The sequence below is a fragment of the Pristiophorus japonicus genome, unplaced genomic scaffold, assembly GCF_044704955.1.
Source record: "Pristiophorus japonicus isolate sPriJap1 unplaced genomic scaffold, sPriJap1.hap1 HAP1_SCAFFOLD_42, whole genome shotgun sequence".
Taxonomy (NCBI): domain Eukaryota; kingdom Metazoa; phylum Chordata; class Chondrichthyes; family Pristiophoridae; genus Pristiophorus; species Pristiophorus japonicus.
In genome coordinates this window covers 3,516,035-3,588,123 of record NW_027254090.1, presented here as the reverse complement: position 1 = coordinate 3,588,123, position 72,089 = coordinate 3,516,035, and the positions used below count along the sequence as shown (strand labels likewise).

Here is a 72,089-nt window from a genome sequence, read left to right as displayed (position 1 = left end):
GTATGGGAGTGTGGATTTGATTCTGTATCTGTCCATCTCTGGTATGTGGATGTGGGTTTTACTCTGTATGTTAGTTTCTGATACGAGAGCATGGGTTTTATCCAGTACCTGTCAATTTCTGGTAATTGTCTGTGGGTTTCATTCTGTAACAAAAAGGGCCACATTACAACAATAAGAGTGTTTAAAAAAAACAAGCCTGAAAGCTCTGTGTCTCAAAGCGAGAAGCATTCGTAATAAGGTGGACGAATTAACTGCACAGATAGCTGTTAACGGATATGATGTAATTTGGATTACTGAGACATGACTCCAGGGTAACCAAGGCTGGGAACATAACATCCAGGGGTATTCAATATTCAGGAAGGATAGCCAGAAAGGAAAAGGAGGTGGGGTAGTGTTAATGGTTAAAAAGGAGGTTAATGCAATAGTAAGGTAGGACATTAGCTGGGATAATGTGGAATCTATATGGGTAGAGCTGCGAAACACCAAAGTGCAGAAAACGTTAGTTGGGGTTATGTACAGACCACTAAAGAGTAGTAGGGAGGTTGCGGGTGGCATCAAACAGGAAATTAGGGATGCGTGCAATAAGGGTACAGCAGTTATCATGGGTAACCTTAACCTCCATATTGATTGGGCTAACCAAACTTAGCAATACTGTGGAGGAGGTTTTTCTGGAGTGCCTCAGGGATGATTTTCTAGAACAATATGTTGAGGAACCAACTGGAGAGCAGGCCATCCTAGACTGGGTCTTGTGTAACGAGAGAGGATTAATTAGCAATCTGGTCATGCGTGGCCCCTTGGGGAAGAGTGACCATAATATGGTAGAATTCTTCACTAAGCTGGAGAGTGACACAGTTAACTCAGAGACAAGGTCCTGAACTTAAAGGAAACTTCAATGGTATGAGACGTGATTTGGCTGGGATAAACTGGTGAATGATACTTAAAGGGTTGACGGTGGATAGGCAATTGCAGACATTTAAAGGTCACATGGATGAATTACAACTATTGTACATCCCTGTCTGGCATAAAAATAAAACCGAAAAGGTGGCTCAACCGTGGCTAACAAGAGAACTTAGGGACAGTGTTAAATCCAAGGAAGAGGCATATAAATTGGCCAGAAAAAGCAGCAAACTTGAGGACTGGGAGAAATTTAGAATTCAGCAGAGGAGGACAAAGGGTCTGATTAGGAGGGGGAAAATCGAATATGAGAATAAGCTTGCAGGGAACATAAAAACTGACTGCAAAAGCTTCTATAGATATGTGAAGAGAAAAAGATTGATGAAGACAAACATGGTCCCTTGCAGTCAGAATCAGGTGAATTCATAATAGGTAACAAGGAAATGACAGACCAATTGAACAAATACTTTGGTTCTGTCTTCACGAAGGAAGACACGAATAACCTCCCGAAATTACAAGGGGACCGAGGGTCTAACAGGAAGGAGGAACTCAGGGAAGTCCTTATTAGTCAGGAAATGTTTGTTGGGAAACTGATGGAACTGAAGGCCGATAAATCCCCAGGGCCTGATAGTCTGCATCCCAGAGTAGTTAAAGAAATGGCCCTAGAAATAGAAGATGCATTGGTGGTCATTTTCCTGAATTTCATGGACTATGGATCAGTACCTTTGGATTGGAGGGTAGCTAATGTAACCCCTCTTTTTAAAAAAAAGGAGGGGGAGAGAAAACAGGGAATTATAGACCGGTTTGCCTGACATCGGTGTGGGGAAAATGCTGGAATCAATTATTAAAGATGTAATAGCAGAGCATTTGGGAAGCAGTGACAGGATCGGTCCAAGTCAGCATGGATTTATGAAAGGGAATTCATGCTTGACAAATCTTCGAGAGTGTTTTGAGGATGTAACTAGTAGAGTGGATAAGGGAGAACCAGTGGATGTGGTGTATTTGGAATTTCAAAAGACTTTTGACAAGGTCCCACACAAGAGATTAGTGTGCAAAATTAAAGCACATGGTATTGGGGGTAATGTACTGACGTGGATAGAGAACCGCTTGGCAGACAGGAAGCAAAGAGTAGGAATAAACGGGTCCTTTTCAGAATGGCAGGCAGTGACTAGTGGGGTGCTGCAAGGTTCAGTGCATTGATCCCAACTATTTACAATATATATTAATGATTTAGACGATGGAATTGAAGGTAATATCTCCAAGTTTGCAGATGACACTAAGCTGGGTGGCAGTGTGAGCTGTGAGTAGGATGCTAAGAGGCTGCAGAGTGACTTGGACAGGTTAGGTGAATGGGCAATGGCATGGCAGATGCAGTATAATGTGGATTATTGTGAGGTTAACCACTTTGGTGGCAAAAACAGGAAGGCAGATTATCTGAATGGTGAGAGATTAGTAAAATGGGAGGTGCAAATAGACCTGGGTGTCATGGTACATCAAGTCACTGAAGGTAGGCATGCAGGTCCAGCAGGCAGTAAAGAAAGCAACTGGCTTGCTGGCCTTCATAGCGAGGGGGTTTGAGTATAGGAGCAGGGAGGTGTTACTGCAGTTGTACAGGGCTTTGGTGAGGCCACACCTTGAGTATTGTGTGCAGTCTTGGTCTGTTAATCTGAGCAAGGACTTGCTTGCTATTGAGGGAGTGCAGCGAAGGTTCACCAGACTAATTCTCGGGATGGCAGGACTGACATATGAAGAAAGACTGGATCAGCTAGGCTTACACTCACTGGAATTTAGAAGAATGAGAGGGGATCTCATAGAAACATATAAAATAATGACGGGACTGGACAGGTTAGAGGCAGGAAGAATGTTCCTGATGTTGGGGAAGTCCAGAATCAGGGTCACAGTCTAAGGATAAGGGATAAGCCATATCGGACTGAAATGAGGAGAAACTTTTTCACCCAGAGAGTGGTAAACCTGTGCAATTCTCTACCACAGAAAGTTGTGGAGTCCAGTTCGTTGGATATATTCAAGAGGGAGTTAGATGTGGCCCTTACGGCTAAGGGGATCAGGGGGTATAGAGAGAAAGCGGGAGTGAGGTACTGAAGTTGCATGATCAGATTGAATGGTGGTGCAGGCTCGAAGGGCCGAATGGCCTACTCCTGCACCTATTTTCGATGTTTCTTTCCATTCTTGGTGTGTGAATGTGTTCTGCGCTGTATCTGTCCATTTCTGTTATGTGAATGTTTGCTCTACTCCATACCCGTCATTCTCCAGTATGTTAGTATTGTTTTACTGTGTACCACAAATTCCTGAGAGAGTATTGGGTTTTACTTTCCAACTGTCAATTTGTGTTATGGAGGTGAGTTTTCTGCTGAATCTGTCGGTCTCTGGTAAATGAGTCTGAGTTTTACTCTGTATCTATCTGTCTCTGGTATGTGAGTGTGGGCCTTTATCTGTATCTCTCCATTTCTGTTATGGGAGCCTGGGTTTTATTCTGTACCTGTCAAGTTCTGATCTGTGATTGTGGGCCTTACTTTATACCAGCCAGTTTCTGTTTAATTGTGAGTGGACTTTCCTTTGTACCTGTTAGTTTCTGGAATGAAAGAGAGATCTTTACCCTGCACCTGTCAATTACTGGTTCGTGAGTCTGGGCATGTCACTGTATGTCAATTTATGTTAAGGGAATATGGATTTTAAGATGTCAGCCTCTGATATGTGAGTATGGGTTTTATACTGTATCTCTCAGTCTCTGATATATGAGTATGGGTTTTATACTGTATCTCTCAGTCTCTGATATGTGAGTATGGGTTTTATACTGTATCTCTCAGTCTCTGATATGTGATTATGGGCTTTATACTGTATCTCTCAGTCTCTGATATGTGAGTGTGGGTTTTATACTGTATCACTCAGTCTCTGATATGTGAGTATGGGTTTTATACTGTATCACTCAGTCTCTGATATGTGAGTGTGGGTTTTATACTGTATCACTCAGTCTCTGATATGCAAGTGTGTGTATTTTTCTGTAATTGTCAGGTTTTGGTGTGTGTTGAGGTTTAATCTGTGCCTCTCAGTTTCTGCTGCGGTAGTCTGAGTTTAATCTGTATTTTCCAGTCTCTGGTATGTGAACGTGAGAATCAATTTTAATTTTTACCTGTATTTCTCTGATATGTGAGTGAAGATTTTGCGTTCTCCATGTCATTGTTCAGATGTGTGTGTGTGGGTTTTACTCTGCCCCTATCAGTTCCTGCGATGCAAGTAACAATTTTACTTACTGCCTTTCAGTTTTCCGATATGTGCCCATGAGATTTACACTTTACCTGTCACTCTCTGGTATGTAAGTGGGGATTTTATTCTGTTACTATCACTTTCATATATGTGGGTGTGTGTTGTATACTGTATCTGTCAGTCTGTGGTACGGGAATGTGGGTTTTATTCTGCACCTGTCATCTTCTGGTATGTTCGGGGGGTTAAATACTGAATCCGTCAGATTCTGAAACATGAATATGGCTTTTGCTCTGTACCCATCAGCTTCTGATATGCGAGTGTGGTTTATACTTTCTGTTTGACATTTTTTCTGATAGATGATTGTCTTTTATTCTCTACCTGCCAGTTTCTGGCAAGTGAGTGTGGGTGTTTAATGTACCTGTCAGTGTGATCTGTTTCAATGGTGAAACAACATCTGATTCTACTGCTCCATGTGGCTGTAAGATTCACAATGTAACTCTGCCACTTCGGATCACTGTGGGACTGACAGCTTCTGCTGTCTGTGACAATAGGATTGAGGCCAGTTCTGTGTCTCTGCGCTCTGTGAGTGATAATCTACTTCCTGTGTGTGAGAAGGAGCTGCCTGCACTGTTCCTTGTATTCTGGGTGGAGGAAAGATCTAATTTGTTCTGGCTGGTTGAAGAATTTTGCTGTGAGAATAATAATACGAGAACATTATTAGTTCTAAGATATGGATGCGGAGGACAATATGATGTATCTGAGGGAGTGACAATGTAGCTCTCGATCATCAGCAACACGGTTTTGGGGAACTCAGCTCACCGAAATATAACGCGTCTTTAAAATATCTTCTCCCACTCTCCTCTCCTGGTACCTGCAATAGATGCACTTTGTGAAATTCCCCATATCCTCACTGTCAGACTGTGTTTCCACTGCTCACTGTCCAAGAACAACAGACACGGTGAGATTGGAACTGAATCAGGAACATTCACTACTGATTTGGGGAAAGAAAGCAGCAATGATTTGAAAGAGCGAGGTGGTTTACTTTCTCTGTTACCTTACACTGTCCACACACAGCCCGAGAATGGCCTCCCCCTTCCCCCACTCACACCATGTCCCGGAACTAGTTCCTGCTCCACTCTGCCTCTTACACACAGTCCCCGAGGGAACTAAACCAGGAACGTTCACTACTGGTTTGGAGAGAGAAAGCAGCAGATTGTAAATAGCGGATTCTGACCATTCTGTCTCCCTTACCCTGGACACACACTGTCCACACACAGTCCGAGAATGGCCTCTCCCTTCCCCCACTCACACCACGCACTGACACTGGTTCTTGGTCCACTCTGCCACTGACACACAGCCCCCGACTCCCACTGAACTCCCCCCGGACTCAATGCTGATCTCTGAGCCTTACCCCGGGGTCGTGGTGTCTCCAATCCCGGCTGTTTTAAACCATCTTCTTCCACTCACTGAGTGAATGGTGATCCCAGGCAGGGCTGGGGCAGGGGAGGGTGCATGTGCTATTCTGCTCACTGGGAATGACACAGGGGGTGGGGCTGAACCGCGCATGCGCAGCTCTCTGTATTAATTCAATCTATAAAATCCAATTTCCTTTTATCAGTATCTGAGCAAAGGAACTCAGCGGTTACTTTACCAAGATGGCCGCGCATGCGCTTTGCTGATCACTGAACCAAGATGGTGGAGGACTGACCCTGCCTTCCTGTACAAAGATGGCCGCCGTTACCCTGGGCCTGTGACCGGGAGAAAGCCTCGAGGCTGCAGCCGCCGATATTCCGGTTGTTATTCCGGGCTTCCGGCGGGCACCGGTTGTCTATGAAGCCTCCCCGGCTGCTCGCTGGTCCTTTACTCACCTCCGCCCCGCATGAATGGACTGTTTGGCGGAACAGATGTTCACCGTGTACTTTCCGCCATTACACGCACCGCGCATGCTCCAAACACAGCTCGGTCCCGCACCTGCGCACTGGGCCCCTGTATCTGGGCTCGGCACGTCCTCCGTCGCGGGGAATGCTGGGTAAATAGGAATGGAACGTCATGACTGGGACAGGATTTACTGGGCCCCCATTGGGCACTGAACATGTTCATTCTGGCACTCAGTCATTGTTCCTGCTGCTCTGTGTAACCCTGTCCCTCAGCTGGACAGTAATGTTCTGTCTCAGGATTGTTTCAAACACCCTGTGTCCAATATTGGATTTCTCCAGAAAAATAGACTCATTAATGTTCCCGTCCCTTCCATTTTGGGCCTTTTCTTACTCCAGATTGTTTCACTTCTCACGTAATTCATCTTTTCCCACATCAAATCCCAAACTTGTTTCATTTGAGTATCCGGCTTGTGGATGTCTCAGACTCAAGCGGCGTGTCTCACTTTACACTCATTTAACGTTCCTTTCAACCAACCCTTGAAAGAACTATCTTTCGTAACACTGTAAATCTGTTATTTTCTGTATTTAACGATTGTTGAATGTGGTTAATAGATCTCCACACATACTGCATGTGATCAACTTTGAAATGTTCTGACCTTTGTAATTGCCTTTGCTAATTTTGATGGGTTAGTTGATTACAATTACTTGTTACTAACATACCTTGCAGTATTTCTTGCATCAAAATAATTGTTTAAATACTTCCTTTATCAGGTGTTTAGCTTCCCCAATGATCTCTGTTTCTTCTTGTGGGGGAATCGAGAACGAGGTGGCAAAGTCTGAGCATAAGGGGGCGCCCATTTAAAATGGAAATGAAGAGGAATTTCTTCTCTCAGAGGGTCGTGAATCTTTGAAATTATCTACCCCAAAGAACAGTGGAGTCTGGTTCACTGAAAATATTTAAGTTGCAGATAGAGTGATTTTTGAAAGATAGTGGAACAAGGTTTATGGGGAGAGGGCAGGGAAATGGAATTGAGGCCAAGATCAGATCAGCCAAGATCTTATTGAATGGCGGGGTGTGCTGAAGGGGCCAGATGGCTTCTGCTGCCCCTATTTCTTATGTTGTTAGCGTTGGTTAAGGGCTGGGTTTAGATGTAGGTTTAGTGGTTGTGGTTTGTAGTTATTTGTTAGGATTGGGATTAGTGATTCAGATAGTCAATAGGATATTCGGCTTAGGATCTAATGATTAACTTAGAAAGCACTATTGGCAATGTAAGTGTTACTGGACATGCTCTTTTCCATTTCATGTTTTGAAACTCACAGACCCGAGTCACAAAACAGCCTCACAATGTGTTCATTCAAGGAACCTTCTTTGCTGCGCAAGCCTAGTTTCCTCGCTTCTTTCTATCAACAACACATGGTAATCTCTACATTTCTCATGGAAAAATAAATTAGTGACATTAGATTTGTGTATTTTGGAACAATAACAGATGGATACAATTGTTGCACTGGTTACATCGAATCATCAACCTGCCTAAAAAGGACTTCTGACAATAATCTGTCACCAGGCCCCACCAGTCACCGTCTGATTCCTCCATCGTCTCTTCATTCATTAACACCTCTCCCACTAGAGCTGCTTTCACCGGCATGACCATTCTCCATACTGAGGCTCTCTCATTACTAAGCAGAGCATAATCACCGGCACGGACTGGTTAGTCTGAATGGCTCATTTCTGTGTCGTTCTGTAATTTTGCAGTCTCATTGTTAGTGGTCCCTCGATTTGATGATTCATTGTAACTGGTCCCTGGATTTGGTGCCTCAGTGTAAGGGGTCCACGGATTTGATGTCTCAGTGTAAGTGGTCCCTGGATTTGATGCCCCAGTACAAGTGGTCCCCTGATTTGGAGTCACAATGCAAGTGGTTCCTCGTTTTAGTGTTTTAATGTAAGTCGTCCCTGGATGTTGTCATGTATTCAACTATCATTGCAATCCATTTATAAGCTGACCTAAGTTGTACACCTTGAGAACATTGACCACAAAGGGGTGAACTTGTGGCAGACACTCCTAACGTGGACTTTCAGGTATAAAGGGGGAAACTCCACCCACCTTCATCGCTTGAGGTCTTGGTAATAAAGGTAACTGGTCACAGAGTGACCTTCTCTCAAGTATGGGCCTCGTATCCATTTATACTGTATAGTAAGGACATATCATTGGCGACGAGAAACTGGGATTTAAACCACGTGAGCATAGCCACGGGTAGCACAGAAGAGAGGTACTGTGTTGGCGATGATTGGAACGACTTTGAGAGACTACAGCAAAGTTTTGTCACTCAGGAATGGTTGGGACAAGATTCGGCCGACGAACGCAGAGCTCATCTCCTGACGGTTTGTCGATCCAGAACGTACTCCATGATGAAGGCCCTTCTAGCACCAGAGAAGCTGGGGACAAGACGTTCGAAGAGCTCAGTAAGTTGATCGGGGAACACCTTAAACTTACAAGCAGCATGCACATAGCGAGACACCAGTTTTACATGCACTGGCGGTGAGAAGGGAAAAGCGTTCCTGACTTCATGGCAGATCTCCGGCGACTGGCGAGTGTATGTAAGTTCACAGATACAGGCAGAGCGGAGATAATGCGAGACTTTGTTGTTGAGGGCATCGGGCATGATGGGGTTTTCAGGAAGCTGATTGAGACCAAAGACTTGACCTTGGAAGCGGCGGCTCTGATAGCCCAGACATTTATCTCAGGGGAGGAAGAGACCAGAATGATGTATGACAAAAATCTTGGCTCAAATGCGGCAAACGACCAGGGAATCAACATTGTTAACGCGGCACACAGTTCTCCAGGCAGACAAGGGCAATCGGACATGCCCCAGCGTGCAGTCGAACCCAAAAAGGGAATTCAACAGAGACAATGGCAAACTGAACGGTGATTCATATGATTGCAATGGACAATGCGGCCAGTAATGGGGTCATCAACACCTGTTAATGGTACACTTAAGGAGAGTTATAGAGACAGTCAGAGACGATCGACTGGCAATGGACCTTTTGTTTCAAACAACGGGTCCTCCAGCTCATGCTGGAGGTGTGGAGCCAAACACCCAGCCAGAGCCCGCAGGTATCAGCAATATACCTGCAGAAACTGCAACGTCAGCGGTCATTTGGCGCGAATAAGCAGGAAGCCTGAAGCCAGGTTAATATACGAGGAGGACGGGCCCGATGTAAGCTCCACGAGGCAAAATAAATACTGGGGAAAATCACTGGAAGCTGAAGTTCAGCGAGTTCATGTGGAGCACATATACAGTTCATTTACCAAGACGCCACCGATAATGATGAAAGTGCTCCTCAATTGCATCCCAGTATTAATGGAGCTAGACACGGCGGCCAGCCAGTCCTTGATCAGTATCAACCAGTTTGAAAGATTGTGGGTGTCCAAGGCCAGGAGGCCAAAATTATTGCCGATTGATGCACAGCTACGGAGATCATTACGAGAACAGGTTGCCACTCTGGATTGTCCTGGGGGACGGTCCTACACTACTGGGGAGGAGTTGGCTTGCTGTCATGAACTGGAAATGGGACGATGTCAATGCATTTCTTCTGTTGAGCGAGTATCATGCTCACAGGTCCTGGACAAATTCGACTCATTATTTCAACCCGGCATCGGCACTTTCATAGGGGCTAAGGGAGTGATTCACATAAACCCGGACGCCAGGCCAGTACCCCACAAGGCCAGAGCGGTGCCGTACATGATGTGGGAAAAAAATAGAATGCAAATTAGACCGCCTGCTGAGGGAAGGCATCATCTTGCCAGTTGAATTCAGTGACTGGGCGAGCCCGATTGTGCCGGTGCTCAAGGCGGATGAGTCGATCAGGATATTAGGCGCTTTCAAGGCCACCATCAATCGGGTGCCACTCCAAGACCAGTACCCGCTACCAAGAGCGGAGGACCGCTTTGCGACACTATCCGCTGGAAAAACTTTTTCAAAATTGGACCGGACCTCAGCTCACATGACCCGGGAGCTGGCGAGTGAGTCGAAAAGGCTGACCACCATCACGACACACAAGGGGTTGTTTGAGTATAACAGATGTCCGTTCGGGATTCGTTCAGCCACCGTGATCTTTCAGCAAAATATAAAAGCCTCCTCAAGTCGATTCCAAGGACGGTGGTTTTTCAGGACGACATCCTCATCACGGGTCGCGATGCTGAAGAACACCTCCATGACCTGGATGAGGTGCTACGCAGACTGGACCGGGTAGGGCTGTGACTGAAAAAGGCAAAGTGCTTATTCTTAGCTCCAGATGTAGAATTCCTGGGGAGGAGGGTAGCAGCAGATGGGATCAGACCTACTGTGTCCAAAACGGAAGCGATCCGGAGAGGACCCATACCCCGTAACACGACGGAGCTGCATTCATTTCTGGGGCTCCTGAAATATTTTGGGAATTTTCTTCCCAAATTGAGCATGCTGATAGAGCCGCTACACGTGCTCCCACGCAAAAGTCGCGATTGGGTCTGGGGGAACAGCCAGGAAAGTTGCTTTTGATAGAGCACACAACTTGTTATGCTACAACAAACTGTTAACATTACATGGCTCATGCTCTACCTGCTTCTCTCTGGAAAGAGAGAAGACTGCCAGGAAGTATCCCAGACTGAGGAAATTCAGAATCACGGTCACCTTCACAGCTAGAAGCAGCGCTGTCCTTGTCATGGAATGAGGCTGCAGGTTTGGTTACAAGAGGTGGCAGTGTTCTGTGAACACCTCCGTTGTAAAGAGCAGACACCTCCCTCACTGCTTCTTGCTCAGGTTGACGTAAAAGAATTGCTCTTGGAAGGCCCTAGTTTGGCAGGAAATTTGAGCTGGAGACAGATCATATATCCCGAACATCCCTTTTGGCCGACAACAAGGCCATAAATGCGAATGCGTCGGCCAGCATACAGAGGTGTGCACTTACGTTAGCTGCCTATGATTACACACTTGAGCATAGACAGTGCACTGAACACTGTGCCGACGCACTCAGCAGGCTCCCACTTGCCACCACTGAGGGGGCAACTGAGCATGATGCTGAGATGGTCATAGCTGTTGAAGCTTTCGAAAGCGAAGGTTCACCTGTGACAGCCCGTCAGATTAAAGTCTGGACAAATAAAGATCCGCTACTGTCTTTTTATTAAGAAATGTGTCCTGAATGGGGACTCGGCAGCCACGTACAGGACATGCCCTGAGAAATTTAAACCGTTTCACAGGCACAAGGATGAACTCTAGATTCAGGCCGCTTGCCTACTATGGGGAAACCGAGTAGTCATGTCCCAGAGGGGCAGAGAGGTGTTTATCAGAGAACTTCACAATAAGCACCCGGGCATTATCATGATGAAGGCAATTGTCAGGTCACACATTTGGTGGACAGGAATAGATGCAGACCTGAAACTTTGTGTTCGCAGGTGCAACACGTGTGCTCAGCTGGTCAACGCACCAAGGGAAGCCGCCCTTAGCCCCTGGTCCTGGCCCGCCGAGCCATGGTCACGCATCCATGTGGACACCGCAGGTCCTTTCATGGGAAAACTGTTTTTAGTTGTAGTAGACGCCTACTCCAAATGGATCGAGTGTGCCATTTTAAATTCAAGCACATTCTCTGCCACGGTAGAAATTCTACGGGCAATGTTCGCCACCCATGGTCTACCGGATGTCATGGTCAGCTACAATGGCCCGTGCTTCACAAGCATTGATTTCCAAGACTTCATGGCAGGCATTGGAATCAATCATGTCAGAATGGCACCGTTCAAGCCGGCCTCAAATGGCCAGCGGAACGAACAGTGAGGATAATCAAACAGGGAATGCTCAGAATCCAAGGGGGTTCCCTTCAAAGGTGCTTTATCACGCCTCCTGTAGGCCAATAGGTCCCAACGACACTCGCTCACAGGGGTTCCACCCGCAGAGCTGCGAATGAAAAGGACTCTCAAAACCAGGTTATCCCTATACACCCTGCTATGAAAGAAATTGTTGAGAGCAGGCGTCAGTCACAATGTGACAAGCATGACAGGAATGCGAGGGCGCAATTATTGATGTCAATACACTGTTTTTGTCCTTAATTACGCTGCAGGGCCCAAATGGCTTGCAGGCACTGTGATTGCCAAAGAGGGGAATTGGGGTTTTGGTAATTAAACTTACCAATGGACAAATCTGCCGCAAGCACGTGGATCAAACTAGAAGGAGGTTCAGCAACCCCATAGAAGAAGCAGAGGAAGAACACGATGTAGAGTTTACTCCACCACAGGTGACTGAACACCGGAACCAAGTGGAGGAGAGCCCAGTCACTGTGGGCAGTCCAGACAGGCCTGAGGTAGCGCAAACGATGGACACTCAGGCCAGCGCCCAACAACCGGAACCCCAACTCAAGCGCTCTACTAGGGAGTGTAAACCACCAGAGATACTTAACCTGTGATCTCAATAAGACTTTGCGGGGAGGTGATGTCATGTATTCAACTATCATTGTAACTCATGTATAAGCTGACCGAAGTTGTACACCTTGAGAACATTGACCACAATGGGGTGAACTTGTGGGAGACACTCCTAACCTGGACTTTCAAGTATAAAAGGGGAAGCTCCACCCACCTTCAACACTTGAAGACTTGGTAATAAATGTAACTGGTCACAGAGTGACCTTCTCTCAAGTATGGGCCTCGTGTGCATTTATACAGTATAGTAAGGACATATCAGATTTGGTGTCACAATGTAAGTTGTCCCTGGATTTGGTGTCACAATGTAAGTGGGCCCTGGATTTGGTGTCACAATGTAAGGGAATCCTGGATTTCTGTCAACAGCACCTCAACATTGGGACTGTGGACATCCCCGCAGACCAGCAACACATTCAGCACAGAATGATCCCACTAAAATCTATTCCCAATTAACACTACCCACATTAATTCACCAGAAACAGCCCAGTGCCTGCAAGGAACTGCAGCCCCATGTCTAACTTCAGTGGAACACACAATACAAAACAATTTAAAGGAAAAATAAACCCATCATAGTTCAACAAAGGCAACTAATGTGTAGTAAATACCCCTCACTCATACCCCTCCTTCACCTCTACTCTCCAACTACCCCTCCCCAACTACTCTTTCGCCCCTACTCTCCAAACCCCTCACCCGAACTCCTCTATCCCCACATTTCTGTCAAACCCTCAGCCCAACTCCTCTTTCACCCTTCTCTCCAAACCCCTCCCCCAACTCCTCTTTTCCCCCGACAATTTCATTTTCCACATCACTTACACAAGTCATCCACACTGGAAGTAAATCTAGGAGCTTCTATATAATGGTAAGCTGATCACTGGACAATAAAGTGCAGAGACTGGTAGTTGGCTGCTCATTACCCTCGGTGAGATTTAATCCCCTTACCACTGAATACTGCGGACAGACGGTCACCTTGGTAACGGAATCGTCATTGTGACATCACTTTCTAAACAAGGGCACACAGGACAATGGGTCATCAATAAATGGTAAAGGGATTAAACACTCTGCAATTACATCGTAAATAATAGGAAATAAATGCTGAAAAATAAATATCGAAGATAATAGCTTATCTCTGTGGAATTCACGAGCAAACAATAAGAATGATGTGTTTAGTTTACACACACACACACACTTACAAATATATATGTAGCAAAGACTTTTCGTGCACACTTTTCATTTGTTGTGCTTAAGCTGATGCAATATGTTTTATTAGGTCTTGCTGCGTCAGGATATAAAGATACCGCACGCTATTGCTCCTCCTGCTGCCTGGAGGAATGGAGCAGATATTTAAAGGGACAGGGACTCCATTTTATCTACCTAATTATACTTAAATGAACAGTCCAGTTTATCTTGAGTGTCGGAGGACTTGACAAGCCGAGTTTCCATTAACAGTCGCTCCCTTCTGTACTGTGCAGTGATTGTAAAGCTATTTATTTTCAGTGACTTGAGCCTTTCTATAATGTTTCAGTTGTTTTTGATGATCCATTTGATTTGCTTTTATATTTGAAAGGATTTCAGAATTGTGCATTGCGACGAAGGTTTTGTTTAAAGGTGGAATTAAGTTTGTTTGGAAATATTCTTTCTAACCCTCCCCCAACCCCACAAATTTTAGAAGACTCTGCAATAATGACTGGGAAGGTCCCAAGTTGGGTCCTTGATCTGGGCTGTAAGTTGTTCTCAGTCAAAGCAGCAATTCAGGGGTTCTAATTGTCCTCACTACCACTGGGCTAAATATATGTAAAAATTATCCAGTGCCCTTGCTTTTGATACCGATCCAGTGACATCAACAGGGACGTGTGTGGATGTCACTTGTGGGAAGGATTGAACTCGGCTCTGATACATATCACAGTGGAAATTTCTATCCTGTACTTAAAGTAACAACTTTTGTAACCTCCATTCGCAGGGTATGAGAAGGGGAGGATCTGCAGCTTGGAATCTCAAATCAACCATCACGTCAAGATTTGAGGGAATCATCGGATTCATCAGGATCACCTTATCATCAGCCTTTGGAAAAACACCAATCACAGCGGGGAGAAACAGGCCATATGTTCTGTGTGTGGATGCACCTTCAACCAATCGTCCAGCCTGTGAGACTCGTGTGCCCAGCTGACTCAACACTGTAAATGTGGGGACAGTGGGAATAATTGGAGATGCGCGTCGGGTGAAAACACATCAGGGAGAGGCCGTTTACCAGCTGAGAGTGGAAAGAGATGCAGTCGCTTATATCAACAACTGCTGTAGGCACATGCTAAGTCCTGTCACTGAAAGTGATTAACAGACTGAATTTTGTGTTCAGTGATCCCGGGCGTGTTAGCTATCCCTAACCTGGACACCAAGGCAAAGAGTGGTACTCTGGAAGGTGTGTGGAACTGGGACTTGTCCCTGAGAGTAATCAAAGGCATGAGAATGGAAACAATCGAGAGTTAGAAAGGAGAAAAGGCCTCAAATGGAGCAGTCGGTAACACAACATCAATAGTCGCCTCTTATCACAGAGATATCAAATATTGACACATTGTGCAATTTTAAATATCAAAATATTAAACTCCAGCCCAGTTTTCAGAATGACTAACATCAGCAGAAACAAATCCCAACTGAGAGAACAAACATGATTCAGTCATACTGTGATTAACAGCAGTAATAACAGTAGAACCAACCCCTGCAGTTATTTGTGAACTCGCAATTCAGATAACTGAATGAATCTCTTCCTACACTTCCCCAGTGTGAACTCGCTGGTGTTTCAGCAGATGATGGACTGAAACCCTACCCACACACGGAGCAGGTGAACGGCCTCTTCCCGGTGTGACTGTGACAATGAATTTATAGATCACACGGGGAGCTGAATCCCTCCCCACAGTCTCCACATTCCCAAGGTTTCACCATGGTGTGGGTGTCCTTGTGTCTCTCCAGTTTGGACGATCAGTTGAAGATTTCTCCACACACACGACACGTGTACCTTCTCTCTGTTGTGAATGGTGCGAAGTTTTTTCAGGCTGTGTAACTGGTTGAAGCTCTTTCTAGTGCACTGGAACAATTTTGGGGAGGTGGGACCAGTACAAACCGGACGGTCTGCACCTGGGCAGGTCCGGAACCAATGTCCTAGGGGGAGTGTTTGCTAGTGCTGTTGGGGAGGAGTTAAACTAATATGGCAGGGGGATGGGAACCTATACAGGGAGACAGAGGGAGACAAAAAGGAAGCAAAAGCAAAAGACAGAAAGGAGATGAGGAAAAGTGGAGGGCAGAGAAACCCAAGGCAAAGAACAAAAAGGGCCACTGTACAGCAAAATTCTAAAAGGACAAAGGGTGTTAAAAAAACAAGCCTGAAGGCTTTGTGTCTTAATGCAAGGAGTATCCGCAATAAGGTGGATGAATTAATTGTGCAAATAGATGTTAACAAATATGATGTGATTGGGATTACGGAGACGTGGCTCCAGGATGATCAGGGCTGGGAACTCAACATCCAGGGGTATTCAACATTCAGGAAGGATAGAATAAAAGGAAAAGGAGGTGGGGTAGCATTACTGGTTAAAGAGGAGATTAATGCAATAGTTAGGAAAGACATTAGCTTGGATGATGTGGAATCTATATGGGTGGAGCTGCAGAACACTAAAGGGCAAAAATCGTTAGTGGGAGTTGTGTACAGACCTCCAAACAGTAGTAGTGATGTTGGGGAGGGCATCAAACAGGAAATTAGGAGTGCATGCAATAAAGGTGCAGCAGTTATAATGGGTGACTTTAATATGCACATAGATTGGGCTAGCCAAACTGGAAGCAATACGGTGGAGGAGGATTTCCTGGAATGCATAAGGGATGGTTTTCTAGACCAATATGTCGAGGAACCAACTAGGGGGGAGGCCATCTTAGACTGGGTGTTGTGTAATGAGAGAGGATTAATTAGCAATCTCATTGTGCGAGGCCCCTTGGGGAAGAGTGACCATAATATGGTGGAATTCTGCATTAGGATGGAGAATGAAACAGTTAATTCAGAGACCATGGTCCAGAACTTAAAGAAGGGTAACTTTGAAGGTATGAGGCATGAATTGGCTAAGATAGATTGGCTAATGATACTTAAGGGGTTGACTGTGGATGGGCAATGGCAGACATTTAGAGAACGCATGGATGAATTACAACAATTGTACATTCCTGTCTGGCGTAAAAATAAAAAAGGTAAGGTGGCTCAACCGTGGCTATCTAGGGAAATCAGGGATAGTATTAAAGCCAAGGAAGTGGCATACAAATTGGCCAGAAATAGCAGCGAACCTGAGGACTGGGAGAAATTTAGAACTCAGCAGAGGAGGACAAAGGGTTTGATTAGGGCAGGGAAAATAGAGTACGAGAAGAAGCTTGCAGGGAACATTAAGGCGGATTGCAAAAGTTTCTATAGGTATGTAAAGAGAAAGAGGTTAGTAAAAACAAACGTAGGTCCCCTGCAGTCAGAATCAGGGGAAGTCATAACGGGGAACAAAGAAATGGCAGACCAATTGAACAAGTACTTTGGTTCAGTATTCACTAAGGAGGACACAAACAACCTTCCGGATATAAAAGTGGTCAGAGGGTCTATTAAAGAGGAGGAACTGAGGGAAATCTTTATTAGTCGGGAAATTGTGTTGGGGAAATTGATGGGATTGAAGGCCGATAAATCCCCAGGGCCTGATGGACTGCATCCCAGAGTACTTAAGGAGGTGGCCTTGGAAATAGCGGATGCATTGACAGTCATTTTCCAACATTCCATTGACTCTGGATCAGTTCCTATCGAGGGGAGGGTAGCCAATGTAACCCCACTTTTTAAAAAAGGAGGGAGAGAGAAAACAGGGAATTATAGACCGGTCAGCCTGACCTCAGTAGTGGGTAAAATGATGGAATCAATTATTAAGGATGTCATAGCAGCGCATTTGGAAAATGGTGACATGATAGGTCCAAGCCAGCATGGATTTGTAAAAGGGAGATCATGCTTGACAAATCTTCTGGAATTTTTTGAGGATGTTTCCAATAAAGTGGACAAAGGAGTACCAGTTGATGTGGTATATTTGGACTTTCAGAAGGCTTTCGACAAGGTCCCACACAGGAGATTAATGTGCAAAGTTAAAGCACATGGGATTGGGGGTAGTGTGCTGACGTGGATTGAGAACTGGTTGTCAGACAGGAAGCAAAGAGTAGGAGTAAATGGGTACTTTTCGGAATGGCAGGCAGTGACTAGTGGGGTACCGCAGGGTTCTGTGCTGGGGCCCCAGCTGTTTACATTATACATTAATGATTTAGACGAAGGGATTAAATGTAGTATCTCCAAATTTGCGGATGACACTAAGTTGGGTGGCAGTGTGAGCTGCGAGGAGGATGCTATGAGGCTACAGAGTGACTTGGATAGGTTAGGTGAGTGGGCAAATGCGTGGCAGATGAAGTATAATGTGGATAAATGTGAGGTTATCCACTTTGGTGGTAAAAACAGAGAGACAGACTATTATCTGAATGGTGACAGATTAGGAAAAGGGAAGGTGCAACGAGACCTGGGTGTCATGGTACATCAGTCATTGAAGGTTGGCATGCAGGTACAGCAGGCGGTTAAGAAAGCAAATGGCATGTTGGCCTTCATAGCGAGGGGATTTGAGTACAGGGGCAGGGAGGTGTTGCTACAGTTGTACAGGGCCTTGGTGAGGCCACACCTGGAGTATTGTGTACAGTTTTGGTCTCCTAACTTGAGGAAGGACATACTTGCTGTTGAGGGAGTGCAGCGAAGATTCACCAGACTGATTCCCGGGATGGTGGGACTGACCTATCAAGAAAGACTGAATCAACTGGGCTTGTATTCACTGGAGTTCAGAAGAGTGAGAGGGGACCTCATAGAAACGTTTAAAATTCTGACGGGTTTGGACAGGTTGGATGCAGGAAGAATGTTCCCAATGTTGGGGAAGTCCAGAACCAGGGGTCACAGTCTAAGGATAAGGGGTAAGCCATTTAGGACCGAGATAAGGAGAAACTTCTTCACCCAGAGAGTGGTGAACCTGTGGAATTCTCTACCACAGGAAGTAGTTGAGGCCAATTCACTAAATATATTCAAAAGGGAGTTAGATGAAGTCCTTAGTACTCGGGGGATCAAGGGGTATGGCGTGAAAGCAGGAAGTGGGTACTGAAGTTTCATGTTCAGCCATGAACTCGTTGAATGGCGGTGCAGGCTAGAAGGGCTGAATGGCCTGCTCCTGCACCTATTTTCTATGTTTCTATGTTTCTATCTCACGCAGATGTTTGTGTGTCGTGGTGCTTTCCCAGTTGTTTGAAATATTTTCCCTCAGAGAGAACAGACAAATATTCCTGCTTCCACATTCAAAGGCGGAGGATGTTGATCATTTCCACCTTACATGGTTGGGTTCAGACCTGCACCAGCTGTGTGCAAAGTGAGAATAAAATCAATGAGATGCTGATTTTCTCTGCTGGCCACTGGGTCTTTTGTGCTGGCCCAATAGGGTGAGACTGTGTTGCCCGATAGGCTGAGCCTGGGCTGGCCCAATAGGATGAGCCTGTGCTGCCCGATAGTGTGAGCCTGTGCTGGCCCGATAGTGTAAAACTGTGCTGGCCCGATAGTGTGAGACTGTGCTGGCCCGATAGGGTGCGACTGTGCTGGCCCGATAGTGTGAGCCTGTGCTGGCCCGATAGTGTAAAACTGTGCTGGGCCGATCGGGTGAGACTGTGCCGGCCCGATCGGGTGAGCCTGGGCTGGGCCAATAGGGTGAGACTGTGCTGGCCCGATAGTATGAGACTGTGCTGGCCCGATAGTGCGAGCCTGGATTGGCTTGATAGGGTGAGGCCGGGTTAGCCCAATAGGGTGAGCCTGTGCTGGCTCATTGGGGTGAGCCTGGGCTGGCCTGAGAGGGTGAGGCCGGGGTGTCCCAATAGGGTGTATCAGTGCAGGCCCAATAGGGTGTGATGTCTTCTGCATAGCGTCCACATCTCTGAGCCATACAGAGGGGGTGTATTACACAGTCCTGAAGACCATGTGCTTGCTGAAAGCTTTCAACTCAAATTGCTGGAGAAATACCATCAACGATGTCTTCACAAGATCCTGCAAATCCCCTGGAGGACAGATGCACCAAAGTTAGCGTCCTTGACCAGGCCAATATCCCCAGTATTGAAGCACTGACCACACTCGACCAGTTCCGCTGGGCGGGCCGCATTGTTCACAAGCCTGACAGTAGAATCCCAAAGCAAATGCTCTAGTCGGAACTCCTACATGGCATGCGTTCCTAAGGTGAGCAGAGGAAGCGTTTCAAGGACACCCTCAAAGCCGTCTGATAAAGTGCAACATCCCCATCGGCACCTGGGAGTTCCTGGCCGAAGACTACGCGAAGTGGAGGAAGTGCATCCGGGAGGGCATTGAGCACCTCGAGTCTCATCGCCGAGAGCATGCAGAAATATAGCACAGGCAGGGGGAGGAGCGTGCAGCAAACCAGTCCCACACACCCTTTCCTTCAACCACCGTCCATCCCAACTGGGACAGAGACTGTAATTCCCATATTGGACTGTTCAGTCACCTGAGAACTCACTTTTAGAGTTGGATCAAGACCTCCTCGATTTCGAGCGACTGCCTGTGCTGATGATGAATAGGGTGAGCTTTGGATGGCCCAATAGGGTGAGCATGGGATGGCCCAATAGGGTGAGCCAGGTTTGGACCAATAGGATGAGCCCAGGCCCAGGGTCACCAGACAACAATCAGCACAACAAGGCTCTCTTTCTGGGGTCACTGACCTGGGCACAAACATGTGACAAATCAAACTGACAAACACCCTGAAGCCCCGCCCACACGTTGTCCCTGCACAAAGGAATACACAAGCGCCGTGAGACCCGCCCTGACCAAGATGGCGGCCGCTAAGCCCGCTCCCCGCCCGGGAAACAGTTACCACCAAGAAAGTAATCAAGAAAACATCACCGAAGGGCTGCAAGGAGCGCAGAAGGGGGAAGAAGGAGAGTTACTCCATCTACATCTAAAAAGTTCACCCCGACACTGGCATCTCCTCCAAGGCCATTGACATCATGAACTCGGTTGTGAACGATATTTTGGAGCGCATCGCGGGTTAGGCTTCCCGTCTGGCCCATTACAACAAGCGCCGCACCATCAGCTCCCGGGAGATCCAGACCGCCGTGCGCCTGCTGCTGCCCGGGGAGCTGGCCAAGCACGCCGCGTCGGAAGGGACAAAGGCGGTGACCAAGTCCACCAGCTCCAAGTAAAACTGCGCGATGTCCTGAGAGATCAAACCCAAACACAACGGCTCTTTTAAGAGCCACCCACAATTTCTCTGAAAGAGCTGCACGAACGCATCTCCCTTTAAACTTAAATCACTAATTATTTCCTGAACAATTGTGTGAGAACCTTTGGAGTTCCAGCTGTAGATTTAGTTTTGAATTCTCAGATAAGCAGCTTCACTCTCAGACCTGTTCATATACACCGCCTGTGGAATTAAAAGCATGTTTAGGGGCTGAGACTCAGATTTCAGTCACACATTCTCTCTCGCAAGTACTTATCAAATTTATTTTTCAATTCCTGTTGCGGCAGTTCGTTTATTAACCCGACACTCCCCGCAGTATAACAATCCAGAATGGGAGTTCTGATATAGACCATAACCAGGGCAGTTTGAACACTCTGTCTAATATGTCCTTACTATACAGTATAAATGCACAGGAGGCCCATACTTGAGAGAAGGTCACTCTGTGGCCAGTAACATTTATTAGCCAGCACTGAAGTGATGATAATGGGAGGAGCTTCCCCTTTTATACCTGAAAGTCCAGGTTAGGAGTGTCTCCCACAAATGCACCCCCTTATGGTCAATGTCCTCACGGTGTCCAACTTAGGTCAGTTTATACATGGGTTACAATGACAGTTGAATACATGGCATCACCTCTCCCCAAAGTCTTATTGGGATCATTGATTAAGTCTCTCTGGTGGTTCACGCTGCCTTGTAGAGCGCTTGAGTTGGGGATCCAGTTGTTGGACCTTGGACTGAGTATATGCTGTTTGCCGTGCCTCAGGCCCGTCCGGACTGCACACAGTCACTGGGCTCTCCTCGGCTTGGTTCCGATGTTCGCTCACCTGTGGAGGAGTGAACTCTATATCGTGTTCTTCCTCTGCTTCTTCTATGGGGTTGCTGAATTCCCTTTTTGTTTAATCCACGTGTTTGCGGCAGATTTGTCCATTGGTAAGTTTAACTATCAGAATCCTATTTCCCTCTGTGGGCAATCACAGAGCCTGCAAGTTATTTAAGCCCTGCAGTGTAGTTGAAGACAAAGACAGAGTCAATACATCGTGCCCTCGCATTCCCGTCATGGAAGTCACATTGTGACTGGCGCCTGCTCTCAACAATTTCTTTTATGGTGGGGTGTATAATGGTTAACCTGGTTTAGAGTGTACTTTTCATTAGCAGCTCTGCGGGTGGAACCCCTGTGAGCGAGTGTGGTCGGGCTCTATTGGCCAACAGGAGGCATGATTAGCGGCTTTGGAGGGAACCCTCTTGGATTCTGAGCATCCCCTGTGTGATTATTTGCACTGCTCGTTCCACCTGACCATTTGAGGCCGTTCTGACATGGTTCATACCATTTCCTGCCATGAAGTCCTGGAATTCAATGCTTGTAAAGCACGGGCCATCGTCGCTGACCAAGGCGTCAGGTCGACCATGGGAAGCGAACATTGCACGTTGACTTTCTACCTTGGCGGAGGATGTGCTTGAATTGAGAATGTCACACTCGATCCATTTGAAGTAGGCGTCTACTGCAACCCAAAACATTTTTTCTCATGAAAGGACTTGCGTAGTCCACATGGATACATGACCATGGTTTGGCGGGCCAGGACCAGGGGCTAAGGGGGGACTTCCCTGGGCGCATTGCCCAGTTGGGAACACGTGTTGCATCTGTGAACTCAAAATTCCAGGTCTGCATCTATCCCTGGCCAACAAATGTGAGACCTAGCAATTGCCTTCATCATGACAATGCCCGGGTGTTCATTGTGGAGTTCTCTGTTGAACAGCTCTCTGCCCATCTGGGGCATGACTACACGGTTTCCCCTCAGTAGGCAATCGGCCTGAATCGAGAGTTCATCCTTGCGTCTGTGAAATGGTTTGAATTCCTCAGGGAATGCCCCGTACGTGGCTGCCCAGTCCCCATTTAGGACACATTTATTGACTAAAGAGAGTAGTGGGTCTCTATTTGTCCAGATTTTGATCTGACGGGCTGTCACAGGTGAGCCTTCGCTTTCGAAAACTTCAACAGCCATAACCATCTCAGCAGCATGCTCAGTTCGCCCCTCGGTGGTGGCTAGTGGGAGCCTGCTGAATGCATCGGTGCAGTTTTCAGTGCCCGGTCTGTGCTGAATTGTGTAGTCATCGGCGGCTAACGTGAGTGGCCCGTCTGTATGGGGGCCAATGCATTTGCATTTATGGCCTTGTTGTCAGCCAAAAGGGACGTTCGGGGTTTGTGATCTGTCTCCAGCTCAAACTTCCTGCCAAACAGGTATTGGGTCATTTATTTTACACCATATATCCATTCAAGCGCTTACTTTTCTACCATCCCGTAGCCCCGATCTGCCTGGGAAAGAATTCTGGAGGCATAAGCTACCGGCTATAACTGACCATTGGCATTCATATGCTGCAACACACACCTGACCCCATAGAACGACGCATCGCATGTTAAATCAAGTTTCTTACATGGGTCATATAGCGTTAACATATTGTTGGAGCACAACAAATTTTGTGCTCAATTAGAAGCCCTTTCCTGGCTGTCCCCCCCAGATCCATTCACGACCTTTGTGCAGGAGCACGTGTCGCGGCTCTAACAGCCTGCTCAATTTGGGAAGAAAGTGACCAAAATAATTCAGGAGCCCCAGGAATGAATGCAACTCCGTCGTGTTACGGCGTCTGGATGCTCTCTGGATCGCTTCCGTTTTGGACACAGTAGGTCTGATCCCGACTGCTGCTACCCTCATCCCCAGCAATTCTACTTCTGGAGCTAGGAAGATGCACTTCACCTTTTTCAGTCGCAGACCTACCGGCCATCGCAATCGGGGTAAGTTTGCCGCCTCGCAGGCCAGAAATGATTTATGGTACCTTACAGCAGGATTTTAAAACAGCAAACCTGATGCACTGTCTGTCGGCGGTGACCAGTTTATAAGCAACAATGTCCGAGGGTCATTTCTGATCAGGAAACGAACCGTTTAATTGCAGAGATTCAATGTTAATTCAGATCTGGGATAATTGTGATCCATAGAGCATTAACCTGCCCTTACATTGATACTGTGAGTGGCTCGGAAAGGAGCCTTTGGTTTATAAGCTTAAATCCTGTCCGCTTTACTTGCTCTTGGACACACTGGTGGTTTTCTTGGGCAGCAGCACAACCTGTATATCAGGCAGCATCCCGCCCTGAGCGATGGTCACCTTTCCCAGCAGCTTGTTGAGCTTCTGGTCGTTGCGGATGGCCAGCTGCAGGTGTCTGGGGATGGTTCGGTTCTTCTTGTTGTCGCGGACCGGGTTGCCGGCCAGCGCCAGGATTTCAGCCGGTCAGATACTCGAGCACAGCAGCCATGTAGACCGGCACCGGCACCCACACGCTCAGCGTAGTTCCCCTTCCGCAGGAGCCTGTGAACACGGCCCACAGGGAACTGCAGTCCTACCCGGGAGGAGAGAGACTTTGCCCAGGCCCGAGCTTTACCGCCGGTTTTTCATCTTCGAGACATTCCCACAATCAACACGTTCATGGAAAGAATGAGAAACTCCTCCCACATCTGCCTTATACCTTCTAGAGGAATGCAGCGAGCGAACGAGTGATTGGTCGCTCTGTGGTGAATTTCATTGGTCCTTTCGGATGACCAATCGCAGCCTGTTTAGCCCACCAAAGAAACCTGTGCGGAAATGACTGTTCTCAACAGTCAGTCTTCGAAGGATTTAGAAATTCAAAAATCCCGCCAATAATTGTTAAAATTGCGGATTATGTTAGTAACTTCCCCATTAGCCAAATATTTCCTAACACTTTTTGTTTCCCTTTGTCTTAATCCACATTTCACTTCCAAATTCCAGGCTGTTACAATCAGGATTAAATTCGGGTTCAGTTTCAAACAATATGTAATGGGAGGGAATCCTCCCTACTTATTCCGTAATGGGACACTATCCACTCAATCTTTGTAAAAGTTGGATTTCATAGATTATCGATCGATCCCCCGCACAGGCAGCAGTGAGACCAGAACTGAGAGGTCTTCTGTGAAAAGGGAAGAGGGACAGAATGTTCAAACTGCCCCGGTTCTGGTCTCTGTAAGAACTCCCATTCTGGGTTGTTACACTCGGACTCGAAGGTTAATAAACGGTTTGACTCCTAAGTCGAATTTTCTTTTAAATTGAAAAGGGCGTGAGAGAGAACGAGGTGGCTAAAGTCTGAGTCTCATAGTAAAACAAGTTTCTAATTCTTCGGCAGGCGCTGTAAATAAACAGGTCTGAGAGCAAATGGAAAGGGCGACCAGGGACCGTGTTTGTAGTCAAGGGCGCGAAAAGGAAGAACCGGACAGTAAAATCAGTTATCTGAGAATTTAAAACTAAATCTACAGCTGGAACTGCAAAGGTCCCCACACACTTGTTCAGGAAATAATTACAGTAAATTGAGTCTACAGGGAGATGGGTTTGTGCAGCTCTTTCAGAGAGGTTGTGCATGTGTGCAGGGACAAAGGGTGGGCGGTGCTTCAGGATGTCTGTCAATTTGATTGGTCACATGTTCATGTCCAGCTCAGTGGCCCCTGATAGGGAGCCTTTTTGTCCTGATAGTTGTCTGGTGACCCTGGGCCAGCACGCCTCACCCTATTGGGTCAGACCAGCCCACGCTAACCGTATTGGGCCAACCCAGCCTCACCCTAATGGGCCAACACAGTCTCATCTCCTTGGGTCAGCCCGGGCTCACACTATTGCGCCAGACCGGGCTCACCCTATTGGGTCACCCAGGCACATCCTATTGGGCCAGCCCGGGTTCAAACTATTGGTCCAGCACAAAAGGCCCAGTGATCAGCAGAGAAAATCGGCAGCTCATTTATTTTATTCTCACTTTGCGTACTTACCCAACCATGTAAGCTTGAAAATATGAATACCATCTTCCTTTGAATGTGGAAGGAGAAACATTTTTCAGTTATGTCTGTGGGAAAATATTTCAAACATCAGTGTGACTGTAAAAGCACCGAGACACACATACCCTTTCCGCGTGAGAATGTTCCAGTGCACTGACTGTGGAAAGAGCTTCAACCAGTTACACAGCCTGAAAAACATCGCACCACTCACAGCGGAGAGATGCTACACGTGTTATGTGTGTGGACGAAACTTCAACTGATCGTCCAACCTGGAGAGACACAAGGACACCTGCTCCATGGAGAAATCATGGAAATGTGGAGACTGTGAGAAGTGATTCAGTTCCCCGTCTGATCAAGAAATCCATCATCACAGTCACACTGGGGAGAGACCATTCACCTGCTCTGTGTATGGCCAAGGTTTCACTCAGTCATCTGATCTGCTGAAACTCCAGCGAGTTCACACTGGGGAAGTGTGGGAAGGGATTTACTCAGTCATTTGAATTGCGAGTTCGCAAGTGAATGCAGGGGTTGGGTTCTACTGTTATTACTGCTGTTAATCACATCCTGACTGAATCGTGTTCATTCTGTGAGTTGGGATTTGTTTCTTCTGATGTTAACCACCCATAAAACTGGACTGGAGTTTACTATTTTGATATTTCAAATAACAGTGTGTCGATACTTGATGTCTCCATGATAAGAGGAGACAAATTGATGTCTTGTTATCGACTGCTTCATTTTGCGCCTTTACTCCTTTCTAACTCTAGATTGTATCAGTTCTCAGACCTTTGGTTACTCTCAGGACAAGTCACAGTTCCCCATACCGTCCAGAGTGCCTTGATGTCCAGGGTAGGGGTAGCTTACACGCCCAGGATCACTAAACACAAAATCCAGTCTGTTAATTACTTACAGATACTGGAATTTCCGTGTGTCCACAGCATCTCTCTCACCTTCAATGTGTGAATAGAGTATCACACCTGCAAAGCTGGTTTCAATTTAAATTTGAATCCACTCAGTAATTGTATTTTTTAAAATATCTACAAGTAAACCGATCACATCAACTAATTGTCAAAGGTTTACAGTCAACTAGATGGACAAGTAAAAACATCATGGCCCAATAACACAGCTCGATATTCACAGGAGAAAGTCTGTTATCTAAGTCCTCGAATGTCAGTTGGTGAGATGAGAGACTGAATCTCTTTCCACACTCAGCTGGTAAATGGCCTCTCACTGATGTGTTTCCACCGAACGCATATCTGCATCCATTCCCACAGTCCCCACATTTACAGTGTTTCGTCAGCTGGGCACACGAGTCTCAGAGGTTGACGAATGATTGAAGTTCTATCCACGCACAGAACATGTCTACTGTTTCTCACCGCTGTGATTGGTGTTTTTCCAAAGGCTGATGATAACGTGACCCTAATGAATCTGGTGAATCTCTCAAATCTTGACGTGATGTTTGGTTTGAGTTACCAAGCTGCAGATTCTCCCATTCTAATACCCTGCAAATGTAGGTTACAAAAGTTGTTCATTTAAGTACAGGATATAATTCAGAATAGACAAATCTAGATTCTATAGGACATTCTGTCCCCTCCTGTCCCTCCAAAGATGTAAAAGCCTTATTATAGACACTCTCCCTCCATCCTTACTGTCTAAAATCAACTGCGAGTTACTTTCTCCAGGAAGTGCTGAATCTGGCTTGGTGAATTCCACAGAAATTTGTTAACCTCTGGTGCTTCACCATCAGTCGACTCAGTGAGTGGCAGCAGGATTTCCACTGTGGTCGGCATCAAAGCCGAATCCAATCCTACCCCCAAATGACATCCACAAACCTCCCAATTGATGTCACTGGATCAGTATCAAGAGCAAGGACAGTGGCTAATTTTTACTCATATTTACCCAGTGGTACTGAGGACAATTATAACCCCTGAACTGCTGCCTTGGCTGAGATCAACTAACAGCCCAGACCAAGGACCGAACTTGTGAATTTCCCAGTCAGAAGAATGAGAGGGGACCTCATAGAAACATATAAAATTCTGACGGGGTTAGACAGGTTAGATGCAGGAAGAATGTTCCCAATGTTGGGGAAGTCTAGAACCAGGGGTCACAGTCTAAGGATAAGGGGTAAGCCATTTAGGACCGAGATGCGGAGGAACTTCTTCACCCAGAGAGTGGTGAACCTGTGGAATTCTCTACCACAGAAAGTTGTTGAGGCCAATTCACTAAATATATTCAAAAAGGAGTTAGATGAGGTCCTTACTGCTAGGGGGATCAAGGGGTATGGCGAGAACGCAGGAATGGGGTACTGAAGTTGAATGTTCAGCCATGAACTCATTGAATGGCGGTGCAGGCTAGAAGGGCCGAATGGCCTACACCTGCACCTATTTTCTATGTTTCTATGTTTCTATGTGTTCTAAAATGTGGGGGGTTGACGGAGGTTTGGAAAGAATATTTTGAAACACATTTTACTCCACATTTAAACAAAACCTTCATCACACTGCACAATCATGAAATTTTTCCAAATTAAAAAAGCAAGTCAAATGGATTATAAAAACAATGTGCCATTTTAGAAAGGCTCAAGTCAATCGAATAGACAGCTTTACAATCACAGGACAATACAGAAGGGAGCGAATGTTAATGGGAGCTCGGTTAGTGAAGTCCGCCGACACACTGAGATAAACTGGACTGTTCCTTTAAGTATAAATCGGCAGAGAAAAGAGAGTCCCTGTCCCTTTAAATAGCTGCCCCATTCCCCCGGGCAGTGGGAGGAGCAACGGCGCGCAACCTCTTGAGGTACTGACACAGCAACCATCGCCGGATTGGTTCCCGCAAGTTCCTAAAGTCCTAAGAAATAAATTGCATCAGGTTAAGTAGGACAACTGAAAAGACTGCACATAGAGTCGGTGCTATGTGTGTGTGTGTGTGTACACAAAACAAATCATTCTTAATCTTTGGGAGAGATAAGCTACTTTCTGCACCAGTTATTATCCAGCATTTTATTTCCTATTAATTACAATGTAATTGCAGAGTGTTTAATTCATTTACCATTTATTGATGACCCATTGTCTTGTGTGCTATTGTTTAGAAAGTGGGAAGGGAATTAAATCTTTGCTCTGGGATTTGGACGCTGTGGGAACATCGGCGCAAAATCACACGTTTAAATACGGAATGTGTGTCTGTTTTCTCACATGTCGACCGGCTGTGAGATATGGAACTTTGAGTAAAAAATGGCTGTGCTCGTCCGCGAACCTCTCACATATCAAATGTGCTCATTTCTAAGCAAGAATCATGCCCCTGGACCAAAGAGCCGCCGACAGTAAAAAGTGTAGCTCTAAGATTCTGACGGTAGTGAGAAAAGATATTAGGCCCATCGTGCTTGTGCTGTCCCTCAGAGAACTATCTAATTAGTCCCCCTCTCTACAGTCCTACATATGTTATCCTTTTGACGAATATATTATTAATTTGAGACATGATATGAGCAAAGTACAGCATCCTTGCATGTAAAAGGGGAATTTGGTGATGAGGTTAAATGTGAATGACAAACCGACCAGCTAGGTCAAAGCTGTAAGACAACGACGAAGAGAAATCGTACCCATGCGTGCAAAGCACAATAGATTAGCAGTCCATCGCCTTAATCTCTCGGCCACCTCGTCTCTGCTTTAACAATCGTCAGCCATTCAATCTCCTGCTTTTTGTATCCAAACAGAAATAATGTGCCAGGAAGTCCACTTCACAGCTTGCTCTGCCCGTGCATGCAGATCGACAATGATGAAAACTTGCCATGAGATTCATTAAGCAAACAGCCTTCCTTTCCTTCAGGTGAGTGAGTGGAAGAGATGATTGGTTTCTCGGCAGAATCACAACAAAGAATATAAAATTTCACGTAGCGAACTAAGTTGACCGCGGCATAAAATCACAAGTTTTAACGTGAAATATGTCTGTTTTCTCACATGTCGAGCGCTGTTAGAAGCGTAAATTTGCGTAAAACATGACGGGGCTCGTCCGGGATTTGGCCCGTGACCTCTCGCCATTCAAATGTGATCATTCCGAAGCGAGAATCATAACCGTGGACCAACGAGCCGCCGATAGTGAAAAGCGAAGCTCTCAGATTCTGACGGTAGTGAGAAAAGATATTCGGCCCATCGTGCTTTTGCTGTCCATCAGGGAGCATTCTAATTAGTCCCCCTCGCCATAGTTCTGCAACTGTTCTCCTTTTGACGAATATATTATTAATTTGAGACATGACATGAGGAAAGTACAGCATCCCTGTAAGTAAAAGGGGAATTTGGCGATGAGGTAGAATGTGAATGTCAAAACGTGGTCAAGCTGTAAGCCAACGACGACGAGAATGGGATTCGGACCCTAGCGTGCAGAGCACAATGGATTAACAGTCCATCGCCTTAACCTCTCGGCCACCTCGTCGCTGTTTTAACACATCGTCAGCCGTTCAATCTCCTGCTTTTTGTATCCAATCAGAAATAATGTGCAAGAAAGTCCACTTCAGAGCTTGCTCTGCCCGTGCATGCAGATCGACAATGATGAAAACTTGCCATGAGATTCTTTAAGCAAACAGCCTTCCATTACTTCAGGTGAGTGACTGGAAGAGATGGTTGGTTTCTCGGCAGAATCACAACAAAGAATATAAAATTTCACGTAGCGAGCTAAGTTGACGTGCAAACTTCTGATAAATTTGCGGTTGTAATCGAAGTCAGACGCCTTATCCATTAGGCCACACAGCCTCTACCAGCACCGGCTCTTGTGTTGTTCTGTATATTGCGAGCAAATTCCGTGCAACTGCATTATCAAGGAGTGGATTTAGGAAAAGATGAGCATATTTCGAGTGAATGAATAGATGCACTGCGATCTGGGTGCGCACCGGCGCAGGCAAGCCCAATATAAATTGGGACACACAGTTTAACAATTCGGTCATTTCAGCTGAAATCATACTCCTTCTCAAACAATACAGGATGACCCGGGTTTATGAGAAAATCCGTTTTATGAACCGGAACTGACAACCAGCCCATTTAAACAGACACAGAATGGTCCGGGACTGCAAGGACATCCCTTTTACCCAGATGCAGAATAACCCTTGACTGACAGCAGTTCCCTTTTAAAAGAATAAAGTGAGATTTCGATCATCCCTGAAGGCAATTGTGCAATGGGGCTCAGGACCACGCGGGGCAGAGAATGTTATTGAAGCCACAGGTGATAGACAGGCAGGAAGGAGGGAGGGACGTAAAACCAGCCCAGTCTGAAATATATAAATATTTAATATTTTAAGAAACTAAATGCATTTAAATTGTATTTAAAAAAAATTGAATTTGAGTTGTTTTAAATAAATAAATAATTGATTCATAATCTATGTATTTTTTGATTGAACGAAGGCTGTGTGACGAGAATAATTCCATTGGAAATGAGGGGTGCAGTCAATAAATACCCAAACACAGTAAGCCCATGGTGGAAGACAAGCCATGGGGGAATAAGTGGGCTGCAAGGGCGATCTTTTAAAGTCGCGTGTGTGTTTCTGCTGGATCTGACAGCAGCTGCTTGTGCTGGGAAAGAGGTCAAATGTAATAGAGCCCAGCGCAGGCAGAACAGAAACAGCATATTTATTTTGGAAGTTAAAAATTTGGGATTATATATAAATACACACATATATATATACATATATAAACAAAGTCAGTCATGTCTTGTCTTGGTTTAATTTGATTTGAATTTGAAAATAAGGATGGAGGATGTCATCATGTCACACAGCCGACACGCAAGCCCTGCCTAAAATCGCTATATTTCTAACTTGTGTATTTTCCCTTCTTTCAGATGTGGAATAGCAAAATCCCACAGCAGATTCTTCTACCGTCAGAGAGTCCACGAAGGAGTGTTCTATCAAATCAGTACGGTTTCAAGTTGCATGTAATGCATTTTTCTCACATGACAGTAAGATCGCACAGCACGTTTGCACACACTTTTGCTTAGACAAACAGACAAACAAACTAAAATTCCTTAACCTCCAATGGCAGGTTTTTAAATTTGAAATGGAAATCCGGGACAGACAGCACATCCCTTTTAAACAGACACAGACTGATGAGGGTCTGATAGCACACCATTTTAAACAGACAGAGAATGATCCAGGACAGACAGCACATCCCCTTAAAAGGGACACGGAAATAGAATGAATAAAAACAGATAAATATGTAAAACTCGGCAGGTCGTGCAGATATTGTGGAGGCAGAATCCGTTTTCACGTAAAGTCGGATAATCATTCCGATATTTTAGGAAAAAGTTAAAGATTACAGATGTTTTCAACAAAAATAGCGCCTGGAAAAAATACGCAGCGAGAAAGGTCAAATGGGAACGTCTGTGATACAGTGGAATGCGGGAGTGATTAAATAATAAATGGCACAATGGAGAAAAGCAAAGTGGGTGGTAATCGGGCAATAACGTAACAAAGGATGGTCCAGAGGAGGTGTTAGTGGGAACAGCAGAACCATTACCAGACAATGGGAGCGGTGCTTATCATCCGATACGTTGAACATAATGTTGAGGTCAGAAGACGAGAACATGCCTACAATATAGGGTGTCACCGCCTTTTAAACAGACCAGGCAGCTTTGCCAGCCCGGATTGATTTCCTGTCCGCTTTAAATTCGGCAGCCAAGGGACGAATTCAAAAGGCAGCGTCTCTCATCTTTTCAGCTCGAGAGAAACAGGACGCACTCATATTCAGGGCAGAGGTGGAGATTGACGCTGAATGTATGCTTATCCCAATTGAGGTGAACATATGCGTTCAGACAGGAAGATGTACTGATCAAGTGTTTGCCGGAACCTAACAAGGGTTTAGGTTACCCAACGAGTCACTAAGCCGAGTACCTCTGAGATATTTTAACTTTACTCAGTTTGGCCGGTTTCACATTGCTCTGGGATTTGGAAGCTCATGGAACATCGGCGTAAAATCACACGTTTTAACGTGAAATACGTCTGTTTTCTTACATGTCGAGCGGCCGTTAGAAGCGGAAATTTGAGTAAAACATGACGGGGCTCGTCCGGGATTTGGCCCGTGACCTCTCGCATTTCAAATGTGATCATTCCGAAGCGAGAATCATAACGGTGGAACAACGAGCCGCCGACAGTGAAAAGCGCAGCACTCAGATTCTGACGGTGGTGAGAAATGATATTATGGCCCATCGTGCATGTGCTGTCTCTCAGCTACCTATCTAATTCGTGCCCCTCGCCATTGTTCTGCAACTGTTCTCCTTTTGACGAATATATTATTAATTTGAGACATGACATGAGGAAAGTACAGCATCCCTGTAAGTAAAAGGGGAATTTCGCGATGAGGTTAAATGTGAATGTCAAAACGTGGTCAAGCTGTAAGCCAACGACGACGAGGATGGCATTCGAACCCATGCGTGCAGAGCACAATGGATTAGCAGTCCATCGCCTTAACCACTCGGCCCATTCATCTCTGCTTTAACGCATCGTCAGAAATTCAATCTCCTGCTTTTTGTATCCAATCAGAAATAATGTGCAAGAAAGTCCACTTCACAGCTTGCTCTGCCCGTGCATGCAGATCGACAATGATGAAAATTTGCCATGAGATTCTTGAAGCAAACAGCCTTCCATTACTTCAGGTGAGTGACTGGAAGAGATGGTTGGTTTCGCGGCAGAATCACAACAAAGAAGATAAAATTTCACGTAGCGAGCTCGAACCTGCAATTTTCTGATAAATTTGCGTTTATAATCGAAGTCAGACGCCTTATCCATTAGGCCACACGGCCTCTGCCAGCACCAACTCGTGTGTTGTTGTGTATATTGCGAGCAAATTCAGGGCAACAGCAATATCAAGGAGTGAATTTACGTAAAGAGGAGCATATTTCGAGTGAATGTACAGATGCACTGCGATCTGGGTGCGCACCGGCGCAGGCAAGCCCAATGTAAATTGGAACAAACAGTTTAACAATTCGGTCATTGCAGCTGAAATTATACCCATTCTCAAACAATACAGGATGACCCGGGTTTATGAGAAAATCCGTTTTAAAGGGAAAGATTATGAACCGGAACTGACAACCAGCCCATTTAAACAGACACAGAATGATCCGGGACTGCAAGGACATCCCTTTTACCCAGATGCAGAATAACCCTTGACTGACAGCAGTTCCCTTTTAAAAGAATAATGTGAGATTTCGATAATCCCTGAAGGCAATTGTGCAGTGGGGCTCAGGACCACGCGGGGCAGAGACTGTTATTGAAGCCACAGGTGATAAACAGGCAGGAAGGAGGGAGGGACGTAAAACCAGCCCAGTCTGAAATATATAAATATTTACATTTTAAGAAAATAAATGCATTTAAATTGTTTTTTAAAAAAATTGAATTTGAGTTGTTTTAAATAAATAAATAATTGATTCATAATCTATGTATTTTTTGATTGAACGAAGGCTGTGTGACTAGAATAATTCCATTGGAAATGAGGGGTGCAGTCAATTAATACCCAAACACAGTAAGCCCATGGTGGAAGACAAGCCATGAGGGAAGATGTGGGCTACAAGGGCGATCTTTTAAAGTCGCGTGTGTATTTCTGTTGGATCTGACAGCAGTTGCTTGTGCTGTGAAAGAGGTCAAATGTAATAGAGCCCAGCGCAGGCAGTAAAAAAAAAGCATAATATTTTGGAAGCTAAAAATTTAGGATTATATATCAATATACACATGTATATATATAAATGTGTAAACAAGGTCAGTCAATTAGTCATGTCTTGTCTTGGTGTGATTTGATTTGAATTTGAAAATAATGATGGAGGATGTCATCATATCACACAGCCCACACGCAAGCCATGCCTAAAATCGCTATATTTCAAACTTGTATATTTTCCCTTCTTTCAGATGTGGAATAGCAAAATCCCACAGCAGATTCTTCTACCGTCAGAGAGTCCACGAAAAAGTGTTCAATCAAATCAGTACGGTTTCAAGTCGCATGTAATGCATTTTTCTCAAATGACAGTAAGATCGCACAGCACGTTTGCACACACACTGGCTTACACAAACAGACAAACAAACCAAAATTCCTTAACCTCCAAAGGCAGGTTTTTAAATTTGAAATTGGAAATCCGGGACAGACAGCACATCCCTTTTTAACAGACACAGACTGATGAGGGTCTGATAGCACACCATTTTAAAGAGACAGAGAATGATCTCGGACAGACAGCACATCCCCTTAAAAGAGACACGGAAATAGAATGAATAAAAACAGATAAAAATATAAAACTCGGCAGGTCGTGCAGATATTGTGGAGGAAGAATCCGTTTTCACGTAAAGTCGGATAATCATTCCGATATTTCAGGAAAAAGTTAAAGATTACAGATGTTTTCAACAAAAATAGCGCCTGGAAAAAATACGCAGCGAGAACGGTCAAATGGGAACGTCTGTGATACAGTAAAACGCGGGAGTGATTAAATAATAAATGGCACAATGGAGAAAGGCAAAGTGGGTGGTAATCGGGCAATAACGTAACAAAGGATGGTCCAGAGGAGGTGTTAGTGGGAACAGCAGAACCATTACCAGACAATGGGAGCGGTGCTTATCAGCCGTTACGTTGAACATAATGTTGAGGTCAGAAGGCGAGAACATGCCTACAATATAGGCTGTCACCGCCTTTTAATCAGACCAGGCAGCTTTGCCAGCCCGGATTGATTTCCTGTCCGCTTTGAATTCGGCAGCCAAGGGACGAATTCAAAAGGCAGCGTCTCTCATCTTTTCAGCTCGAGAGAAACAGGACACACTCATATTCAGGGCAGAGGTGGAGATTGAAGCTGAATGTATACTTATCCCAATTGAGGTGAACTTATGCGTTCAGACAGGAAGATGTACTGATCAAGTGTTGGCCGGAACCTAACAAGGGTTTCGGGTACCCAACGAGTCACAGAGCCGAGTACCTCTGAGATATTTTAACTTTACTCAGTTTGGCCAGTTTCACATTGCTCTGGGATTTGGAAGCTCATGGAACATCGGCGTTAAATCACACGTTTTAACGTGAAATATGTGTGTTTTCTTACATGTCGAGCGGCTGTTAGAAGCGGAAATTTGAGTAAAACATGCCGGGGCTCGTCCGGGATTTGGCCCGTGAACTCTCGCATTTCAAATGTGATCATTCCGAAGCGAGAATCATAACCGTGGAACAACGAGCCGCCGACAGTGAAAAGCGCAGCTCTCAGATTCTGACGGTGGTGAGAAAAGATATTATGGCACATCGTGCATGTGCTGTCTCTCAGATACCTATCTAATTAGTCCCCCTCGCCATTGTTCTGCAACTGTTCTCCTTTTGACGAATATATTATTAATTTCAGACATGACATGAGGAAAGTACAGCATCCCTGCAAGTCAAAGTGGAATTTGGCGATGAGGTTAAATGTGAATGTCAAAACGTGGTCAAGCTCTAAGCCAACGACGACGAGGATGGGATTCGAACCCATGCGTGCAGAGCACAATAGATTAACAATCCATCGCCTTAAACCCTCGGCCACCTCATTTCTGCTTTAACACTCGTCAGCCATTCAATCTCCAGATTTTTGTATCCAAACAGAAATAATGTGCAAGAAAGTCCACTTCACAGCTTGCTCTGCCCGTGCATGCAGATCGACAATGATGAAAACTTGCCATGAGATTCTTTAAGCAAACAGCCTTCCTTTCCTTCAGGTGAGTCAGTGGAAGAGATGATTGGTTTCTCGGCAGAATCACAACAAAGAATATAATTTCACATAGCGAGCTAAGTTGACCGCGGCGTAAAATCACAAGTTTTAACGTGAAATATGTCTGTTTTCTCACATGTCGAGCGCGGTTAGAAGCGCAAATTTGAGTAAAACATGACGGGGCTCGTCCGGGATTTGGCCCATGACCTCTCGCATTTCAAATGTGATCATTCCGAAGCGAGAATCATAACCGTGGACCAACGAGCCGCCGATAGTGAAAAGCAAAGCTCTCAGATTCTGACGGTAGTGAGAAAAGATATTCGGCCCATCGTGCTTTTGCTGTCCATCAGGGACCATTCTAATTAGTCCCCCTCGCCATAGTTCTGCAACTGTTCTCCTTTTGACGAATATATATATTAATTTGAGACATGACATGAGGAAAGTGCAGCATCCCTGTAAGTAAAAGGGGAATTTGGCGATGAGGTTAAATGTGAATGTCAAAACGTGGTCAAGCTGTAAGCAAACGACGACGAGAATGGGATTCGAACCCTAGCGTGCAGAGCACAATGGATTAACAGTCCATCGCCTTAACCTCTCGACCACCTCGTCCCTGTTTTAACACATCATCAGCCATTCAATCTCCTGCTTTTTGTATCCAATCAGAAATAATGTGCAAGAAAGTCCACTTCAGAGCTTGCGATGCCCGTGCATGCAGATCGACAATGATGAAAACTTGCCATGAGATTCTTCAAGCAAACAGCCTTCCATTGCTTCAGGTGAGTGACTGGAAGAGATGGTTGGTTTCTCGGCAGAATCACAACAAAGAATAAAAAATTTCACGTAGCGAGCTAAGTTGACCGGGACAGGACTCGAACCTGCAAACTTCTGATAAATTTGCGGTTGTAATCGAAGTCAGACGCCTTATCCATTAGGCCACACAGTCTCTACCAGCACCGGTGCTTGTGTTGTTCTGTATATTGCGAGCAAATTCGGTGCAACTGCAATATCAAGGAGTGGATTTAGGAAAAGATGAGCATATTTCGAGTGAATGAACAGATGCACTGCGATCTGGGTGCGCACCGGCGCAGGCAAGCCCAATGTAAATTGGGACACACAGTTTAGCAATTCGGTCATTGCAGCTGAAATCATACTCCTTCTCAAACAATACAGGATAACCAGGGTTTATGAGAAAATCCGTTTTAAAGGGAAAGATTATGAACCGGAACTGACAACCAGCCCATTTAAACAGACACAGAATGATCCGGGACTGCAAGGACATCCTTTTTACCCAGATGCAGAATAACCCTTGACTGACAGCAGTTCCCTTTTAAAAGAATAAAGTGAGATTTCGATCATCCCTGAAGGCAATTGTTAGTGTGAATCAGGACCACGCGGGGCAGAGAATGTTATTGAAGCCACAGGTGATAGACAGGCAGGAAGGAGGAAGGGACGTAAAACCAGCCCAGTCTGAAATATATAAATATATAATATTTTAACAAAATAAATGCGTTTAAATTGTATTTAAAAAAAATTGAATTTGAGTTGTTTTAAATAAATAAATAATTAATTCATAATCTATGTATTTTTTGATTGAACGAAGGCTGTGTGACGAGAATAATTCCATTGGAAATGAGGGGTGCAGTCAATAAATACCCAAACACAGTAAGCCCATGGTGGAAGACAAGCCATGGGGGAAGATGTGGGCTGCAAGGGCGATCATTTAAAGTCGCGTGTGTCTTTCTGCTGGATCTGACAGCAGCTGCTTGTGCTGTGAAAGAGGTCAAATGTAATAGAGCCCAGCGCAGGCAGAACAGAAACAGCATATTTATTTTGGAAGTTAAAAATTTGGGATTATATATAAATACACACACATATATATATACATGTATAAACAAAGTCAGTCATGTCTTGTCTTGGTTTAATTTGATTTGAATTTGAAAATAAGGATGGAGGATGTCATCATGTCACAAAGCCCACACGCAAGCCCTGCCTAAAATCGCTAGATTTCTTACTTGTGTATTTTCCCTTCTTTGAGATGTGGAATAGCAAAGTCCCACAGCAGATTCTTCTACCGTCAGAGAGTCCACGAAGGATTGTTCAATCAAATCAGTACGGTTTCAAGTTGCATGTAATGAATTTTTCTCACATGACAGTAAGATCGCACAGCACGTTTGCACACACTCTAGCTTACACAAACAGACAAACAAACTAAAATTCCTTAACCTCCAAAGGCAGGTTTTTAAATTTGAAATTGGAAATCCGGGACAAACAGCACATCCCTTTTTAACAGACACAGACTGATGAGGGTCTGATAGCACACCATTTTAAAGAGACAGAGAATGATCTCGGACAGACAGCACATCCCCTTAAAAGAGACACGGAAATAGAATGAATAAAAAGAGATAAATATGTAAAACTCGGCAGGTCGTGCAGATATTGTGGAGGAAGAATCCGTTTTCACGTAAAGTCGGATAATCATTCCGATATTTTAGGAAAAAGTTAAAGATTACAGATGTTTTCAACAAAATTAGCGCCTGGAAAAAATACGCAGCGAGAACGGTCAAATGGGAACGTCTGTGATACAGTGGAACGCGGGAGTGATTAAATAATAAATGGCACAATGGAGAAAGGCAAAGTGGGTGGTAATCGGGCAATAACGTAACAAAGGATTTTCCAGAGGAGGTGTTCGTGGGAACAGCAGAACCATTACCAGACAATGGGAGCGGTGCTTATCAGCCGTTACGTTGAACATAATGTTGAGGTCAGAAGGCGAGAACATGCCTACAATATAGGGTGTCACCGCCTTTTAATCAGACCAGGCAGCTTTGCCAGCCCGGATTGATTTCCTGTCCGCTTTGAATTCGGCAGCCAAGGGACGAATTCAAAAGGCAGCGTCTCTAATCTTTTCAGCTCGAGAGAAACAGGACGCACTCATATTCAGGGCAGAGGTGGAGATTGAAGCTGAATGTATACTTATCCCAATTGAGGTGAACTTATGCGTTCAGACAGGAAGATGTACTGATCAAGTGTTGGCCGGAACCTAACAAGGGTTTCGGATACCCAACGAGTCACAGAGCCGAGTACCTCTGAGATATTTTAACTTTACTCAGTTTGGCCGTTTTCACATTGCTCTGGGATTTGGAAGCTCATGGAACATCGGCGTAAAATCACACGTTTTAACGTGAAATATGTGTGTTTTCTTACATGTCGAGCGGCTGTTAGAAGCGGAAATTTGAGTAAAACATGACGGGGCTCGTCCGAGATTTGGCCCGTGAACTCTCGCATTTCAAATGTGATCATTCCGAAGCGAGAATCATAACCGTGGAACAACGAGCCGCCGACAGTGAAAAGCGCAGCTCTCAGATTCTGACGGTGGTGAGAAATGATATTATGGCCCATCGTGCATGTGCTGTCTCTCAGATACCTATCTAATTAGTCCCCCTCGCCATTGTTCTGCAACTGTTCTCCTTTTGACGAATATATTATTAATTTCAGACATGACATGAGGAAAGTGCAGCATCCCTGCAAATCAAAGTGGAATTTGGCGATGAGGTTAAATGTGAATGTCAAAACGTGGTCAAGCTCTCAGCCAACGACGACGAGGATGGGATTCGAACCCATGCGTGCAGAGCACAATAGATTAACAATCCACCGCCTTAAAACCTCGGCCACCTCGTTTCTGCTTTAACACTCGTCAGCCATTCAATCTCCTGATTTTTGTATCCAAACATAAATAATGTGCAAGAAAGTCCACTTCACAGCTTGCTCTGCCCGTGCATGCAGATCGACAATGATGAAAACTTGCCATGAGATTCTTTAAGCAAACAGCCTTCCTTTCCTTCAGGTGAGTCAGTGGAAGTGATGATTGGTTTCTCGGCAGAATCACAACAAAGAATATAAAATTTGACATAGCGAGCTAAGTTGACCGCGGCGTAAAATCACAAGTTTTAACGTGAAATATGTCTGTTTTCTCACATGTCGAGCGCGGTTAGAAGCGGAAATTTGAGTAAAACATGACGGGGCTCGTCCGGGATTTGGCCCGTGACCTCTCGCATTTCAAATGTGATCATTCCGAAGCGAGAATCATAACCGTGGACCAACGAGCCGCCGATAGTGAAAGCGAAGCTCTCAGATTCTGACGGTAGTGAGAAAAGATATTCGGCCCATCGTGCTTTTGCTGTCCATCAGGGAGCATTCTAATTAGTCCCCCTCGCCATAGTTCTGCAACTGTTCTCCTTTTGACAAATATATTATTAATCTGAGACATGACATGAGGAAAGTGCAGCATCCCTGTAAGTAAAAGGGGAATTTGGCGATGAGGTTAAATGTGAATGTCAAAACGTGGTCAAGCTGTAAGCAAACGACGGCGAGAATGGGATTCGAACCCTAGCGTGCAGAGCACAATGGATTAACAGTCCATCGCCTTAACCTCTCGACCACCTCGTCTCTGTTTTAACACATCGTCAGCCATTCAATCTCCTGCTTTTTGTATCCAATCAGAAATAATGTGCAAGAAAGACCACTTCAGAGCTTGCTGTGCCCGTGCATGCAGATCGACAATGATGAAAACTTGCCATGAGATTCTTCAAGCAAACAGCCTTCCATTGCTTCAGGTGAGTGACTGGAAGAGATGGTTGGTTTCTCGGCAGAATCACAACAAAGAATAAAAAATTTCACGTAGCGAGCTAAGTTGACCGGGACAGGACTCGAACCTGCAAACTTCTGATAAATTTGCGGTTGTAATCGAAGTCAGACGCCTTATCCATTAGGCCACACAGTCGCTACCAGCACCGGCGCTTGTGTTGTTCTGTATATTGCGAGCAAATTCGGTGCAACTGCAATATCAAGGAGTGGATTTAGGAAAAGATGAGCATATTTCGAGTGAATGAACAGATGCACTGCGATCTGGGTGCGCACCGGCGCAGGCAAGCCAAATGTAAATTGAGACACACAGTTTAGCAATTCGGTCATTGCAGCTGAAATCATACTCCTTCTCAAACAATACAGGATGACCAGGGTTTATGAGAAAATCCGTTTTCAAGGGAAAGATTATGAACCGGAACTGACAATCAGCCCATTTAAACAGACACAGAATCATCCGGGACTGCAAGGACATCCCTTTTACCCAGATGCAGAATAACCCTTGACTGACAGCAGTTCCCTTTTAAAAGAATAAAGGGAGATTTCGATCATCCCTGAAGGCAATTGTGCAGTGTGAATCAGGATCACGCGGGGCAGAGAATGTTATTGAAGCCACAGGTGATAGACAGGCAGGAAGGAGGAAGGGACGTAAAACCAGCCCAGTCTGAAATATATAAATATATAATATTTTAAGAAAATAAATGCATTTAAATTGTATTTAAAAAATTGAATTTGAATTGTTTTAAATAAATAAATAATTGATTCATAATATATGTATTTGTTGATTGAACGAAGGCTGTGTGACTAGAATAATTCCATTGGAAATGAGGGATGCAGTCAATTAATACCCAAACACAGTAAGCCCATGGTGGAAGACAAGCCATGAGGGAAGATGTGGGCTACAAGGACGATATTTTAAAATCGCGTGTGTCTTTCTGTTGGATCTGACAGCAGTTGCTTGTGCTGTGAAAGAGGTCAAATGTAATAGAGCCCAGCGCAGGCAGAACAGAAAAAGCATATTTATTTTGGAAGTAAAAATTTAGGATTATATATCAATATACACATGTATATATATACATGTGTAAACAAAGTCAGTCAATCAGTCATGTCTTGTCTTGGTTTGATTTGATTTGAATTTGAAAATAAGGATGGAGAATGTCATCATATCACACAGCCCACACACAAGCCATGCATAAAATCGCTATATTTCAAACTTGTATATTTTCCCTTCTTTCAGATGTGGAATAGCAAAATCCCACAGCAGATTCTTCTACCGTCAGAGAGTCCACGAAAAAGTGTTCAATCAAATCAGTACGGTTTCAAGTTGCATGTAATGAATTTTTCTCACACGACAGTAAGATCACACAGCACGTTTGCACACACACTGGCTTACACAAACACACAAACAAACCAAAATTCCTGCACCCTCCAAAGGCAGTTTTTGAAATTTGGAATGTGAACTCCGGGTCAGACAGCACATCACTTTTAAACAGACACAGAAAGAAGCGAGTCTGATAGCACAACATTTTAAAGAGACAGAGAATGATCTCGGACAGACAGCACATCCCCTTAAAAGGGACACGGAAATAGAATGAATAAAAACAGATAAATATGTAAAATTCGGCAGGTCGTGCAGATTCTGTGGAGGAAGATTCCGGTTTCACGTTCTCGCGGATGATCATTCCGATATTTTAGGAAAAAGTTAAAGATTACAGATTTTTTCAACAAAAATAGCGCCTGGAAAAAATACGCAGCGAGAAAGGTCAAATGGGAACGTCTGTGATACAGTGGAACGCAGGAGTGATTAAATAATACATGGCACAATGGAGAAAGACAAAGTGGGTGGTAATCGGGCAATAACGTAACAAAGGATGGTCCAGAGGAGGTGTTAGTGGGAACAGCAGAATCATTACCAGACAATGGGAGCGGTACTTATCATCCGATACGTTGAACCGAATGTTGAGGTCAGAAGTCGAGTACATGCCTATAATATAAGGTGTCACCGCCTTTTAATCAGACCAGGCAGCTTTGCCAGCCCGGATTGATTTCCTGTCCGCTTTGAATTCGGCAGCCAAGGGTCGAATTCAAAAGGCAGCTTCTCTCATCTTTTCAGCTCTTGAGAAACAGGACGCACTCATGTTCAGGGCAGGGGTGGAGATTGACACTGAATGTATGCTTATCCCAATTGAGGTGAGCTTATGCGTACAGACAGCAAGATATACTGATCAAGTATTGGACGGAACCGAACAAGGGTTTAGGTGATGCAACGAGTCAAAGAGCCGAGTACATCTGAGATATTTTAACTTTACTCAGTTTGGCGGGTTTCACTTTGCTCTGGGATTTGGATGCTAAGGGAACATCGGCGCAAAATCACACGTTTTAACGTGAAATATGTCTGTTTTCTCACATGTCGAGTGGCTGTGAGAACCGGAACTTTGAGTAAAACATGGCGGGGCTCGTCAGGGATTTGGCCCGAGACCTCTCGCATTTCAAATGTGATCATTCCTAAGCGAGAATCATATCCTTTGACCAACGAGCCGCCGACAGTGAAAAGCGCAGCTCTCAGATTCTCACGGTCGTGAGAAAAGATATTAGGCCCATCGTCCCTCAGGGACCTATGCAATTAGTCCCCCTCGCCATTGTCCTGCAACTGTTCTCCTTTTGACGAATATATTATTAATTTGAGACATGACATGAGAAAAGTGCAGCATCGCTCGAAGTGAAAGGGAAATTTGGCGATGACGTTAAATATGAATGTCAAAACTTGGTCAAGTTGTAATCCAACGACGACGAGAATGGGATTCGAACCCATGCGTGCAAATCACAATAGATTAGCAATCCATCGCCTTAAACCCTCGGCCACCTCGTCACTGCTTTAACAATCGTCAGCCATTCAATCTCCTGCTTTTTGTATCCAAACAGAAATAATGTGCAAGAAAGTCCACTTCACATCTTGCTCTGCCCGTGCATGCAGATCGACAATGATGAAAACTTGCCATGAGATTCTTTCAGCAAACAGCCTTCCATTACTTCAGGTGAGTGACTGGAAGAGATGGTTGGTTTCTCGGCAGAATCACAACAAAGAATATAAAATTTCACGCAGCGAGCTAAATTGACCGCGGAAAGACTCGAACCCGCAATCTTCTGATAAATTTGCTGTTGCAATCGAAGTCAGACGCCTTATCCATTAGGCCACACAGCCTCTACCAGCACCGGCGCTTGTGTTGTTCTGTATATTGCGAGCAAATTCGGGGCAACTGCAATATCAAGGAGTGGATTTTGTAAAAGATGAGCATATTTCGAGTGAATGAACAGAAGCACTGCGATCTGGGTGTGCACCGGCGCTGGCAAGCCCAATGTAAATTGGAACACTATAGTTTAACAATTCGGTCATTGCAGCTGAAATCATACTCCTTCTCAAACTATACAGGATGTCCCGGGTTTATGAGAAAAAGAGAAAAATTATGAACCGGAACTGACAACCAGCCCATTTAAACAGACACAGAATGATCCGGGACTGCAAGGACATCCCTTTTACCCAGTTGTAGAATGAGCCTTGACGGACAGCAGTTCCATTTTAAAAGAATAAAGTGAGATTTCTATCATCCCTGAAGGCAAATGTGCAGTGGGGCTCAGGACCCCGCGGGCCAGAGACGGTTATTGAAGCCACAGGAAATCGACTGGCAGGAAGGAGGGAGGGGCGTAAAACCAGCCCACACTGAAACATATATATATTTGACATTTTACGAAAATAAGTACATTTAAATTTTATTTCAAACTCATTGAATTTGATTTGTTTGAAATAAATAAATAATTGAATCGTTAGCTGGATTTCTTTTTTGATAGAACGAAGGCTGTGTGAGCAGAAGAATTTCATTGGAAATGAGGGGTGCAGTCAATAAATATCCAAACACAGTAAGCCCATGGTGGAAGACAAGCCACGATGAAAGATATGGGCTACAAAGGCGATCTTTTAAAGTCGCGTGTGTCTTTCAGCTGGACCTGACAGCAGCTTCTTGTGCGGTTGAAAGAGGTCAAATGTAATAGAGCCAATGTAGTCAGAACAGAAAAAGCACATTTATTGTGAAAGTTAAAAAGTTCAGATTGAATTCATGTATACATATATATATACACATTTATAAACACAGTCTGTCAGTGAGTTATGTCTTGTCTTGTCTTGATTTGATTTGATTTGAATTTCAAAATACGGGTGGAGGATGTCATCATTTAACACAGCCCACACGCAAGCCCTGGCTAAAATCGCTATATTTCTAACTTGTGTATTTTCCCTTCTTTCAGATGTGGAATAGCAAAATCCCACAGCAGATTCTTCTACCGTCAGAAAGTCCACGAAGGAGTGTTCAATCAAATCAGTATGGCTTCAAGTTGCAAGTAATGCATTTTTCTCACATAACATGAATTGCACAATAAGATCGCACACACGCTTGAACACACTCTAGCTTACACAAAGAAAAAAACAAACTAAAATTCCTACACCCTCCAAAGGCAGTTTTTGAAATTTGAAATTTCAAATCAGGGACAGACAGAACATCGCTTTTAAACAGACACAGAATGATGCGGGACTGATAGCACACCATTTTGAACAGATAGAGAATGATGTCGGACAGACAGCACATCCCCTTAAAAGGGACACGGGAACAGAATGAATAAAAACAGATCAATATGTAAAACTCAGCAGGTCGTGCAGATTCTGCGGATGAAGAACCCCGTTTCAGTTCTGTCGGATAATCATTCCTATATTTTAGGAAAAAGTTCAAGAATACAGATTTTTTCAACAAAAATAGCGCCTGGAAAAAAAATACGCAGCGACAAAGATCAAATGGAAACGTCTGTGATACAGTGGAAAGCAGGAGTGATTAAATAATAAACGGCACAATGGAGCAAGGCAAAGTGGGTGGTAATCGGGCAATAACGTAACAAAGGATGGTCCAGAGGAGGTGTTAGTGGGAATAGCAGAACCATTACCAGAGAATGGGAGCGGTGCTTATCACCCGATACGTTGAACCTAATGTTGAGATCAGAAGACAATAACATGCCTACAATATAAGGTGTCACCGCCTTTTAATCAGACCAGGCAGCTTGGACACCCCGGATTGATATCCTCTCCTCTTGGAATTCGGTAGCCAATGGACTAATTCAAAAGCCAGCTTCTCACATCTTGTCAGCTCTAGAGAAACAGGACGCAGTCATATTCAGGCCAGAGGTGGAGATTGACGCTGAATGTATGCTTATCCCCTGTGAGGTGAGCGTATGCGTACAGACAGGAAGACATACTGGTCAAGTATTGTCCGGAACCAAACACGGGTTTTGGTTTTCCAACCAGTCACAGAGCCGAGTACGTCTGTGATACTTTAACTTTACTCAGTTGGGTGAGTTTCACTTTGCTTTGGGTTTTGGACGCTATGCGAACATCCGCGCAAAATCACACGTTTTAACATGAAATATGTCTGTTTTCTCACATGTCGAGTAAAAAATGGCGGGTCTCGTTTGGGATTTGGCCTGAGACCTGTCGCATTTCAAATGTGATCATCTCGAAGCGAGAATCATACGCCTCGACCAACGAGCCGCCACAGTGAAGAAGGTAGCTCTCAGATTCTGACTGTTATGAGAAAAGATATTAGGCCCCTCGTGCTTGTGCTGTCCCTCAGAGACCTATCTAATTAGTCCACCTCCCCATCGTCCTGCAAATGTTATCCTTTTGACGAATTTATTATTAATTTGAGACATGAGATGAGCAAATACAGCATCCTTTTCAGTAAATGGGGAATTTGATGATGAGGATAAATGTGAATGACAATAGGAGCAGGGGTGGGTCAAATCTGTAATACAACACCGAGGAGGATGGGATTCGAAAAAATCCTTGTCAGAGTACAGTGGAGTTGCAGTACACCGCTTTAACCTCTCGGCCATTTCATCTCTCATTCAGCACAGCCTCAGCCGTTCAATCTCCTGCTTTTTGTATCCAAACATAAATAATATGCAAGAAAGTCCACTTCAAAGCTTGCTCTGCCCGTGCATGCTGATCGACAATGATGAAAACGTGCCATTGGATTGTTAAAGCAAGCAGCCTTCCTTCACTTCAGCTGAGTGACTGGAAGTGATGGTTGGTGTTTTGGCAGAATCACAACAAAGACTATAAAATTTCTGGCAACCAGCTAATTGACCGAGGCAGGATTCGAAACCGAAATCTTCTGATAACTTCGTGCTTATAACCGAAGTCAGACGCCTTAAGCATTAGGCCAAGCGACCTCTGCCATCAGCGTCTATTGTGTTGTTGGGTATATTGGGAGCAAATTCGGGGCAACTGCATTATCAAGGAGTGGATTTAGGAAAAGATGAGCATATTTCGAGTAAATGAACAGATGCCCTGCGACCTGGATGTGCACCGGCGCAGGCAACCCCAATGTAAGTGGGAACGCAACAGTTTAACAATTCGGTCATTGCAGCTGAAATCATACTCCTTCTCAAACTATACAGGATGACCCGGGTTTATGAGACAATCCGTTTTAAAGGGAAAGATTATGAACCGGAACTGACAACCAGCCCGTTTAAACAGACAAAGAATGATCCGGGACTGCAAGGACATCCCTTTTAACCAGATGGAGAATAAACCTTGACTGACAGCAGTTCCCTTTTAAACGAATAAAGTGAGATTTCTATCATCCCTGAAAGCAATTGTGCAGTGGGGCTCAGGACCACGCGGGGCAGAGACTGTTATTGAAGCCACAGGTGATAAACAGGCTGGAAGGAGGGAGGGACGTAAAACCAGCCCAGACTGAAAGCCAATTTTTAAATATAGATATATTTAATATTTTAAGAAAATAAATACATTTAATTTTTTTTTTGAATTGAATTTGATTTGTTTTAAATAAATAAATAATTGATTCATAATCCATATATTTGTGATTGAACGAAGGCTGTGTGATTGGAAGAATTCCATTGGAAATGAGGAGCTGCAGTCAATAAATACCCAAACACAGGAAGCCCATGGTGAAAGACAAGACACGAGGGAAACTGTGGGCTACAAAGGCGATCTTTTAAAGTCGCGTGTGTCTTTCTGCTGGATCTGACAGCAGCTGCTTGTGCTGTGAAATACGTCAAATGTAATAGAGCCCCGTGCAGGCAGAACAGAAAAAGTACATTTATTTTGGAAGTTAAAACGTTGGGATTGGATATAAATATACATATATATATATATATATATATATATATATACAAAGTCAGTCAGCCAGTCATGTCTTGTCTTGTCTTGTCTCGTCTTGTCTTGATTTTATTTGATTTGATTAGAATTTGAAAATAAGGGTGGAGGATGTCATCACATAACACAGCCCACACGCAAGCCCTCGATAAAATCGCTATATTTCTAACTTGTGTATTTTCCCTTCTTTCAGATGTGGAATAGCAAAATCCCACAGCAGATTCTTCTACCGTCCGAGAGTCCAGGAAAGAGTGTTCAATCAAATCAGTACGGTTTCAAGCTGCATGTAATGCATTTTTCTCACATAACAGTAAGATCACACAGCACGTTTGCACACACACTGGCTTACACAAACACACAAACAAACTAAAATTCCTGCACCCTCTCAAGGCAGGTTTTGAAATTTGAAATTTGAACTCCGGGACAGACAGCACATCGCATTTAAACAGTCACAGAATGATGCAGAGCTGATAGCACACCATTTTAAATAGACAGAGAATGATCCCAGACAGACAGCACATCCCCTTAAAAGAGACACGAAAACAGGATGAATAAAAACAGATAAATATATAAAACACAGCAGGTCGTGAAGATTCTGTGGATGAAGAACCCGGTTTCACGTTCTGTCGGATAATCATTCCGATATTTTAGGAAAAAGTTCAAGATTACAGATTTTTCAACAAAAATAGCGCCTGGAAATAATACGCAGCGAGAAAGGTCAAATGGGAACGTCTGTGATACAGTGGAACCCAGCAGTGATTAAATAATACATGGCACAATGGAGAAAGGCAAAGTGGGTGGTAATCGGGCAAGAACGTATCAAAGGATGGTCCAGAGGAGGTGTTAGTGGGAATAGCAGAACCATTACCAGAGAATGGGAGTGGTGCTTATCACCCGATACGTTGAAACTAATGTTGAGGCCAGAAGACGAGAACATGCCTACAATATAAGGTTTCAACGCCTTTTAATCAGACCAGGCAGCTTGGCCACCCCGGATTGATTTGCTGTCCGCTTTGAATTCGGCAGCCAAGGGACTAATTCAAAAGCTAGCTTCTCTCATCTTTTCAGCTCTAGAGAAACAAGACGCACTCATATTCAGGGCAGTGGTGGAGATTGACGCTGAATGTATGCTTATCCCAATTGAGGTGAGCTGATGCGCACAGACAGGAAGATATACTGATCAATTATTGGCCGGAACTAAACACGGGTTCAGGTTATCCAACGAGTCACAGAGCCGAGTACCTCTGAGATACTTTAACTTTACTCAGTTGTGTGAGTTTCACTTTGCTCTGGGATTTGGATGCTGTGCGAACAATCGCCGCAAAATCACACGTTTTAAAGTGAAATATGTCTGTTTTCTCACATGGCAAGTGGCTGTGAGGAGCGGAACTTTGAAAAAAAAATGGCGGGGCTCGTTCAGGATTTGGCCCGAGACCTGTCGCATTTCAAATGTGATCATTCCTAAGCGAGAATCATACCCCGAGACCAACGAGCCGCCGACAGTGAAGAGTGCAGCTTTCAGATTCTGACGGTAGTGAGAAAAGATGTTAGGTCCATCATGCTTGTGCTGTCACTCAGAGACCGATCGAATTAGTCCCGCTCTCCGCAGTCCTACAAATGTTATGCATTTTAGGAATATATTATTAATTTGAGACATGACATAATCAAAGTGCAGCATCCTTGTCAGTGAAAGGGAAATTCGGCGATGAGGTTAATGTGATTGACAAATTGACCATATGAGTCAAAGCTGAGCACAAATACGATGAGGATGAGATTCGAACCACTGCGTGCAGAACAAAATTGATTAGTTGTCCATCGCCTTAACTTCTCGGCCACCTCGTCTCTAATTCAACCAAGCGTCAGCCTTTCAATCTCCTGCTTTTTGTAACCCAACAGAAACAATGTGCAAGAATGTCCACTTTACAGCTTGCTCTGCCCGTGCATGCAGATCGACAATGATGAAAACTTGACATTAGATTCTTAACGCAAACAGCCTTCCTTTACTTCAGATGAGTGACTCGAAGAGACGGTTGTTTTTTCGGCAGAATCGCAACAAATATAAAATTTCACGCAGCGAGTTCATTGCCGCGGCAAGATACGAATCTGCAATGTTTTGATAAGTTCGCGGTTATAATCGAAGTCAGACGCCGTATCGATTAGACCACGCGGCCGCTGCCATCAGCTTACAATGTGTTGTTGTGTATATTGCGAGCAAAATCAAGGAGTGGATTTAGGAAAAGATGAGCATATTTCGAGTAAATGAACAGATGCACTGCGATCTGGGTGCGCACCGGCGCAGGCAACCCCAATGTAAATTGGAAAACAGCAGTTTAACAATTCGGTAATTGCAGCTAAAATCATACTCCTTCTCAAACAATACAGGATGACCCGGGTTTATGAGTAAATCCGTTTTAAAGAGAAAGATTATGAACCGGAACTGAAAACCAGCCCTTTTAAACAGATACAGAATGATCGGGGACTGCAAGGACATCCCTTTTACCCAGATGCAGAATGACCCTTGACTGACCGCAGTTCCCTTTTAAATGAATGAAGTGAGATTTCTATCATCCCTGAAGGCAACTGCGCTGTGGAGCTCAGGACCACGCGGGACAGAGACGGTTTATGAAGTCACAGGTGATAGACAGGCAGGAAGGAGGGAGGGACGTAAAACCAGCCCAGACTGACAGCCAATTTACGAATATATATATAATAAACAACTTAAGAAAATAAATACATTTAATTTTTAATTAAAAAAAATTGAATTTGATTTGTTTTAAATAAATAAATAATTGATTCATAATCTCAATATTTTTTGATTGAACGAAGGCTGTGTGACTGGAAGAATTTCCTTTGGAAATGAGGGGGTGCCTCTTATCAACAAAGGCAGACATTGATGTGGAGATTCAGCATCGCCACCAGTGATCCAGTGCAGCCTTCGGCCGCCTGCGAAAAAGACTGTTTGAAGACCAGGCCCTCAAATCTACTACCAAACTCATGGTCTACAGGGCTGTAATAATACCCGCCCTCCTGTATGGGTCTGAGGCATGGACGACGTGCAGAAGGCACCTCAGGTCGCTGGAGATATATCACCAACGATGTCTCCGCAAGATCCTGCAAATCTCCTGGGAGGACAGGCGCATCAACATCAGTGTCATCGACCAGGATAACATCCCAGTATTGAAGCACTAACCACACTCGAGCAGCTTCGCTGGGAAGGCCACATATACGCACGCCAGATGTGAGACTCACTGAGCAATGCTTTATGCGGAGCTTCTTCATGGTAAACGAGCCAAAGGAGGACAGCGTAAACGTTATAAGGACACCCTCAAAGCCTCGCTGGTAAAGTGCGACATCACCACTGACAGCTGTGAGACCCTGGCCGCAGATCGCCCGAGGTGGAGAAAATCCATCAGGGAGGGCTTTGAGCTCTTTGAGGCTCGATGCAAGGAGCATGAAGAGCCCAGGCGCACGCAGCAGAAGGAGCGTGCGGCAAACCAGCCCTACCGACCCCTTCCCCTGACGAAAGTCTGTCCCACCTGTGAAAGGGTCTGTAGCTTTCGTATCGGACTGCTCAGCCATCAAAGAATTCACTTTGGGAGTGGAAGCAATCCTCCATAGGACCCCTGGACCTGATAGCTTATATCCTGTGGATACAACCAATGCATCCATAGGACATAAGCCATCAGGTCCAGGGGACTTGTCCGCCTTTAGTCCCATTATTTTACCTCATACTGCTTCATTAGTGATAATGATAGTATTAAGTTCCTCCCTCCATATTGCCCTTGGATTATCCACTATTGGGATGTTTTTACTGACTTCTACCGTGAGAACTGAAACAAAATATTTGTTCAAAGTCTCTGCCATTTCCCTGTTCTCGATTATTAATTGCCCAGTCTCATCCTCCAGGAGACGAACATTTACTTTAGCCACACTTTTCCTTTTTACATACCTGTAGAAACTCTTACTATCTGTTTTTATATTTCGTTCAAGTTAACATTCATAATCTGCCCTCTTTTAATCATATTTTTAGTCGTTCTTTGCTGGATTGTAAAAATGTCCCAATCCTCTGGACTCGCACGAGTGGATGATTGGCTGAGCGTGACGGAACAGGTGGCCTAAAATTTGCTGCAAAATAATTCAGAACACTTGCACCTCAAATGACCTCCAAACAGAGCGGATTACGTGCCAATGCCTACAGCTACTGATTCATTGTGAACAGGGCTCGAACTTACTCAGAAGCAATTCGATTACATTCCTAATCGAATGTTTTAACCACCCAGCCAAGGCAGCTAGCAGGTCGCATTTTTTAAAACACACACTGAATGAAGCAGCACTGAGAGCGCAACCCTTTTAAACAGATAAAGACTTATCCTAGACTGACAGTGCAACAACTTGATGTCGCTGTATTACAAATAGAAAGCGGGAATGGATGAATCGATTTCGGCGGGAATTAAATGATGTACTCCCTGCTTGTCTCAGCTAATCAGCTTGTTGGTCAAGGGGTATGATTGTCAATTATATAGGGAAAATAATGGAACCCTTACTAATGGAGAAAATAGAAGAACATCTAGAAAGCAAAAGTATAAAAATGAATAATCAGCATGGATTTCAACAGGGAAAGTCCTGTGGACCAAACTCATAATTTTTGATGAGGTTATAGAGAGGGTAGACATTGAACATGCAATAAGTGTAATGCATCTAGATTTCAAAAGACCCTCGCTATGAAACCCAATAATAGGCTGCTAAGCAGCGTCAGGGTATAAGCAGCAGAATGCATAGCGAGCTATCTTCAACACTGAAATCAAGATTGGAGATAAAAGGCAGATATTCATATTGGCAGAAGATGGGTAGTGGTGTTCCAAAAGGATCAATGCCGGAACCACTATTGTTCATAATTTATATTAACGATTTAGAATTTGGAACTAAAAACAGAATTTCCAAATTTGGCAATGATACCAAATTGGCGGAAATTTATACTGAGGAGGACTGCAACAAATTAAGGACAACATTAATAAACAAGCAGAATGGGCATATAATTTTCAAATAAGTTCCACACACATACATGTGAGGTATTACATTTTGGTGGGAAGAATATTGAGGTCACTTATTACTTGGCGCAAACGACTCTAGGTGTGGTAGAGGAACAATAGGATCTCTGAGTACAATTACACAAATCACAAAAATTGTGACAGAGTTTAGCAAGGAAAGATAAAGGTAACTAAGCAGTGGAGGTTATTTCTAGTGGTATAGAATTGCAAAATAGGAAGGTTATGCTAAACCTGTATTGAACCACGATTGGACCACAATTAGAGTACTACATGCAGTTCTGGTCATCCTATTATAAAGGTGATATAGAGGCACTTGGGAAGTTGCAGAGAAGAATTACACGGATGCTACCAGAAATGGGAGGTTATTCATAAGTGGAAATAATAAACAAGCTGGGTCTCTTTTGTCTTGAAGATTGATCTATAGGGGTGACCTAATAGATTTATATAACATTATGAAAGATTTTGATAGAGTGTTTACAGAGAGAATGTTTTCACATGTGGGGAAGAGCATAACTGGAGGCCACCAATATAATATTGTCATCAAGAAATCCAGGAATCAAATAGAGAATTTAGAAGCAACTTCTTTCTGGAAAGAGTAATGAGAATGTGGAACTGAAAAGCGTAAGAGTGGTTCAAGCGACTAGTATAGATACATTTAAGGAGAGGCTATACAAGAAAATGAGGTAGAAAAGAATAGATGCCTATGCTGATAGATTTCAATCAAGAAAGACTCCAGAATATTCGAGTGGAACATAAACGCTAGCATGGTCAGAATAGTCAGAATGGCAGTATACGCTATGCTGTCCGCTGTAAGCCTATTTAATTCAGTTATCTGCAGGATTATGCATTGGATTCAATGATAAGCTCTCTGAGTATAGGTAGGCGTGTCTGGGTCACTGTAAGAGCTTTCTGTTTCTGTGTAATAGTTTCTGGGTCTCTTTAAGTGCTGTCTGGGTCCGTGTTGCAGTTGCCTGTATCAGCTTATGAGCTGACTGTGTCTGTTTAAGTGTTGTCCAGGTTTGTGCAGGAGGGTCGGGGTTTGTGTTGCAGCTCCATGTGTCAGGTTTGGAGCTGACTGGGTCTGTGCAAGCGTTGTTTCTGTTTGTGCCAGAGAGTCTGCGTCTGTGTTGGAGTGTGTCTGTCTGAGGTTGATCTCCCTCGGTCAGTGTGGTTCTGCATTGAGCTTTTTGATTCAGTACCGGTGCTCTCTTGATCTTTAAATGAGGTGTCTGCATCTCCGAAGCGAGCTGTGTAGCTCGGTAACGAGCAGTCTGGTCCTTTCTCGGAACAGTCTGCGCCAGTGTAAGAACTGATTATATTTGTGTAGGAGCTCTTGGATCTGTGTTGGTGATGCCTTGGCCAGGGTAGAGCTGTCTATGTCTATGTAAGAGGGAATTAATCTGTCTCGGAGATCCCTATGTCTCTGAAAGTAGTTGTATGGGTCTGTGTATTAAAGTTTGTGCCTGTGCTGTTAATCCCTGCTTCAGTGTAGCACCTGCCTGGTTCTGCACAGGAGCTGCCTGCTTTCGCGAAGGAAATGTCAGTGTCTCTGTCGAAGCTCTCTGGAAATGTGTTGGTGTTGTCTGCGGCTGATGAGGACATGTTTGCTCCTGTGTCGGTGATGCGGGGTCTCTGAAAGGAACTGTCTGAGTCTGTACACAAGTATTTTGATGCTGTGTATGCGATTTGCCTTTCTGCACATGAGTGGATGGATCTGTGCAGTAATGTCTGACTCGGTGTAGGATCAGTACTCCTCTGTACGGGAGCTGCCTGGGTCTGTTTAGCCGCTGTCTGGGTCGGTGCAGGAAAAGTCTGGATCTGTGAAGGTAGATTGTGGGACTGTGTCGGAAGATTGTGAATCTGTGAATGTAGAGTCTGGGACTGTGAAAGAGCCGTCTGAATATGTGTTGCAGCTGTCTGGCTCTGTGAAAGAATAGTCTGGGGCTGTGAAAGTAAATAGAAATCTAGAAATCCACAGCGCTGAAGGAGGCCACTTCGGCCCATAGTATACATGCCAGCCGACGAAGAGCCACAAGGCCCTTTGATCAACAACCCTGAAGGCTATATATGAACCTGTGAAGTATGGCAATGGCGGAAAGATAAAGAACGCCCAACCCAATAAGCCCGCCCCACACAACTTCTACACCCCTTGCACCGAAAAATTATACACACCACCCCAACCCGAGCCATGCGAAGGCATGGGAGAAGCAAAAATGCAGAAAAAAAAACAGGCTAATTGTGGGAAAAAAATGTGTTAAAATTCCTCTCCATCTACGCGATCAAAATTAGTCCAAGAGATCAACTTGGTCGTATTGGAATCCCTGCAGTACTTACCATCGTATCTACGTCAGTCAACAAAAGGTTATCCAACCTAATCCCACTTACCAGCTCTCGGTCCGTAACTCTGCTGGTGACAGCAGGGACATTGGTTGGTTAGGCCGCTGCTGGAGTATTGTATGCAGTTCTGTTCACCACATTTAAAAAAAAAAGATGTGATTGCGCTGGAAAGGGTACTGAGCAGATTTATAAAAAAAGTTGTCTGGACTGGAGAATTTTGATGATGAGGAAAGATTGGAAATGCTGAGTCTGTTTTCTTTGGAACAGAGGAGGCTGAGTGAAGACTATATTGAGGTGCATAACTTTATGAGGGCCCTAGATAGAGTTGGTAGGAAGGTCCTGTTTCCCTTTGCAGAGTGGTCAACAACCAGGGGGAATCGATTTAAACTAATTTCGGGGTGGACCAATTCCCCTATCTCGGGCGCCTCCTATCAACAAGAGCAGGCATTGATGACGAGATCCAACACCGCCTCCAGTGTGCCAGTGCAGCCTTCGGCCGCCTGAGGAAAAGAGTGTTTGAAGATGAGTCCCTCAAAACTTTCACCAAGCTCGTGGTCTACAAGGCTGTAGTAATACACGCCCTCCTGTAAGGCTCAGGGACGTGGACTATGTACAGAAAACACCTCATGTCGCTGGAGAAATGCCACCAGCGATGTCTCCTCAAGATCCTGCAAATCCCCTGCCAGGACAGATGCGCAAACATTCGCGTCCTGGTCCAGGACATCATCCCAGCATTGCACCACTTACCACACTTGGTCAGCTCCGCTGGGCAGGCCATATGCCACACACGAGACTGCCAGAGCAAGCGCTCTTCTCGGAACTCGTCCACGGCAAGTGAGCCAAAGGCAGACAGAGGAAACGTAACAAAGAGACCCTCAAAGCCTCCCTGATAAAGTGTGCCATCCCCACTGTGACCTGGGAGTCCTTGGCCATAGATCGCCGAAGTGAAGGAAGTGCATGGGGTTGTGTGCTGAGCTCATCGAGTATCGTCGCCGAGAGCATGGAGAAATCAGGTGCAGGCAGCGGAAGGAGCTGCGGCAAACCAGGCTCCCTGCCAATCCTTTCCCTCAACGACAGTCTGTCTGACCTGTGGCAGAGACTGTGGTTCCCGTATTGAACTGTACAGCCATCTAAGAACACATGCGAAGAGTGGAAGCAAGTCTTCCTCGATTCCGAGGGACTGTCTATGATGATGATTTAGGGGGAGAGTTAGAGGAGCTGTGAGGATAAATGTCTTTACCCAGGGCGTCATGGTAGTCGCGAACTCAAAGCCTCAATGCGGCAGAAATCCTCACACATTTTAAAAATACTTGGATGCCACTTAAATTGCTTTAACCCATAGGACGCACTTAGAGCTGGGAAGTGGGAATTAGGCAGGAAAGCTCTTGATCGGCCTCCTCGGGCACTATTGGCTGAAATGGCCTCCTTCCAGGCTGTACATTTTTGCTTTTCCTACACTACAAAGTGATCACATTTTAAAAGTAATTAATTTGCTCTGAACTGCTTTGGGAAGTGCTGAGGTGAAAGTCGCTATCGGAATGCTATCATTTTAATGTAAAAGTGCCATAAGAAAGTATATAGCATGAAGACCAGTTGCCTCACTCGGTTACCGCTTGGTGTTACTAACGTCAAATTGGCGAGTTCGAACCCATTACGGGCCATTTATTTTATTTTTGGTGGTGCGGTTGGGCTGCAAGTATTTTAGAGCACCTTAAACATTCAGGGACGAAACTCACACCAAACCTGTAATACTTTGAAGCAATGCTGCAAAACATTAGTTCTGCCGAGAGCTGGTGGCCCTGAGGAGTGTTTCCAGCATTAAATGAACAATTCCATATCCTCCGGGGATTTGTGACTTCTCGTATTTCAATCAGTGAAAGGCTCACTGCCGCTGATTGGTTTGTAGTGCACAGTATGGAACTGATCTAAATACAATTCCACTGCGTAATCCCTCATTATAAGAACATAAGAATTAGGAACAGCAGTAGGCCATCTAGCCCCTCGAGCCTGATCCGCCACTCAACAAGATCATGGCTGATCTGGCAGTGCACTCAGCTCTTCTGACCCGCCCGCTCCCCGGAACCCTTAATTCCTTTATTGGTTAAAAATGTATCTATCTGTGATTTGAATACATTCAATGAGCTAGCCTCAACTGCTTCCTTGGGCAGAGAATTCCACAGATTCACAACTCTCTGGGAGAGGAAATTCCTTCTCAACTCGGTTTAAAATTGGCTCCACCATATTTTGAGGCTGTGCCCCCTAGTTCTAGTCACCCAACCAGTGGAAACAACCTCTCTGCCTCTATCTTGTCTATCCGTTTCATTATTTTAAACGTTGCTTTCAGATCACCCATCATCCTTCTGAACTCCAACGAGTAAAGATAGAAACATAGAAAATAGGTGCAGGAGTAGGCCATTCGGCCCTTCTAGCCAGCACCGCCAATCAATGAGTTCATGGCTGAACATTCAACTTCAGTACCCCATTCCTGGTTTCTCGCCATACCCCTTGATCCCCCTAGTAGTAAGGACCTCATCTAACTCCTTTTTGAATATATTTAGTGAATTGGCCTCAACAACTTTCTGTGGTAGAGAATTCCACAGGTTCACCACTCTCTGGGTGAAGAAGTTCCTCCGCATCTCGGTCCTAAATGGCTTACCCCTTATCCTTAGACTGTGACCTCTGGTTCTGGACTTCCCCAACATTGGGAACATTCTTCCTGCATCTAACCTGTCTAACCCCGTCAGAATTTTAATTGTTTCTATGTTTCAACAATAGCCTGTACAGTTGCAGCAGGACCTCCCTGTTTTATACTCCATCCCTCTCGCAATGAATGCCAACATTCCATTTGCCTTCCTGATGACTTGCTGCACCTGCAAACTAACATTTTGGGATTCATGCACAAGGACCCCCAGGTCCCTCTGCATGTTGTAATTTCTCCCCATTCAAATAACCTTCATTTTTAAGTTTTTTTCCCCAAGGTGGATGACCTCACATTTTCCGACATTGTATTCCATCTGCCAAACCTTAGCCCATTCGCTTAACCTATCTAAATCTCTTTGCAACCTCTCTGTGTCCTCTACACAATCCGCTTTCCCACTAATCTTTGTGTCATCTGCAAATTTTGTTCCACGACACTCTGTCCCCTCTTCCAGGTCATCTATATATATTTTAAACAGTTGTGGACCCAGCACCGATCCCTGTGGCACACCACTAACCACCGATTTCCAACCCGAAAATGACCCATTTTTCCCGACTCTCTGCTTTCTGTTAGCCAGCCAAATCTCTAACCATGCTAATCCATTTCCTATGACTCCACGTACCTTTATCTTCTGCAGTAACCTTTTGTGTGGCACCTTATCGAAAGCCTTTTGGAAATCTAAATACACCACCTCCATCGGTACACCTCGATCCACCATGCTCGTTATATACTCAAAGAATTCCAGTAAATTATTTAAATATGCTTTCTCCTTCCTGAATCCATGTTGCGTCTGCTTGATTGTACTATTCCTATCTAGATGTCCCGCTATTTCTTCCTTAATGATAGCTTCAAGCATTCTCCCCACTACAGATGTTAAACTAACCGGCCTATAGTTACCTGCCTTTTGTCTGCCCCCTTTTTTAAACAGAGGCGTTACATTTGCTGCTTTTTAATTCGCTGGTACCTCCCCAGATTCCAGAGAATTTTGGTAGATTATAATGAATGCATTTGCTCGAACGTCTGCCATCACTTTTAATACCCTGGGATGCATTTCATCAGGACCAGGGGACTTGTCTATCTTGAGTCCTATTAGCCTGTCCAGCACTACCCCCTAGTGATAGTGATTATCTTAAGGTCCTTCCTTCCCATATTCCCGTGACCAGCAATTTTTGGCATGGTTTTTGTGTGTTCCACTGTGAAGACCGAAGCAAAATAATTGTTTGAGGTCTCAGCCATTTCCACATTCCCATTATTAATTCCCCCTTCTCATCTTCTAAGGGACCAACATTTACTTTAGTCACTCTTTTCCGTTTTATATATCCGTGAAAGATTTTACTAACTATTTTTATGTTTTGTGCAAGTTTACCTTCGTAATCAATCTTTCCTTTCTTTATTGCTTTCTTCGTCATTCTTTGCTGTCGTTTAAAATGTGCCCAATCTGCTAGTTTCCCATTAACATTGGCCACCTTATACGCATTGGTTTTTATTTTGATACTCTCCTTTATTTCCTTGATTATCCATGGCTGGTTATCCCTTCTGTTACCGCCTTTCTTTTTCACTGGAATATATTTTTGTTGATCACTATGAAAGAGCTCCATAAAAGTCCTCCACTGTTCTTCAATTGTGTCACCGTTTAGTCTGTGTTTCCAGTCTACTTTAGCCAACTCTGCCATCATCCCACTATAGTCACCTTTGGTTAAGCATAGTACGCTCGTTTGAGACACTACTTCCTCACCCTCAATCTGTATTACAAATTCAACCATACTGTGATCACTCATTCTGAGAGGATCTTTTACTTAGAGATCGTTTATTATTCCTGTCTCATTACACAGGACCAGATCTAAGATAGCTTGCTCCCTTGCATGTTCTGAGAAACAATCCCGTATGCATTCTATGAATTCCTCCTCAAGGCTACCCAGTGCGATATGATTTGACCAATCGATATGTAGGTTAAAATCCCCCATGATTACTGCCGTTCCTTTTTCACATGCCTCCATTATTCCCTTGGTTATTGCCCGCCCCACCATGAAGCTATTATTTGCGGGCCTATAAACTACGCCCACCAGTGACTTTCTCCCCTTACTATCTCTAATCTCCACCCACAATGATTCAACATATTGTTCATTAGAGCCAATATCGTCTCTCACAACTGCCCTGAAAGCATCCTTTATTAACAGAGCTAACCCACCTCCTTTCCCTTCTTGTCTATCTTTCCGAATTGTCAGATACCCCTGTATGTTTAATTCCCAGTCTTGGCCACCCGGCAACCACGTTTCTGTAATGGCCACCAAATCATACCCATTTATGATGATTTGTGCCGTCAACTCATTTACTTTATTTCGAATGCTGCTTGCGGTTAGGTAGAGTGTTTTAGTACTAGTTTTTAAACCATGATTTTTAGTTTTGACCCCTCCTGCAGCCCATTTATATTCATACATATTGTCCCTCCCTATCACCTTGTCGTTTACACTTACCCCAGTGCTAGTCTACACTGTTGCCTCCTGCTTTTTGCATTTTTTCTTGGGGTCCTGTGATCTGAGCTCTCACCCACTCGAACTAGCTCAGAGCCCTCTCCTGGGTTCCGAATACTCCTTGCATTGCGGCACCGAGATTTCATGCTTGCCTTTCTATTACACTTTGACCCATTAGAATGTTGCTGTCCATTAGTCTACTGCAAACTGCAGGGGCCACGTCGCTTAATGGATAAGGCATCTACTTTGATGGAAACACTGATGTTATCAGAAAATTGCAACGTCAAACGCTGCCGTGGTCATTTTGGCAAAACTTGTTCATCTTTATAAAACCAAACCACGTTCGCACTCATTAACTAAAGGTGAGTTCCTCCCAAACAATGCACTGATCTTTATTAAAAGGTACTTTTTCATTCTGTGTATATTGCTCACTGATTTTTGGAGGTAGTGTCCAACAAACCAACAATTAATACCGATAAACTATTAATGTTTCCAGTTCGAACAACAGCTTCGCGTCAATCAGTGTAATGAAGGGCAGTGGAGGGAATTGTGATCAGATTCCAATGAGATCCCCGTGAGTCGATAAAAAAAAGAGCATTGGCAGAATCGCTGCGAGCAGGGTTCGAACCTGCGCAGGGAAAGCCCCATTGGATTTCGAGTCCAAAGCCTTAACCACTCGGCCATCGCAGCTACACAGAAGAGTTGCTTTAATAGTCGAATCATTGGTGCAATTTATCAGAGAGACCGCCTGCATGCTTGCCCTGTTGTATCTCGCAGACGATGTGAAAATTAAATCGTAGAATCACAGAATCTTACAGCAAAGAAGGAAAAATTTCGGTCAGAACTGAAATAATTTACATTTCGCGAAAAACTGAAAAGTCTGGAGAGCTTCTTTCTCGATAAGCAAGTGAGATAAATTTTCACATTATGAAGGTATTTGATCGAGTTGATGTGGAGAAAATGTTTGCTATTGTGCAGGAGTTCAGAACGGGAGGTCACTGATAAACTCAGTAGACAATTCAAGAGCAACTTATTTACCAAAGAGTGGTTAGAATGTGGAAGATGCTACATGAGCAGTAGTTGAGGCGAATAGCACAGATTCATTTTGAAGGGATTACCTCAGCACTTGACTGAGAAAGCAATAGAACAATATGCTGATAGGATCAAGTGAAGTAGGGTAGTGTGCAGCATTAACTCTACCAACACCAGTTAGGTGCAATTGTCTCTTTCTGTCATACAATCTCTATATAACGTTAAGTAACACACATGTTAAACAACAACAACTTATACATAATTAGCACCTTGAAATTAGCGAAACGTCCAAGGCGCTTCACAAGAGTTTTATGCGATACAAATTTGTCACCGAGCCACTAAATACAAATTAGCGCAGGTGACTAAAAGATTGGTCAACCAGTTATGCTTGACAATGAGGAAGAAAGCTGTAGATTGCAGGAAGATATCAAAGAACTGGTCAGGGGTTTAATGGAATACAACCCGGAGAAGTGTTAGATAAAGCATTTGGGGAGTGCTTATAGGGAAAGCGAATAAACATTAAATGTTCGGCCACTGATAAGTGTAGAGGTGCAAATGACCTTGGAGTGCATGTGCACAGAATCCTTGACGGTAGCAGAGCAGGTAGATAAGATGCTTGTGAAGGATAGACAGAAAGGAAAAGGAGGCGGGGTGGCATTGCTGGTTAAAGAGGAAATTAATGCAATGATAAGGAGGGACATTAGCTTGGATGGTTTGGAAGCGGTATGGGGGGAGCTGCAGTATAACAAATGGCAGAAAACGCTAGTGGAAATTGTGTACAGACCTCTAAACAGTAGTTGTGAGGTTGGGGACAGCATCAAAGAAGAAATAAGGGATGTGTGCAATAAAGGTACAGCAGTTACCATGGGCGACTTTAATCTATAAATTGATTGGGCTAACCTAACTGGTAGCAATGCGGTGGAGGACGATTTCTGGAGTATATTAGGGATGGTTTTCCAGACCAATATGTCGAGGAACCACCGAGAGAGCTGGCCATCGTAGACTAGGTGATGTGTAATGAGAAGGGACTAATTGGCAATCTTGTTGTGCGAGGCCCCTTGGTGAAGAGTGACCATAACATGGTAGAATTCTTTAGAAGATGGAGAGTGACACAGTTAATTCAGAAACTAGGGACCTGAACTTTAGGAAAGGTAATTTCATGGTATGAGGCGTGAAGTGGCTAGAATAGACTCGCAAATGATACTTAAAAGGTTGACGGTGGATCGGCAATGGCAAACATTTAAAGACCGCATGGATGAACTTCAACAATTGTACATCCCTGTCTGGAGTCAAAATACAACGGGGAAGATGTCTCAACCGTGGCTAACAAGGGAAATTAAGGATAGTGTTAATCCAAAGAAGAGTTATATAAATTGGCAAGAAAAATCAGGAAACCTGAGGACTGGGAGAAATTTAGAATTCAGCCAAGGAGGACTAAATGTTTCGTTTAGAGGGGGAGAAAAGAGTACGAGACGAAGCGTGCCTGAAGCATAAAAAATGACTGCCAAAGCTTCTATATGTATGTGAAGAGAAAACGATGAGTGAAGACAAACGTAGGTCCCTTGCAGTCGGATTCAGGTGAATTTTTCATGGGGAACAAAGGAAAGGCAGACTAATTGAACAAATACTTTGGTTCTGTCTTCACGACGGAAGACACAAATAACCTTCTTGATGTACTAGGGGACCGAGGGTCAAGTGGGAAGGAGGAACTGAAGGATATGCTGATTAGGTGGGAAATTGTGTTGGGGAAATTGATGTGATTGAAGGCCGATAAATCCCCGGGGCCTGATAGTCTGCATTCCAGAGTACTTAAGGAAGTGTCCAGAGAAATAGTGGATGCATTCGTAATCATTTTCCAACAGCCTATCGACTCTGGATCAGTTCCCATGGACTGGAGGGTTGGTAATGTAACACCACTTTTTAAAAACGGAGGGAGAGAGAAAATTGGTAATTATAGATCGGTTAGCCTGACATCAGTCGTAGGGAAAATGTTGGAATCAATTATTAAAGATGAAATCGCAGCGCATTTGGAAAGCAGTGACAGGGTCAGTCCAATTCTGCATGGATTTATGAAGGGAAAATAAAGCTTGACGAATCTTCCAGAATTTTCTGAATATGTAACTTGCAGAGTGGACAAGGGAGAACCAATGGATGTGGTATATTTGGACTTTCAAAAGACATTAGATAAGGTCCCACACAAGAGATTTGTGTGCAAAATCAAAGCACATGGTATTGGGGGTAATCTACTGACGTGGATAGAAACATAGAAACAAAGAAAATAGGTGCAGAAGTAGGCCATTCGGCCATTCGAGCCTACACCGGCATTCAATCAGATCATGGCTGACCATTCCTTCAGTACCGCTGTCGTGCTGTCTCTCCATACCCCTTGATCCCCTTAACCGTAAGGGCCATATCTAACTCCCTGTTTAATATATCCAATGAACTGGCATCAACAACTCTCTGCGGCAGGGAATTCCACAGGTCAACAACTCTCTGAGTGAAGAAGTTTCTCCTCATCTCAGCCGTAAATGGCCTGCCGCTTATCCTAAGACTATCTCCCCTGGTTCTGGACTTCCCCAATATCGAGAACATTCTTCCCGCATGTGAACTGTCCAGTCCCCTCAGAAACGTATATGTGTCTATGAGATCCCCTCTCATCCTTCTAAACACCAGTGAATAAAGGCCCAATTGATCCAATCTCTCCTCATATGACAGCCCAGCCATCCCTGGAATCAGTCTGGTGAACCTTCGCTGCACTCCCTCAATAGCAAGAACGTCCTTCCTCAGACTAGGAGACCAAAACTGAACACAATATTCCAGGTGAGGCCTCATTAAGGCCCTGTACAACTGCAGTAAGACTTCCCTGCTCCTATATTCAAATCCCCTAGCTACGAAGGCCTATATACCATTTGCCTTCTATACCACCTGCTGTACCTGCGTAACCACTCTCAATGACTGATGAACCATGACACCCAGGTCTCGCTGCACCTCCCCTTTTTCTCCTCTGCCAACATTCAGATAATATTCTGCCTTCGTGTTTTTGCCTCCAAAATGGATAACCTCACATTTATCCACATTATACTGCATCTGCCATGTATTTGCCCACTCACCTAATCTGTCCACGTCACCCTGCAACCTCTTAGCGTCCTCCGCACAGCTCACACCTCCACTTAGTTTAGTGTCATCCACAAACTTGGAGATATTACACTCTATCCCTTTATCCAAATCGTTAATGTATATTGTAAAGAGCTGGGTTCCCAGCACTGAGCCCTGCGGCACTCCACTAATTACTGCCTGCCATTCTGAAAAGGACCCGCTTATCCCGACTCTCTGCTTCCTGTCTGCCAACCAGATCTCTATCCACGTCAGTACATTACCCCCAATACCATGCGCTTTGATTTTGTATAACAATCTCTTGTGCGGGACCTCGTCAAAAGCCTTTTGAATTCCCAAGAACACCACATCCATTAGTTGTCCTTGTGCACTCCACTCGTTACATCCTCAAAAAATTCCAGAAGATTCGTCAAGCACGATTTATTTTTTAGAAATCGATGCTGACTCGTTCCGATCCTGTCACTGCTTTCCAAATGGGCGCCTTAATGATTGATTCCAACATTTTCCCCATTACGGATGTCAGGCTAACCGGTCTATAATTACCCGCTTTATTTCTCCCTCCATTTTTAAAAAGTGGCGTTATATTAGCTACCCTCCAGTCCATAGGAACTGATCCAGAGTCGATAGATTGTTGGAAAATGATCACCAATGCATCCACTATTTCTCGGGCCACTTCCTTAAGTACTCTGACATGCAGACTATCAGGACCCGGGGACTTATCGTCCTTTAATTCCATCAACTTCCCTAACACAATTTCCCACCTAATAAGGATATCTTTCAGTTCCTCATTCTCACTAGACCCACTTTTCCCTAGTACATTCGGAAGGTGATCGGTATCTTCCTTTGTGAAGACTGAACCGAAGTGTCGAGAACTGGGTGGCAGACAGGAAGCAGAGAGTCGCGATAAACGGGTCCTTTTCAGAATGGCCGGCAGTGACTAGTGGAGTGCCTCAGGGCTCAGTCCTGGGACCCCAGCTCTTCACAGAATATATTAATGATTCAGATGAAGGAATTGAGTGTAATATCTCCAGGTTTGCAGATGAAACTAAATTAGCTGGCGGTGTGAGCCGTGAGGAGGACGCTACGTGGCTGCAGGTTGACTTGGAAAGGTTGGGTGAGTGGGCAAATACATGGCAGATGCAATATAATATTGATAAATGTGCGGTTATCCACTTTGATGGCAAAATAACGCAGGCAGAATATTATCTGCATGGCGGCAGATTAGGAAAAGGTGAGGTGTAACGAGACCTGGGTGTCATGGTTCATCAGTCATTGAAAGTTGGCATGCAGGTACAGCAGGCTGTGAAGAAGGCAAAGGGTATGTTGGCCTTCATAGCTAGGGGATTTGAGTATAGAAGCAGGGTCATCTTACTGCAGTTGTCAAGGGCATTGGTGAGACCTCACCTGGAATATTGTGTTCAGTTTTGGTCTCCTAATCAGAGGAAGGAAGTTCTTGCTATTGAGGGAGTGCAGCGAAGGTTCACCAGACTGATTCCAGGAATGGCTAGACTGACATATGAAAAGAGACTGGATCAACTGGGCCTTTATACACTGGAGTTTAGAAGGATGAGAGGGGATCTCGTAGAAACATGTAAGATTCCGACGGGACTGGAAAGGTTAGATGCGGGAAGAATGTTCAAAATGTTGGGAAAGTCCAGTAAAGGGGATCAGAGTCTTAGGATAAGGGGCAGGCCATTTAGAACGAAGATGAGGAGAAACTTCTTCACTCAAAGAGTTGTTAACCTGTGGTATTCCCTGCCGCAAAGAGTTGTTGATGCCAGTTCATTGGATATATTCAACAGGGAGTTATTGTGGCCCTCATGGCTAAAAGGATCAAGAGGTAGGGAGGAAACAGGAAAGCGGTACTGAGGGAATGATCAGCCATGATCTTATTGAGTGGTGGTGCAGGTTCGAAGTGTCGAATGGCGTACTGCTGAATTTATTTTCGATGTTTCTATGTTGAGAAGCAACACGGAATACTTGCCTTCATTCGATGAGCCATAAAATATAAGATCGGGGAAGTTATGCTTCAAATGTGTAAAACTCTAGTTGGGCCACCGCTAGATTATTGCATGCTTCTCTGGTCACCGCATTACACGAATGATCAGACAGCACACGTGAGCATACAGGTTAGATTTAGGCGGATGGTGAATTTAGCTCTGAGTAAATATTGCATCGGCTGGGTTTCTTTTCTTTGTAACAGAGGATGCTAAGGGGATCCGTATTGAAGTGAATAAAATCATGAGTGGTCTAGGTCGAGTGCATAGAAAGGATGTATTTCCCTTAGCAGAGTGGCCAACAACCAGGCGTCATTGATTTAAAGTAATTGGTAAGAGGTTTTTCGGAATTTGAGGTACACTGGTTTCACCCAGGGGTGGTGAGAGTCTGGAACCCACTCCTGAAAGTGATTTAGAGGCAGAAGTCCTCAGCACTTTTAAAAGTCCTTGAATGTGCACTTCAATTCCAGTAACATAAAAGGCTATGGACCAAGAGCTGGAAAGTGGCAATAGTCTGGATAGGTCGGATTATAGTCGGAATTTAGGTCATGATCTGGTGTTTCTTCGGCAGCGCAGTGCATTTTGCTGCAAATCAATACTTCAGAGAAGGGAAACTGCGTTCCCTGCAATTCCTCCTACACAGGTGGCTCCAATCCTATCCACTTTTCCATTGAGTTCTCTTAGAACCTGAGTCTATTGCACAGGAACAAGAGTAAGCCATCGAACCTGTTACAGAATGAGAGCAGGATTCCATTAGCCCCTGGAGCCAGTTGCAAAGGACAAGAGGAAGTAATTCAGAACCTTGGGCTTTTTATACAAGAATAGTAGAACGCCTTCGGCCGCTCGTACCTGCTGCATAGATGACGAGGAGGCACACTTTCCTGTTACACAGAATTAGCTGGAGGCCATTCAGCCGCACTGCACTGTTGCACAGGGAAAGGAGAAGGCCATTAACGTCTCAAATCTGAGCCTTAGGAGAGGCAGAAGCCGATCAGTTCCTTGAGCTTGCTCTACAAGAAGAGTATAAGTCCATTTAGATCCTAGAACATAGAAACATAGAAATCGGGAGCAGTCGCAGCCCTTCGAGTCTGCACCGCCTATTAATATGATCATTCCTTATCCTCTATCTCAACACCATATTCACGCTTTCCCGCCATATCACTTGATGTCTTTTTTGTCTAGAAATCTATCTCCCTCTTAAATATATTCAGTGACTCGGCATTAACAGCCTTCTGTGGAAGGGAATTCCACAGCTGCACCACTCTCTGAATGAAAAACAAATCTCGCCTTCTCCTTCCAAAATTTCCGACCCCGTATCCTGAGACTGTGAGCCCTTGTTATAACCTTCCCAATTAGGTGAATCATCTTCCCCGCATCCAGTCTATTCAACCCGTTCAGAATGGTATACGTTTCAATGAGATCCTCTCTCATTCCTCTAAACTCTACAGGATACAGGCCGAGTCCACCCAATCTCTGCTCATACGACAGTCCTGCCATCCCAATAATCCATCTGGTGAACCTTCGCTGCACTCCCTCTATGGCAAGTATATCCTTTCTTGGGTAACGAAAGCAAAACTGCACACAATACTCCAGGTGCGGTCTCACCAAGGCCCTGTAGAACTGTAGTAACACATCTTTACTCATTTACTCACATCCTTTTGGAATGAAGGCCAACATACCATCTGCCTTCCTAAGTGCTTGCTACACCTGCATTTATGCTTTCAATAGACTATTTTACAAGGACACCAGGTCCCTCTGCCCATCGATCCTGTTTCCTGTCCATTAACCAATTTTCAATCCATGCTAGTATATTACCCCCAATCATATATGCTTTAATTTTGTACACTACATCTTACGTGGGACTTTATCAGAGGCCTTCTAAAAATCCAAATACGCTATATCCACTGGTTCTCCCTTAACCTTTCTATCAGTTACATCCTCAAAAACTCGAGTAGGTTTGTCAAACATGATTTTCTTTATCATGAATTCATGTTGACTTTGTCTAATCCCTTTGGTATTATTTAAGTGTTCCGTTATAATATCCTTTACTATAGATTCTCACATTTTCCCTACAACTGGTGTTCGGCTAACCGGTCTGTCGTTCCTTGTTTTCTCTCTCCCTCCATTTTTAAACAGTGGGGTTACATTTGCCTCCGTGCAAACTGCAGGAACTGTTCCATAATCTAAATTTGTTTGGAAGTTGTCAACCAAGGCATGCACTATTTCCATTGCAACCTCTTTTCGTACATTGGGATGCAGATCATCAGGCCCTGGGGATTTATCGGCCTTCATTCCCATTGGTTTCCTCAGCACTATTTTCTTATAAATAATCATGTCCGTTAATTCCTCTTGCTCACTAGACCTTTGGTTCACAAGCATATTTGGGATGTTATTTATGTCCTCCCTGAAGACAGAACCGAAGTATTTATTTAATTGTCCTGCCATTTCCTTGTTCCACATTATAAATTCCCCCGTTTCTGTCTGTAAAGGGCCTACATTTGTCTTCACTAATCTTTTCCTTTTTACGAACTTGTAGAATCTACTGCAGCCGGTTTTTATGTTCCTTGGAAGTTCACTCTTATACTCTATTTCTCGCCTCTCAATCAATCTCTTGGCACATTTTTGCTGAATTCTAAACTGTTCCCCATCCTCAGGCTTGTACTTTTTCTGGCAACTTTGTATAACTCTTCTTTGAATCTAATACTATCCTTAATTTATTTTGTTAGCCATGGTTGGGCCAGCATCCTTTTTTTTTTAAACCAGAAAGGAAAGTATAACTGCCGCAATTCATACATTCGTTCCTGAAATGTTAGTCCTTGCCCATCCACCAACATGACGTTTATTGACTCTTCGCAATCTATCATACCCCATGCAATTAATTCCCCATGCATTCGTAGTTTCCTTTGCTTAGATTTAGGACCATAGATTCGGATTGAGCTACTTCACTTTCCATCTTAATAACGAGTTTAATCGAGTTATTGCCACTCTTCGCTAAAGGACCTCAGACAACTTAACTTTTAATTAACCCCTTCTGAAAAACAAGACCCAATCTAGGATATTCTGTTCCCGAGTAGGCTCCGCAAAATACTGGGCTAAAAAAACAACTGGTACAAACGCCAGGAATTCATCGGCCACATTATTATTACTTTAATTTATACGTAGTTTAAATTCACCTTCGATGATGGTAGTACCCTTGTTACATGCAGCTCTAATTTCCTGTTAATGTTATCCTCTACACTACCACAACTGTTTGGATGCCTCTGGGCAACTCACACCAATCCTTTCTGGTCCTTCGTTCTCCTTAGCGCCATCCAACTGAATCTACATCTTGTCTTTATGAGCCGAATATCTTTCTCATTATTGCGCTGATATCATCCTTTACCAACAACGCAACATAATCCGCTCTTCCTTTTTGCCTGTCCTTTCTAAATACCGAATATCATTTGATATTCAGTTCCCAACCCTGGTCACCGTGCAACCATATATGTGTAATTGCACCGATATTGTATCTGTTTACATCTGTTTGCGCTGTTAATTCTTCTACCTTATTACAGATGCTTCATCCATTCAGATACAATGCTTTTGGATTTGTCTTTATAACATTATTAGAGATCAAAACATTTTTTTGCACTATAGCTCGATTTAGCTTATCGCTTTTTTTATTATCAGGATCCTATTTTTTAGTGCACTCTTTTGTTTGTGTACTCTGTTCCTTCTTGATATAATGTGGTTACATTACAACAATCACTTTCCGGCATTGCTTCATTTTCATTTCTCTTCAGCATTCTAGATTTATCTGCACCACGACCTCCGCGCCCCACCCCACCCCCCGGCCCCACATCCCGAACCCCACTCCACTCTCCCCTTAATAGAACACGTTGCATAGGATTAGGACGAGGCATTTCAGACCAACCGACCTGTTATACGGGAACAGTTTGAGATTAATCAATCCCTAGAACCTGTTATCTAGGACGCGGGGGATGACATTCCATCCCTCAAACTATTGCACAGGAACAGCCTGAGTCATTCATCCCCTCTAGCACATTACACAGCCGGAGGCCTGTGGCTCTGGACTAGTAATCCAGTGAGAGAAAATCACAGTCCACCAAGAGAGTAGGACAATTTAAATTCAATGAAATACATCTAGAATTTTAAAAGTATTAATAATGTTGACCAATAACGCAACACACCCATCTCGTTCAATAATCTCCTTGAGTGAAGGAAATCTGCAGTCCTTACTGGTCTGGGCCCAAATGTGGCTCCAGATCCAGAGCAACGTGGTTGGCTCTTTACGGCCCTCTGAAAAGGCCCAGCGAGAAACTGATTTGCATAAGGTGGCTAACCATCACCTTCACAAGGGCAATTAGGGAAGTGCAACAAAGGCTACCCTTGCTAGCATTGTCCACATGCTAGAATTAATAAAAGAAACAATAGGATCTCTAGATTGTTAAACAGGAAAATGAAGAACCGCAAGAGAGGTCAGAGAATGTGGAGTCAGGGGACAACTAGATAAATGCACAGCTAGCTGGCTTTAAGACAGAAAGCCGAGAGTAGGGGTAAAAGTTAGCTTTTTAGAGAGGCAGAAGGTGGGTAGTGCTGTTCCACAAGGATCGGTGCTGGGACCACTGTTGTTTTGAATTTATATTAATGACTTCTACCTGGGTTCAAAAACACAATTTCTCAATTTGCGGATGATGCCAAATTAGTTGGATATTCAATACTGAGGATGACTGCAACAAATTCGGTCGCGCAAACCTGTTGCATAGATGACGAGAAGGCAATGCTAAACCAACGAACCTGTTGCACAGAAAAAGTAGGAGGCAATTGAGCCTCTCCAGTCTGTTACAGGAGAATGCCATTAACCGCTTGCTAGCGATGTCAACATGCTTGAATGAATAAAATAAAAAAATAGATTGTTACATGTTTACAACAAGAGTTGGAAAGTGGGATTAGGCGGGATCGCAATTTTCGGACGGTGCGGACACGCTGGGCCGAAGTAGCCTCCTTCCGTGCTGAAAGGTTCTACGAGTCCATGACAAAACATCCCTTTCAAACATAATGATTCGGGTCAGACAGGGCATCCGTTTTAGACGGCGGAGGTTAATCCAGTGGCTATGCAAGTTCATCGACCTCAAACGTTAACTCTGTTTCTATCTCTGCAGATTCTGCCTCATCTGCTGAGTGTTTCCAGATTTTTCTTTAGCTCAGATTACGCATCAACACTGTTTTACTTTTGTATTGATGCACAATTTGGCGACACTGTGGTGCAATGGATAGCACGTTAGATTTTTAATTCTTG

At 44.4% G+C, this 72,089-nt stretch overlaps 6 non-coding genes across 6 annotated transcripts; all 6 read right to left on the bottom strand.

Annotated features, from left to right (window-relative positions):
• Positions 1–29,899: 29,899 nt before the first annotated feature.
• On the bottom strand, positions 29,900–29,981 carry trnan-guu (transfer RNA asparagine (anticodon GUU)). Its single transcript has one exon. It is a non-coding gene; the product is annotated as a tRNA-Asn (tRNA).
• Positions 29,982–35,992: 6,011 nt separating this feature from the next.
• On the bottom strand, positions 35,993–36,074 carry trnan-guu (transfer RNA asparagine (anticodon GUU)). Its single transcript has one exon. It is a non-coding gene; the product is annotated as a tRNA-Asn (tRNA).
• A 686-nt stretch (positions 36,075–36,760) lies between these two features.
• trnan-guu (transfer RNA asparagine (anticodon GUU)) lies at positions 36,761–36,842 on the bottom strand. The gene has a single exon. It is a non-coding gene; the product is annotated as a tRNA-Asn (tRNA).
• Positions 36,843–39,829: 2,987 nt separating this feature from the next.
• On the bottom strand, positions 39,830–39,911 carry trnan-guu (transfer RNA asparagine (anticodon GUU)). The gene has a single exon. It is a non-coding gene; the product is annotated as a tRNA-Asn (tRNA).
• A 3,750-nt stretch (positions 39,912–43,661) lies between these two features.
• Positions 43,662–43,743, bottom strand: trnas-gcu (transfer RNA serine (anticodon GCU)). Its single transcript has one exon. It is a non-coding gene; the product is annotated as a tRNA-Ser (tRNA).
• A 17,511-nt stretch (positions 43,744–61,254) lies between these two features.
• On the bottom strand, positions 61,255–61,337 carry trnas-cga (transfer RNA serine (anticodon CGA)). Its single transcript has one exon. It is a non-coding gene; the product is annotated as a tRNA-Ser (tRNA).
• Positions 61,338–72,089: the final 10,752 nt, after the last annotated feature.